Raw genomic sequence first — 72,089 nt, 5'->3', positions numbered from 1 at the left:
CCATTTGGGGATTCTTAAGTTGTCACCTGTGCCCCAAAGATATTCATTCACTCAACAAGTCATCTTAGAGATGACTTTGAAACAGATTTGATATTACCCAGAAGTTAATATCAGTTTTACAATTCATTATAAGCATGTCATACCTGAGCTAGTTTTGTGTGACTACTTTATCCAGGGCATTATCTAGTCATAGGTAGTTAGACCAGTGTCTCAGTCCTGGTGCATTTTGTCTGATCCTTATCTTTAGTTTTCCTTTCCTTTGTCTTCTTTCCTTCTTCCTGTGCTTCCTGCAGGAATCTGATGGCCCTTTAATCATAATCATGAATGCCTGCTATGTGGCAGGTTGCATTCTGAATGCATTAGATGCACTATGATTTAATCCTCTAAAAACCCAGTGAATGTGGGCCTGTTTTCATTTTTATTTCGCAGATGAGGAAACTGAGGCTTGGTGAACTTAAGTACTTTATGTTAGTCATCTTTTGACAGGGTTAAAAACAACTCCAGTATTGTGGGTCTTGAACCAGAGTTTGACAAAATTTTTCCATAAAGGGCCAGATAGTAAATAGTTAGGGCTTTTGTGGGCCATATGGTCTGTGTCACAGCTATTCAGCTCTGCCGTTGTAGCACAAAGGTAGCCACATACACTGTGCAAACAGACAAACATGGCTGTGTTCCAATAAAACTGTGCTGAAAGCCACAGAAATTGGAATTTCACAGAACTTTCATGTCATAAAATACTATTCTTTTGATATGTTTGTAAACCATTGAAAAATATAAAGAAATGTTCTTAGCGCACAGGCTACACAGAAAACAGGCAGCAGGCCCTATTTTGCCCATGGGCTGTAGTTTGTGGACCCTAGACTTAAACACCTATTTCCTTCTTGTTCATAGCATGTGGAGGCTGCAGGTCAGCTGTGATGCTGCTGTGCTCCATCCAGCGTGGCTGTGCGTGGCTCCACAGTGCTCATTCTGGAAGCCCGGTTGAAAGAGCGGCCATTTTGTGGGATGTGCTGTTCTCATAGGGCAGGAGCGAGAAGGGCAAAGCCAAGTTATAACAGCCCATTAAAAGCTTGCTTGGGCTTGTAAGTAGCACATGTTGTGTCCATTCATATTCCATTTGCCAAAGCAGGTGACAGGGCCAAGTCCAAAGTCAGCGGGGTAGTGCTCATAGTTACCTGTTCAGCTGCTGGCTGCTGCAGCTCTCCCCTACAAGTACGTTTTTCTTCCATTTCTCTTGGTCTCAGTCTTCACCACACTCCATGGATTTCCTGTCTTTACTGTTCTCCTCCGCATCACGACAACAGGCCTCACCGCCTCCCTTAGACCATGAAGGGACCACACCCCTACTCTGGCCCGGGCCATCTGGTCAAACAGGTCACTGTTTTCCCTCTTAGTTTCCACAGGAATGATGGCAAGGGCTGTGCATCTCCTTCAGGAAGCCTGCTTGTTTCATCGGGAAAGGACTGGCTTCCTGGCAGAGGACACCAGGAATAAACCCCAATTGCTTCCTCCAGACCTCCTGCCATTGCCACTCCCTTCCAGGAAACAATAGCTGACATTTGTATTGGGCTTTATAGTTTACCAAGCCCCTTCCCTGGACCACCCTCTTGAAGGCAGACATGCTTATTACAATTTTATAGAGAAAGAAACTGAGTCTGAAAGAAAATTAGTTTCCTTGAAGATCAAATAGGTAGTTAGTGAGCCAGTCAATTAGTTAGTTAGTGGTGGAACCAGGACTCAAACCCAGGGCTCTTTCCACTCACCCAGAAACACACCCTGTCTTTGATGTTTCCTAGTTTCCTCCCTTTAAAGCATTCCTACTACCAAGAGGCAGGATTAGAGTTCTTCCTCCCCTGGGATTTCAAGAACCTTAAAAGGACTGGCAGAAGTGAGGTTTAACTCTTTATTGCTCACCGTGTGAGGATTACATCAGTCTTTACTCGAATGTCATAGTCACTTGAAGGGAAAAAACTGTGACTGCTAGTGCACTGGAGTCCTGGACCCTGTCAGCCATTTCATCCTTCAGGACCTGGTTTAATGGTACCTTCTATGTGAAGCCCCTTCCCATCTTTCCTAGGCAGAGGAATGACTTCTTTTTCCTGTGGTCCCATAGTCTCTGAGCTCCCTTCCCCCAGAGACTATCACTGTGTCTTGTCATTGCTTATTTGCTATCAAGTCTCTTCCATGACGCTCTGAGCTCCCTGTGGGCACAGACCACATTACTTTACCTTTGTACTCCCTGCAGATGCGGGTTTAGTCCTTAGGTTGGGAAGATCCCCTGGAGGAGGCATGGCAACCCACTCCAGTATTCTTGCCTGGAGAATCCCATGGACAGAGGAGCCTGGCAGGCTATGGTCCATAGGGTCGCAAAGAGTCAGACACAACTGAAGTGACTTAGCACGCAGCATATATGTACTCCCTACCACGGCAGTCATCCTTCTGCCTTGCCCTCATCTGGTTGCTTGCTTATCTTCTCTACTAAATCCACAAGGACAGGTACCCCACCTAGTTTCTTTATTTTTATTTTTATTTTTTTAATTAGTTGGAGGCTAATTACTTCACAATATTGTAGTGGTTTTTGTCATACATTGACATGAATCAGCCATGGATATACATGTATTCCCCATCCCGATCCCCCCTCCCACCCCACCTAGTTTCTTTACTGCTGCACCCCATGCTCATAGCGAGCATGGTACCTGGTGTATGGTAGATGCTCAATAAATTGCCAGTGGATATTAGGAGTTGGTGGTTTTCCACTGAGATGCAGCAACCTTAGGTAGGGATTGGTGAAAGTTGTCTCATGTAGTTGTAATCTTACATAGTAAAAACCATCTCCTGTCCCAGTATTTTTAGAAGTTGAGTAACTAACCAAATTCAGTGGGCATTGGAAAGGTGGCACCTTACCTGGTTGGTTTCAAGCCCAAGTGTTTGGCTACAGATCCAAATTACAAAGGATCCTGACCTCAGTCCTGGGTGTCCCAACCAAGAGTGATTTCTGAGCACCGACCAACCCCCCACTACTCACACATTGTACAGTCCTCTGGGGACAGCAAGAGAAGTGGTAAGTAAAACTGAGAGGAGAATGGAGACGAAGAGCACCATTCCAATTCCTTTTGCTTCCTTACTCAGATTCCAATCATCTGAGCAATACTCTTTAAAAACCTCAAAAATCCAAAACAGCATCGAAAAGGTGAAAGATGAAAGCTGCTTTTATCAGCCTGTTTCTCCATGTTCTCACTCCACAAGCACTTGAGTTCTGAAGCAAAACTCAGCATGATATGAAAAAGTTCCAATCACTTGATTTGCAACTTTCTTGGACAATGGAAAACCATTTGGTTATCCATGCAAGTCCATTTATTTTTCCCATCTGTACATGAACTCCAGTTAAACTTATTAGGAAACTCTTTTAGCCTGCTGAGTGTAATCTATTCAGGCTCTTGTGTGTCAGAAGTTACCAGAAGCTTTGTGTCTTCTGGTAGACCCTCAATGTAATTCAATATGTGACTAGCAAAGTCTTGTTGCTCAGGCATGATTAAAAGTAGGAGAGAGCAGCTTTCATCCGATATGGTTAGAATGGCATCTACAGATGGAAGCTATGACGAAATGCCACTTTAAATAAGCGGCCCCTATATTGTGAAAAAACACCCCCATCCACTCTCTAAAAGCTCAGTGCACTCCACTCCCTCTGTATTTTGTCATCATGGGCAGACAGAGAAATTCTAGCCAAAATGCATGATTTAGCAGATGTTTTGCAAAAGTTCCATTCTTCTGGCCATCAGCACATGTGGAGCTGTCAGGAGCCCTGTAAAGATTTTACAAGCCTTATAAGTCATAGTTTATTGAGCCTGGGATGGAATTTAATATATCATCATGGTTCTGGAAGTTCCCTCCTTTTTGTCTGATATAGTCTATAGCTTTATTTAAACCAAAACTGTTGGATATAAAGCTGCACAGCCGAAGCTCCCCGTTGGTGCCCCTGTGTCATCGCCTTCTACGCTCGGCTCCTTGTTGGCTTTCTGATAGCAGCATGTTCACTTTTCTTTTCAGGACTGCTGCAGTCAGCTTGTCGTTCATTTTATTTTGCTTTGGAGGCAATGTTTCCCCAAGTTTCTTAAGGATGCTAGAGTCTTATAATATCATCTAGCAATCCTATTTTACCAAAACTGTCATCTGCTGTATGAAGTTTCAGTCACACTGAAAAGAGTCGGGATGTCCCAGCTCTTAAAGTGATTATTAAAACTGGGAGTGAAAAGTGACTTACAAAACTTGATACAAAATCTAATATTCCAGGCAACTGGGATGCCTGGCCGGCTGAGTATATCTGTACGTTGAGCTTGTTTTTTGTCAAATTTACAGAGTATGTGAGCAGATTCGTTGGCAGCCCAGGGAAGAAACTACAGCTGCCCATTTGTTGAGCACGTGACTCTCACCAACTCTGTGAGATAGCGATGTATTTTTTTTTTATGTTCCCATTTTATAGATGAGAAACCAGAGGCTTAGAGAGATGAAGTGCAAGGCCTAAGATTATACGAGTCTTTGGCTGACTGAGACTTGGGTTTCTTGGCTTTTTACTACACCATGACTTTCCTCTTATACTGTGGGAGGGACTATAAACTCAGCTCTGGTCTGAGATTGGCTTGGAAAGAGTGAGGCATTGAAGCCAGAGAGATGTGGATTTAAACTGCCTTAGGAAGGACTGTTTTTTCCATGTCATTTCTACTTATCAATATCTATCACTTCCTTAAAGCTCTTCCTGACCCTTCTTTTCCTCTCCTGCCCTCAATAGATGTGTTGTTGTTCTTCTTTGAATCCTTAAAGCACTTTGTTTGCAATTCTTTGGATCACAGGTTATTGTACTTGAACTATAATAATTTGGTCATTCCTTGAACAAAATACAGCTTATTTCTGAGTCTCTTGGGGACACAGAGATAACAGAAAAAAAAAAACATTGAGAAAATGCCTGCAATGATCTCACCCTCTAGCACAGGAGGTAAGGTGTGTTGATGAGAATAAGTTTTACTCCTTACTGAAGACTTCCTATGTACCATGTCTTGTGCTAGGCATTTTACAATACCTTTCCAAGTGACTCCTTCCGACAGTTCTGTGAGATAGATATTGTACATCTCATTTTTAAAGTGAGGAAACTGAGGGCAAGAAAGATTAAATGACTTAACTTTACCCAGCTGCTTAAATGGAGGAGCTGGGATTTAAGGCAGCATCTGATTGCCAAGCTCAGTACACTACACCACTCTGCCTCTTTACAGAACACCGGATAGAAAGGAAGTGGAAATGCCACAAGAGAGGCACAGCAAACATGCTAAGGGAGTTCGGAGGAGATACAATGTTTTTTGGTGTGTGTGTGGTTGTTGTTGTTCTAATTTTTTTTTTGATGTGGACCATTTTTAAGTCTTTATTGAATTTGTTACAATATTGCTTCTGTTTTATGTTTTGGTTTTTTGGCCATGAGGCATGTGGGATCTTAGCTCCCCAACCAGGGATTGAACCCACACCCCCTGCATTGGAAGGTGAAGTCTTAACCACTGGACCACCAGGGAAGTCCCCGGACATTTTTGTACTGGTCCTTTTTGCACTGCTTCTCTTCTTTCTTCTCCCCCACCAACCCCCAAACGCAGAGAATGGGGACTGGAGCATATGGACTGTCTTTTTCTCATCTCTGTATCCCCAGTGTTGTGAGCCCACGGCAAGTGCTCAGAGGGTGTGGGTGGAGTTGGACACACTGTTTTCAGGAACGGGGCACGGCTGTGATTTGTTCCACATCATGCAACACACACTCTCCAATGTGATCCTGCTGGACACCTCTACTTGGGCTCTCTCCCATGTGTGGCCCTGGGCAGGGACACCGTCACACAAGCAGAGAGGGGATTTAAAACACAGCATTTTGTTGTAGGCTTTGCTATGTTTTCTTAGCAGCATTGCTATGATTTGGGAGGGAGGTGCTGGTGTTTAACTTTCTTTGTTCATAGAAATTTTAATGCATCAGAAAAGGGATGCATCAGTAGGATTCTAGCGAAATCATTTCCTTTAGTATTCCTTTTCTAGGGTAAATATTGACTCTTCTGTCATGATCTTGATTGTTGAATGCAGTTATGAGTCAATGAAAGGTAGAAGAGGGTTAAACACACAGGCTTTGGAATCAGGTCCATGTGGGTTTGAACTCCAGCTTTTTGCCACTGAGAAACTCTGGGACCTGGGATAAATCACTTAATCTCCCCATGCCTCAGTCTTCTCATTTTAAAAATAGGAATAGGGGGAGGAGCCAAGATGGCGGAGGAATAGGACGGGGAGACCACTTTCAACCCTACAAATTCATTGAAAGAACATTTGAACGCTGAGCAAATTTCACAAAACAACTTCTGATCGCTAGCAGAGGACATCAGGCGCCCAGAAAAGCAGCCCATTGTCTTCGAAGGGAGGTAGGACAAAATATAAAAGATAAAAAGGGAGACAAAAGAGCTACGGATGGAGACCCATCCCGGGAAGGGAGTCTTAATAGAGGAAGTTTCCAATCACCAGGAAACCCTCGCACTGGCGGGACTGGGGGAAGTTTTTGGCAATCTAACTGGGAGGAAAAATTAAATAAGGCCCACAGATTACGTGCCTAAAAGCAACTCCCAGCAGAAAAGTACCCCAGACGCCCGCACCCGCCAGCAACAAGTGGGGGCGGAACGGAGAGGAGTGGGAGGCATTGCTTAGGGTTAAGGACCGGCCGAAGACCCTGAGAGCAATCGGAGGGAACTTTTTTAAACTGTGGGATAGCAAGGGACAAAATTAACCGGCTGGAACACACTGTCAGCAGTTTGCAAAACAAAGGGACTGAGAAACTCCTGAGAAGAGCAGGCCCACCCCCGCTGGAGGTAGGAGGCAGGGGGGAGGGGAAAAGGGCAAACTCAGCCCCTGAGAAGCCACCCCCTCCCACACTGCAAACAGTCCTATCTAAAGACTTCCTGAGACCCGACTGGCAGCGCGCCCTGGGGCCGCGGAGGGAAAAAGCGCGCCGTACCCGGGGAGAGTGCACCCAAGCCTCTGGCTGCCTGGGCCGCTCGACGCGGAGGGAAAAGGCGCGCTGCACCCGGGGAGAGTACGCCCAAGCCCCTGGCTGCCTGAACCGCTCAGGCCGGGGAAGGCACAAAACGCAGGCGCAACCGAATCCGCGCTTTTGTGGAGTACCCGAAAACTGGAACCGCACTCAACGCAGGGCCCGCTCCATATAGAGCAGCCGGGAGCCTGAGCAGTGTAGACGGGGAAAGCACTGACACCCGTGAGCGGGGCAAACCCAGTGTGGCCGGAACACGGTGAGTGCTATCCACACAGAGCGGTATCTGTCTGCAGCGCCCCGCCCTCTCCGTAGCAGGACTGAACTGAACTAGTGAACATAAACAAGAGATCAGCTCCGCCCACCTGTGTCAGGGCGGAAATTAGACGCTGAAGAGACTGCAACCAGAAGCCAAATAAACAAAGGGAACCGCTTCAGAAAGGACCAGTGCAACAGATTAAAATCCCTGAAGGTAACACCGACTACACCAGAAAGGGGCCTATAGATACCAAGAAGTGTAAACTGGAAAGAGGAGCTGTCTGAAATTGAACTGAACCTACACTGACCACAACAACTCCAGAGAAATTCCTAGATATATATGTATATATTTTTTTAATTAAAAAAAATTTTTTTTTCTTTCCTTTTTTTTATTTTTTATTTTTTCTCTCTTTTATTTTCTTTTAAAATTCCCTATTACTCCCCCATTACTCCTCAACTTTAATTTTCATATATTTTTACAATTTTTTTAATTAGGGAAAAAAATTTTTTCTTTTTTTTTCTTTTTCTTGTTTTTCTCTCCTATTTCCTTTTAAAGTCCTCTAATACTCCTCTATTATTCCTTAATTTTCATTTTCATTTCACTATAACCTTGCCAAAAAAAAAGAGAGAGAGAGAGAAACCCTATTTTTAAACTGAACTTCCTGGGCTACGGAGAACACTTTGGGAACAGATAACTGCGTAGATCTGTCTCTCTCCTCTTGAGTCCCCTTTTTCTCCTCCTGCTCACCTCTATCTCCTTCCTCCCTCTCCTATTCTTCATGTAACTCTGTGAACCTCTCTGGTTGTCTCTCACGGTGGAGAATCTTTTCACCATTAACCTAGAAGTTTTATTATCAGTGCTGTATAGTTGGAGAAGTCTTGAGACTATTGGAAGAATAAAACTGAAATCCAGAGGCAGGAGACTTAAGCCCAAAACCTGAGAAAACCAGAAAACTCCTGACTACACGGAACATTAAGGAATAAGAGACCATCCAAAAGCCTCCATACCTACACCAAAACCAACCACCACCCAAGAGCCAATAAGCTCCAGTACAAGACATACCATGCAAATTCTTTAGCAATGCAGGAACATAGACCTGAGTGTCAACATACAGGCTCTCCAAAGTCACACCTAACACAGAGACCCATCACAAAACTCATTACTGGACACTCCATTGCACTCCAGAGAGAAGAAATCCAATTCCACGCACCAGAACACTGACACAAGCTTCCCTAACCAGGAAACCTTGACAAACCAATCGTCCAACCCCACCCACTGGGTGAAACCTCCACAATAAAAAGGAACCACAGACCACAAGAATACAGAAAGCCCACTTCAGACACAGCAATCTAAACAAGATGAAAAGGCAGAGAAATACCCAACAGGTAAAGGAACATGAAAAAAGCCCACCAAGTCAAACAAAAGAGGAGGAGATAGGGAATCTACCTGAAAAAGAATTTAGAATAATGATAATAAAAATGATCCAAAATCTTGAAAACAAAATGGAGTTACAAATAAATAGCCTGGAGACAAAGATTGAGAAGATGCAAGAAATGTTTAACAAGGACCTAGAAGAAATAAAAAAAAGTCAATTAAAAATGAATAATGAAATAAATGAGATCAAAAACACTCTGGAGGGAACCATGAGTAGAATAACAGAGACAGAAGATAGGATAAGTGAATTAGAAGATAAAATGGTGGAAATAAATGAAGCAGAGAGGAAAAAAGAAACAAGAATCAAAAGAAATGAGGACAACCTCAGGGACCTCTGGGACAATGTGAAACGCCCCAACATTCGAATCATAGGAGTCCCAGAAGAAGAAGACAAAAAGAAAGGCCATGAGAAGTTACTCGAGGAGATAATAGCTGAAAACTTCCCTAAAATGGGGAAGGAAGTAGCCACCCAAGTCCAAGAAACCCAGAGAGTCCCAAACAGGATAAACCCAAGGCGAAACACCCCAAGACACGTATTAATCAAATTAACAAAGATCAAACACGAAGAAAATATTAAAAGCAGCAAGGGAAAAACAACAAATAACACACAAAGGGATTCCCATAAGGATAACAGCTGATCTATCAATAGAAACCCTTCAGGCCAGAAGGGAATGGCAGGACATCCTTAAAGTAATGAAAGAGAATAACCTACAACCTAGATTACTCTACCCAGCAAGGATCTCATTCAGATATGAAGGAGAACTCAAAAACTTTACAGACAAGCAAAAGCTGAGAGAATTCAGCACCACCAAACCAGCTCTTCAACAAATACTAAAGGATCTTCTCTAGACAGGAAACACAGAAAGGTGGTATAAACGTGAACCCCAAACAACAAAATAAATGGCAACGGGATCATACCTATCAATAATTACCTTAAATGTAAATGGGTTGAATGCCCCAATCAAAAGACAAAGGCTGGCTGAATGGATACAAAAGCAAGACCCCTATATATGCTGTCTACAAGAGACCCACCTCAAAACAAGGGACACATACAGACTAAAAGTGAAGGGCTGGAAAAAAATATTCCACGCAAACGGAGACCAAAAGAAAGCAGGAGTCACAATATTCATATCAGATAAAATAGACTTTCAAATAAAGGCTGTGAAAAGAGACGAAGATGGACACTACATAATGACCAAAGGATCAATCCAAGAAGAAGATATATCAATTATAAATATATATGCACCCAACATAGGAGCACCGCAATATGTAAGGCAAACACTAACGAGTATGAAAGAGGAAATTAATAGTAACACAATAATAGTAGGAGACTTTAATACCCCACTCACAACTATGGATAGATCAACTAAACAGAAAATGAACAAGGAAACACAAACTTTAAAGGACACAATGGACCAGCTAGACCTAATTGACATCTATAGGACGTTTCACCCCAAAACAATCAACTTCACCTTTTTCTCAAGTGCACACGGAACCTTCTCCAGAATAGATCACATCCTGGGCCATAAACCTAGTCTTGGTAAATTCAAAAAAATTGAAATCATTCCAGTCATCTTTTCTGACCACAGTGCAGTAAGATTAGATCTCAATTACAGGAAAAAAATTATTAAAAATTCAAACATATGGAGGCTAAACAACACGCTTCTGAATAGCCAACAAATCATAGAAGAAATCAAAAAAGAAATAAAAATATGCATAGAAATGAATGAAAATGAAAACACAACAACCCAAAACCTATGGGACACTGTAAAAGCAGTGCCAAGGGGAAGATTCATAGCATTACAGGCCTACCTCAAGAAACAAGAAAAAAGTCAAATAAATAACCTAACTCTACACCTAAAGCAACTAGAGAAGGAAGAAATGAAGAACCCCAGGGTTAGTAGAAGGAAAGAAATCTTAAAAATTAGGGCTGAAATAAATGCAAAAGAAACTAAAGAGACCATAGCAAAAATCAACAAAGCTAAAAGCTGGTTTTTTGAAAAAATAAACAAAATTGACAAACCATTAGCAAGACTCATTAAGAAACAAAGGGAGAAGAACCAAATTAACACAATTAGAAAAGAAAATGGAGAGATCACAACAGACAACACTGAAATACAAAGGATCATAAGAGACTACTACCAGCAGCTCTATGCCAATAAAATGGACAACTTGGAAGAAATGGACAAGTTCTTAGAGAAGTATAACTTTCCAAAACTGAACCAGGAGGAAGAAATAGAAGATCTTAACAAACCCATCACAAGCAAGGAAATCGAAACTGTCATCAGAAATCTTCCAGCAAACAAAAGCCCAGGACCAGATGGCTTCACAGCTGAATTCTACCAAAAATTTAGAGAAGAGCTAACACCTATCTTACTCAAACTCTTCCAGAAAATTGCAGAAGAAGGTAAACTTCCAAACTCATTCTATGAGGCCACCATCACCCTAATTCCAAAACCAGACAAAGATGCCACAAAAAAAGACAACTACAGGCCAATATCACTGATGAACATAGATGCAAAAATCCTTAACAAAATTCTAGCAAACAGAATCCAACAACATATTAAAAAAAAATCATACACCATGACCAAGTGGGCTTTATCCCAGGAATGCAAGGATTCTTTAATATCCGCAAATCAATCAATGTAATACACCACATTAACAAATTGAAAGATAAAAACCATATGATTATCTCAATAGATGCAGAAAAAGCCTTTGACAAAATTCAACATCCATTTATGATTAAAACTCTCCAGAAAGCAGTTTTGCATGGGAATAGAAGGAACATACCTCAACATAATATAAGCTATATATGACAAACTCACAGCAAGCATCACCCTCAATGGTGAAAAATTGAAAGCATTTCCTCTGAAATCAGGAACAAGACAAGGGTGCCCACTCTCACCACTACTATTCAACATAGTTTTGGAAGTGTTGGCCACAGCAATCAGGGCAGAAAAAGAAGTAAAAGGAATCCAGATAGGAAAAGAAGAAGTGAAACTCTCTCTGTTTGCAGATGACATGATCCTCTACATAGAAAACCCTAAAGACTCTACCAGAAAATTACTAGAGCTAATCAACGAATACAGTCAAGTTGCAGGATATAAAATTAACACACAGAAATCTCTTGCATTCCTATACACTAACAATGAGAAAACAGAAAGAGAAATTAAGGAAACGATACCATTCACCATTGCAACAAAAAGAATAAAATACTTAGGAGTATATCTACCTAAAGAAACAAAAGACCTATACATAGAAAACTATAAAACACTGCTGAAAGAAATCAAAGAGGACACAAACAGATGGAGAAATATACCGTGTTCATGGATTGGAAGAATCAATATTGTCAAAATGGCTATACTACCTAAAGCAATCTATAGATTCAATGCAATCCCTATCAAACGACCAACGGTATTTTTCACAGAACTGGAACAAATAATCTCACATTTTGTATGGAAATACAAAAAACCTCGAATAGCCAAAGTAACCTTGAGAAAGAAGAATGGAACTGGAGGAATCAACCTGCCTGACTTCAGACTCTACTACAAAGCCACAGTCATCAAGACAGTATGGTACTGGCACAAAGACAGAAATATAGATCAATGGAACAGAATAGAAAGCCCAGAGGTAAATCCACGAACCTATGGTCACCTTATCTTCGACAAAGGAGGCAAGGATATACAATGGAAAAAAGACAACCTCTTTAACAAGTGGTGCTGGGAAAACTGGTCAACCACCTGTAAAAGAATGAAACTAGAACACTTTCTAACACCATACACAAAAATAAACTCAAAATGGATTAAAGATCTAAACATAAGACCAGAAACTATAAAACTCCTAGAGGAGAACATAGGCAAAACACTCTCCGACATAAATCACAGCAGGATCCTCTATGACCCACATCCCAGACTTTTAGAAACAAAAGCAAAAATAAACAAATGGGACCTAATGAAACTTAAAAGCTTTTGCACAACAAAGGAAACTATAAGCAAGGTGAAAAGACAGCCCTCAGATTGGGAGAAAATAATAGCAAACGAAGCAACAGACAAAGGATTAATCTCAAAAATATACAAGCAACTCCTCCAGCTCAACTCCAGAAAAATAAATGACCCAATCAAAAAATGGGCCAAAGAACTAAACAGACATTTCTCCAAGGAAGACATACAGATGGCACAGAAACACATGAAAAGATGCTCAACATCACTCATTATCAGAGAAATGCAAATCAAAACCACAATGAGGTACCATTACACGCCAGTCAGGATGGCTGCTATCCAAAAGTCTACAAGCAATAAATGCTGGAGAGGGTGTGGAGAAAAGGGAACCCTCTTACACTGTTGGTGGGAATGCAAACTAGTACAGCCACTATGGAAAACAGTGTGGAGATTTCTTAAAAAGCTGGAAATAGAACTGCCATATGACCCAGCAATCCCACTTCTGGGCATACACACCAAGGAAACCAGATCTGAAAGAGACACATGCACCCCAATGTTCATCGCAGCACTGTTTATAATAGCCAGGACATGGAAGCAACCTAGATGCCCATCAGCAGACGAATGGATGAGGAAGCTGTGGTACATATACACCATGGAATATTACTCAGCCATTAAAAAGAATTCATTTGAATCAGTTCTAATGAGATGGATGAAACTGGAGCCCATTATACAGAGCGAAGCAAGCCAGAAAGATAAAAGACCATTACAGTATACTAACACATATATATGGAATTTAGAAAGATGGTAACGATAACCCTATATGCAAAACAGAAAAAGAGACTCAGATGTATAGAACAGACTTTTGGACTCTGTGGGAGAAGGCGAGGGTGGGATGTTTCAAGAGAACAGCATTGAAACATGTATATTATCTAGGGTGAAACAGATCACCAGCCCAGGTTGGGTGCATGAGACAAGTGCTTGGGCCTGGTGCACTGGGAAGACCCAGAGGGATCAGGTGGAGAGGGAGGTGGGAGGGGGAACTGGGATGGGGAATACATGTAAATCCATGGCTAATTCATTTCAATGTATGACAAAAACCACTGCAATGATGTAAAGTAATTAGCCTCCAACTAATAAAAATAAATGGAAAAAAATTAAAAAAAAAAAAAGGAATAATGATAGTTCTTGTGACGACTGAATGAAGTGATTCATGCAAAGTGTCCTACATGTACTAAACTCTCATTAAGTACAGTGAACTCTTGAACAACAGGGGTTGATGGGCACCAACCCCTGGCACATTCAGCCTTCTGTATCCTGGATTCCTCTGTATCTGTGGATTCAACCAACCATGCATCGTGTCCTATGGTAGGATTGATTATTGAAAAAATTCATGTGTAAGTTGACCTGTGCACTTCAAACTGGGGTGGTTGAGAGTCAAATGTATTGCAATTATAATGATAACTAAACCATTTACATGAGACAAAATTTGGATTTATTTTCACCATCTTCTAATCATATTTGATGTTTATGTCCATACACTATGTGTCAGACAGACACAATCATTCCCATATCCTCATTGTCAAATATGGTCTTCAAGGAATGCTAATATAACATAGGAAACACAAATAATTCTCATAATGGAAACATCATACCAAAAATATACTCACAATTACTTTTTCTTTTTTCATTTTTCTTAATTTCCTGAGAGTGAGAAATGGCCTGTGAGTTCTGAGAAGGCAAAAATACCCAATCCTGTTTAAAATTACAGCAACTTGCAAGTGAAAGAGTGTATTTTTAATAATTAAGCTGGGAAATCAGAAGTAAATCAGGAATCCCAGCCAAATCTGAACATATAGAACCCTACACAGAATTTATGAGCACAAACTTCAGTATCAGAAAGACTTAATTGTGAGTCATTCATTGTGGGGGGTGGGGAGAGGTCTTTGAGCCAGAGAGCTCTGTCTCCTTTTACACTGTTTAGTGGTCTGTTTAATCCTTTTTTTTTTTTGCACCTTTTTAAAAAGATCTCTTCCATGCAGTCTATTCCGTTGTCTTGTTCATATCATGTATTTTGGGTTTCCCAGGTGGTTCAGTGGTAAGGAACCTGCCTGCCAATGCAGGAGACAGAAGTTCGATTCCTGGGTTGGGAAGATCCCCTGGAGGAGGGAATGACAACCCACTTTAGTATTCTTGCCTGGAAAATTTCATGGGCAAAGGAGTCCTGGCAGGCTACAGTCCATGGGGTTGCAAGAGTTGGAGATGACTTAGCAACTAAGCAACACCAACAACAAAGCATGTATTTAAGAACACAGGCTTTGGAGTCCAAATAAATATGGAGTCTAATCTTGCTCTAGCACTTACTGCTTGTATGGCCTTGAACAAGTTATTCGATCCCTCTGAATTTTAGCTTCCCCATCTGTAAAATGGGTATAATGATTGTATCTATATATATAGTTTTAAAGATTGTAGAGAGTAAGCATGGAAGACTTTCTAAGTGGGAATGTGTGAGACAATTCTGATTAGAGTACAGTGTGTATCCTGGTGTGTGAGTGAGGAAGAGGATTTGCTAGGTTAGGTGGGTCCAGGTTGTGAAAGGCTTTCAAAGTCAGGCAGAAGTGTTTGACCTCAATATATTAGTAACAGTAGTGCTAATCTCTTTTTGAGGCTTTGCTCAGTTTTCACTTCCTCAGTGAGGACTTCCCTGACAATTTCAGTGGTGAACAAAGAAGGCAAAAGTCCTTGCCCTCATTGAGCTTTCAGTCTGGGGTGAGGGGATAAAGAAAATGATCAAAAACTAGATAATATTGAAGATTGCTATAAGTGTCATGAAGAAAATGAACAGGATGCTAATGGGGATTAATGGTAGCACGTGGAGAGGGGGCACTGTGAGCTACTTTATATAGAATGATCAGGAAAGTCCTTTCTGAGGAGGTGAGACTTCAGCTGAGATCTAAAGGCTGAAAAAGAGCCACATGAAGAGAAGGGAAGAGCATTCCTGGGAGAGTAAATAGCATATGCAAAGACCCAGAGGCAGGAAGGAAAACTTGAGAAGAGGTCATCTTGACAGGAGAGTAGGGAGCTATGAAGACAATAAAAGAGGGTGATGTGATAGAAAGTGACAGGAGTGTGGGGAGAAGGGGCAGGTCCTTTAAATAAGGGGTCAAGGAAGGCCTCTCTGAGAATGTGAATTAAGACCTAATTGGAGACAAGGAATCAGCCATGCAAAGATCAGGGGAAAGACATTTCCAGACTGAAAGAATGGCCACTGCAAGGACTCCTAGGTACAGCATGCCTGGTCTGTTGAAGAGAAAGCAAAGAGGCCACTGTGGCTGGAGTAGAGTCAATCGGGGGGTAGGGAGTGGGAAGAGATGAAGTTGGAGAATAGGAAGGAACCAGATCATACAGAACCTTGCAAGCCATGGTGAAGCCATTGGATTTAATTCTAAGTGAGATGGAAAGCATTATAGGGGTGTGTGAGGGGGAGGTGTTTGCACCAGAGAGTTTTCCATGCAGTCATGCCTTTTTACACTGTTCATTGGCTTCAAGGGTAAACTAACTTACTCTGAGCTATTGTTGGTTGAGCACATCCTGTCTTGCAAACTGAACAGGAATCCCCTAGAATTGAGTACCAGGTATTTGAATATGAAGTATGCAGCACGGTGACAGAACCTCAGTGTGTGTGTATAGGGGGAGAGGGTTGTGTCTTGATCCTGGTGAAGTGATGAAGCCCCAAGCTAGAAATGTAAGTACAGAAGACAAAATGCATTTTTAGCTTAATCCATATTTTAGAGTAATGCTAGGAGTAATGCTAGGACAAATTGGCGGAAGTACTTATTAAGTTATTGTGTGTTTGGCTTGTGAGGACTAGAGTACATTGTGTTGGGACAGAATCTTGGGAGCACCTTTATTTAACGGTTTAGAAAAGTAGTACCTTCTTCGTTGGACTTTCTGGGCCTAACCTTCATTTTTAGGCACAGCTACTTTCAGACTTTGATTGGGTAAGACTTTCCTGGCTTCCTATTGATAGTGATGTCTCAGAAACGAGTATCTCCTTTTGCTAAAGTGAACTTTTTTTTTTGGCTGCACCAGATCTTTGTTGCTTGGTACGGGCTTTCTCTAGTTGTAGCGAGCAGGGGCTACTCTTTGTGGTGGTGCACGGGCTTCTCACCACAGTGGCTTCTCTTGTTGTGGAGCACAGGCTCTAGGTGCATGGGCTTCAGTAGTTGGAGCACATAGGCTCAGTAGTTGTGGCTTGTGGGCTTAGTTGCTCCAAAGCATGTGGAATCTTCCTGGACCAGAGATTGAACCCATGTCCCCTGCATTGGCAGGCGGATTCTCATCCACTGTCCATCAGGGAAGTCCCTGAAGTGAGCTTTTAAGCAGTACATGCTCTTTTCCAGAAAGGCCTCAAAATGTAATAGTAACAATAACAGTAATAGTTAACACTTTAAAGTGCTTCTTATTGTGCTTTATCTTAGTTATTTCATTTAAGCCTCACAACAATCTTGTGGAACAGGAAATCATACTATTAATATTATTATTTTATGAAAAGAAAACAGATTCGATGAGGTTAAGTTATTTGCTTAAAACCACACAGCTAGCAAGTGATATAGCTGGGATTTGAACCCAGGTCTACTTGACCTCAGAGCACAGAGATAGCCTTAAAACACAGGATAACCTTGCAGAGTAGATGCTCAATAACGACAATTGACTTGAACTCAGTTTCTAAAGCCTGGGATAATATGTGACCAACTCCTATTCCAGCCAGACAGGGCTACTCCGAATTTCTACACCATTTGGGGGGGGGGGCAGAGACTGGTTTCATGGGGTCCATGAATATGTTTGGGGTAAGTGGAAGGGAACTGCCATAAATTTTCTAAGTCTTATGAATGATATAAGAAGGGAAATGTGAGATCTGTCTACCACCTACCCCCTTTACTTCATTCAGTAATACATTTAGTTTATGAAAATCTGTGGTATTTTCTTAAAAGTGAGGGAGTCAAGGGGGAGTGCCATAATTTATACTTTGCCAGTCTCTTCAATGCCTTAATATAGCTCCCTAGTCAGGCAGTGAGGGAGAACTGGATACTCTCTCTGGGAATTGGGACACATGCCAATGGTTTCAGAGAGCTCAGCAGCTTTGCCTGTATACTTAGGTCTGGACTGGCCACTCTAGCATGTGGATCAGATCAGAAACTAGTAAATGCCATTTTGTTTTGACACTGAATTGAAATGTGGGGAAATAAGGTGTCTGTTTTATGAGATTAAAAAGAAAAGAATTCATTGGCAGAGTCTGAGTTTGGTGTACCATTAACAGAGGAATATGTAATTGATCCAGGCTGGGTTTAAAGACATGTACAATGGTTTAAAACAAGAATTGTCACAAATCTGACACTAGTTTAGTTGTGTAGAGTTGGAAAGGGACAGAAAATGTATAAGAGCCTAATACTAAGCACTTCATGTTCATATATATAGAGAGGTGTTTTACATGTAGATACAAATCCATGCTGTAGAATAGTCAAAAAGTCTATTTTTGTCTACAATAATAATGCAGTCAATGATTATTGAGCCTGAATTATTTGCCAGGCTTTGTGCTGAGCACTTTACCTGCATTGGCTCTTTTAATTCTCACAATGGCCCTATGAAGTAAGTATTATTATGTATTTTATATTGTTGTGGAAACTGAAGCTCAGTGTGGTTATGTAACTTGCCCATGATCACACAGCTAGTAAGTGGCAGAGTCAGAATTCTGAAAAAAATTCCTGGCCTGCGGAAGGCTTTTTTTTTTTTTTTTTTCATTTATTTTTATTAGTTGGAGGCTAATTACTTTACATCATTACAGTAGTTTTTGTCATACATTGAAATGAATTAGCCATGGATTTACATGTATGGCTACAGCCACAACTCTGAGGATGAAGACCTGAACAGTTTATAAAATGAAGTACTGTAGAGGAATATATCCCAAGGGCTGTGTCATATGTGTATGTGTGTGTATTAAATTCTTTAACAGAGAAAGTGGGTAAATTTCATTGTGCTCCTTAAATGATGATTACCTAATTGCTTTTAACACTTACAGTCATTTAGTAGTTAAGTGATGTTTGTTAGGAAGTTCTCTTGGCAGTCCCTTTTTGAGAAAGATGATCAAAAGCACATCAAGAATGCCAGTTAATGCCATCATTATTTACTTAGTATAAATTTACAATAACAGGAAAATATGTTCATGGAAATAAAATATCATCTAAAGAATTTAAAGAATTGAAAATGATTCCCATCTTTGTTGTTTGGCCTTACCTTCCTTTAAAAAACAAACAAACCTGTTTATCACTTTGTCATAGGAAACAATGACTGTGTTGATAAAAAAAGAAAGGTAAGCTTAGGTAGGAATAATAAATAACTATCATCTTGGATGAAAAGCCTTTGTAAAAAGTTTTTTTTAATCCTTGAAATGTTCTTTTGAAGAGAGGCATGTGATTTAAGGGTTAATTGAGAAATCAAACACTCAGGAGCTCTATCTATGTCTACCCACTGCCAAAATAACATGAAAATTGATAGTTAAGCTACTCCAAAATTAGGTCAACTTAGTTGCTTTCACTTTCTCCTTTATGGACACTTTGTTCCCACTGAATTAGTTGCTCCTCAGTTGTACCCTATCATTTCCTTTGGCTTTTTTAATGCTTTGATTTTTTGCCCATGAGACACGTGGATCTTAGCTCCCTGACCAGGGATTGAACCTGCACCCCCTGCATTGGGAGGTGAAGTCTTAACCACTGGACCACCAGGGAAGTCCGTATACCTGCTTTCCTAACTTGCTTTCTTTGTTCATGCTGGTCCCTCTTCCTAGAATTCCTTTTACCTCTAACCTCACATATCCAAATCCCCAGTCATTCTTCCAGACTAGCCCAGGTCCTACATCCTCTATGAAGCTTTCTCTGATCTCTTCACAGAAACACTCTCTCCTGTCTCTCTTTCCCCACCTCTATTACCTTAACAGTCTCATAGCATTTTCTTTTTATATTTCTTGAGGCTCACTTCACTTTCCACCTTGAAATTTAGTTTTTAATATATTTGTCTTATATATATATTTTTAAACTAATATTTGATTTGCTTCAAGCTAAGCAGACTACATTTTCATTCAACCTTTCATGGTCCTCAAAAACCAAACACAGTGCTTGAATATAAAAGTCACTCAGAAACATGCATTCAGATTTGAGTGCCTACCATGTGCCAGACACTAGGTTTGCAGAGAGAATGAAGCATTTACTTCCCTCAAAGTATTCATGAGAGATGAGCATGTTAATGAAGAGTTTTAATATGATCCGGCAAATAATAAGATAGATTCATGAATAGGGAAGTATAAGAGCCCAGAGTTGGAACTTGACTAGGGAGCAGGCCTAGTTCAGAAGATATGTGGTTCAGAAGATAGTTCAGAAGATATGTGGTCTTGGTCAGAAAGTGAGATGTCCAAATTTAAGATTTTAAGGTGAAGGCATTCTGGAAGATGGCAATATTCATCTGACCATGAGAGCTGAGTAAGCCAATGAATGTGAGTCTAGAATGTGATATGGCTTTTCCAACCGGTCAATGGTGCCAGGAATTGGGGTAGAGAAGATATGAGGGAGCCAGATGCCTGAGTCTTCAGTGATGGAAAGGTGGGTCCAGGAGAAGGGCAAATAGACTAGGGAAAAGTAGAAGATGGTACCCCCAGCTGTAATAAACATTATAGGCAGATGAACTCTTCATGAAGCTGCAAGAATGGCCTTGTAAGGCAATGGGGAGGCAGGAGGGAATCAGCACCCTCTCCACTAGAGAATTTGCATGTTTAGAGATCAAGCAGCTTTAATGGTGACAGTTGCATATGAGGCTCATAGTCTTTGTAGAGAGCCAAGTCTTTGTTAGGGCAGGAAGTAGAACACCTTCTGTGAAAACACTGAGGATATACAGGTGCTTACCTATAAGTTGAATAAATATAGATAAAGCTGATAAAAAAGCTACTGGCAGAGGGGAACTTCAACGATATAACCTAGTTCACCTTTATGTTATAGTTGAAAACTCTGAGCCTCAAGGAAAGGAAGTAACTTTTCTTCTTGTATGCTTAGTTGCTCAGTCATGTCCGACTCTTTGCAGCCCCATGGACTGTAGCCCACCAGGCTCCTCTGTCCATGGGGATTCTCCAGGCAAGAATACTGGAGTGGGTTGCCATGCCCTCCTCCAGGAGATCTTCCCAACCCAGGGATCAAACCCAGGTCTCCTGCATTGCAGGAGGATTCTTTACCATCTGAGCCACCAGGGAAGCCCATTTTTCTCCTTGGGCTTCAATAACTAAACTTCTTTTCTTTTTCAAGCAGTTATTTTGATACATTGATCAGTGTCTTCCTAGATATTTATATCTGATTCCTTCCCCCAGCCCTAACCCAACAATGTGGTTTTGACCATTTGGACCTTGAAGTTTCCAATCACACCACCCTGCTAAAACAGCTCTCCCTAAGGTCACCAATAACCATCAGGTCACTAAATTGAACAAAAATTTTCAATCCTTATCATATTCAACCTCTAAGCAGCATTTGATAATGACAATCAATCCTTCATTGTTTTTTTAATTTCTATTTATTTATTTATTTTTGGCTGCTGGGTCTTTGTTGCTGTGTGGGCTTTTCTCTAGGTGCAGTGAGCAGGGGCTACTCTCTAGTTGCGGGGGCAGGCTTCTCATTGCAGTGGCTTCTCTTGTTGCGAGAGCACAGGCTCTAGGGGCACGGGCTTCAGTAGTTGCAGCTCCCAGGCTCTAGAGCACAGGCTCAATAGTTGTGGCACATGGGCTTAGTTGCTCGGTTGTGTCCGACTCTTTGTGACCCCATGGACTGTAGCCTGCCAGGCTCCTCTGTCCACGGAATTCTCCAGGCAAGAATGCTAGAGTGGATTGCCATTTCCTTCTCCAGGGGATCTTCCTGACCCAGGAATTGAACCCAGGTCTCCCACATGGCAGGTGGATTCTTTACTGACTGAGCCACAGTGATTTAATCCATTTCCATGGCTTAAAATACTATCTTCATGTTGTGAATAGCAAGATTTATATTTTCAACCCAGATTTCTTCTCTGAGTTCTAGACCCCCTGTGTGCAACTCAACATCTCTACTTGGTTATCACAAGAGTATCTCAAATTCAAGTTGCTTGTGACTGAACTCATGATTGTTCCACCCGTACTTGCTCTGCCTCCAGTGTTTTGTATAACAGTGAGTGCCAAAGCAATTGACTCCATTGGGCAAGCAAAAAATCTGAATCATCTTCAACATTTCCCTTTCTCTCAACCTTCACATCAAATCCATCAGTATGTCCTATTGATTTTTACCTCCAAAATATCTCTCAAATTAATCCACTTATCTTCATCTCCATTAATAACATATTTAGTTAAAGCATTCTTGACTAAAAGGTTGAGATGGCTTTATGGCATCACTGATGCAAAGGACATGAACTTGGGCAAACTTCAGGAGATGATGAGGGACAGAGAGGCCTGGCATGCTGCTGTCCATGGGATTGCAAAGAGTCAGACACGACTGGATAACAGACATGACTGGATTAACATACTGAATAACAACAGGCCACTGAGGTAGATATTTTTTGGTTAACAGTTTTTTTGAGATCTAATTCATATACCATAAAATCTACCCATTTAAAATACACAATTCAATAGTTTTTTGTATATTTCAACAATGTGCAACCATTACCACTATTTAATTTTAGAACATTTTCATCAACTTTATAAGAACCCATAACCTTTTGTACTCACTCCCCATTCCTTCGTACCCACCCCATGGTCAGCCCTAGGTAACCACTAATCTATTTTCTGTCTCTATAGATTTGCCTATTCTGGACATTTCATTTAAATGAGTTCATACAATGTGTAGTCTCTCATGACTGGTTTCTTTCACTTAGCATAATATTTCAAGTTTCATTCATGTTGTAAATGTATCAGTACTTCCTTCCTTCAATGGCTGAATAATATTCCCTTGTATGAATATATCACATTTTGTTTATCAGTTGATGGATACTTGACTTGTTTTCACTTCTTGGCTATTATGAATAGTGCTGCTATGAATGTTTGTGTACTAGTTTTTGTGTGAGCCCATGTTTTCATTTTATCTTCAGTATATACCTAGGAATGGGATTGCTGGGTCATATGGTAATTTAATGTTCAACTTTTTTGAGAAACTGCCAGACTCTTCTAAACCAACTGCATGACTTTACATTCCTAAGAGCAGTATATGTATGGTTTCAGTTTCTCCACATCCTTGCCAACACTTGTTGTTATCTGACATTTTTAAAAAATTAAAGTACAGTTGATGTACCAATTATATGCCACTTTCTTGTATTTTCCTGAGCCACTCCTATGCCATTTTCCATTCCATTTCCCACATGAAAGTTAGAGTGACCTTTCTGAAGGGTGTATCCAATCCTATCACCTCCTTCTCAACAATACACTTAAAGCCCTTCAGAGGGTTGGTTCTCATTATCTTTAGGATAAAGACCAAAATTCTTAAGATATGATTAAAGACCTTGAATGGCATTCTACTGAGATATACACATTAATTAAATAATCAGACACCTAAATGTAAAGCTTCAACTGTGACAAGTACTACAACAAAATGTGTCATGTGAGTTTGTAGTGGTGACATTTTGCTCAGTCACAGGACTCTTGCCTGAACTATTTCTTTCTTTCTTTCTTTTTTTTTTTTTTTTTTTTACTATTTCTTTACCTGCAGGGAAGATGTCTGTTTTCTTCACTGTTATATCCTCAGTCAAAACTTTAAAAACTAGCTCAAGACTCTAGATTCTAATTTGATTCTACTCGATGTGAGGAACAGGGGGAATAAACACCAGTTAGCTGGCTTAAAACTCAACATTCAAAAAAGTCAGATCATGGCATTTGGTCCCATCACTTTATGACAAATAGATGGGGAAGAAATGGAAATAGTGATAGACCATTTTCTTGGGCTCCAAAATCACTGTAGATGATGACTGCAGTCATGAAATTAAAAGACACTTGCTCCTTGGAAAAAAGCTATGACAAACCTAGACAGCATATTAAAAAGCAGAGGCATCACTTTGCCAACAAAGATCCATATAGTCAAAGTATGGTTTTTCCAGTAGTCATGTATGGATGTGAGAGTTGGATCATAAAGAAGGCTGAACACCGAAGAATCGATGCTTTTGAACTGTGGTGCTGGAGAAGACTCTTGAGAGTCCCTTGGACAGCAAGGAGATCAAACCAGTCAATCCTAAAGGAAATCAACCCTGAATATTCATTGGAAGGACTGATGCTGAAGCTGAGAGCTCCAATACTTTGGCCACCTGATGCAAAGAGCCAACTCATTGGAAAAGACCCTGATGCTGGGAAAGATTGAGGGCAGGAGAAGGGGGTGACAGAGGATGAGATGGTTGGATGGCATCACTGACTCAATGGACATGAGTTTGAGCAAACTCCAGGAGACAGTGAAGAACAGGGAAGCCTGGCATGCTGCAGTCCATGGGGTCACAAAGAGTTGGACATGACTGAGCAACTGAATAACAACAACAAGAAGCAATATTATGCAAGTATAAATGGCTAAGAGTAAGATTGCCCACATCTAACCAGTTAGTGGTAAGCATCTTGGAAAAGAATTACTATTATTAAACCCAAAATCAAAATAAAACTTTATCAAAGAAGAAATAATTTCATCAAAACTGCAGGCACTCCAAGTCAAATGTTAGAGACAAATGAACCAGACTTCCAATCAAACAAAATAATTGGATTGGTTTGTGTTGAAGACTTGTGTAAGAGGCATCCCTTTCTTCTAGGACTCAATGAACCTTGCACAGTTAAACATCTCTAGTACATACACTCCAGACTTTGCTGTTTTATAGTTTGACACATTTTATCATGTCAAAACTTAAAAGAGCACAATTGCCTAGATGGTAAGTTTCAGTTGGTTTTAGTAACTGCTGCTATCTATATGTTGAAGAATAAAAATCATAGAGACCAGATACATTTTGCCTGTTGTGTGATATAGACATATTTTTTCTAGTTAGATGAAGGAATGGTGTTTGGGAGGATATTTTTGTTTAGCTTTTGTAGGACTTCTTGGCTATAATCAATACCTGGTTAGGTCTTCTGCCTATAGTTACTAGACATTAGACAGAGAGCTAAAGGTGAACAGCTATGTGGAATATACAGAACACACAATACAGATTTAGCAGAATGGAGTTTTACTATTTTTAAAACTCATAATGCTCTGCTTCTTGTTTAGTTGAACTTTTTTTACATGTACATTTTCTAATGAAAAAGTGTTAGAAAATACTCTAATGAGGAAAAAAATTTGCATTATAATTTCTGAGCAGAAATCATTGATTTCAATGGTATTCACTTTAATTTTACCATTTTAGACAGAGCAAGGTAAAAAGAATAGAAAAAATTCTTGACAACTCAATTATTGATCTTGTGAAACTGAAGAAGGAATTATGATGTTTAAAATGTTTTTTTTTGTTTGTTTTTTACTGAAGTCAGCTTCATTATTCCCCGTCCCTTCAGTGTGATGCTTTTGAAATAAATGAAAAAAGAAAAAACCACAATTTAAAAATTCCTAAATAACATACAAACACACAATATAAAATATCTTTAAATTTCAGGTTAGTGTACATCTGGAAACTTAACATTAGGGCACAAATTCCCTCTTTTTTGTACAGCAATTATTTACTACCTTTTTTTTTAAGCTGGAAAAGTCCTTAGAGACTTTTTATTAGCAGATCAGGAAATTTGGGTTTGGAGAGCTTAATAAACAAGTTAAAGGTCAAAAAGCTAGTTATAGGCAGACTCTGGATTTGAACCCACGTCTCTTCACTCTCACTTTTACCTCTTTCAGTAAAGATTCTGTAACAAGAAAGAGTAATAGGTACATATATGTTCTCAAAATATGTAATAATATGTAATATGTATTTTTTCTGATTATAAAAGTGATCATAGTAAAAATATTCAAGCGGCAGCCAAGTTCAGAAAGTAGAGTGAATTCTGACCTTCTAATCCAAAGTCCAGGTATTTCATATAGATCTAAAGGAAGATAAATTACCTTACTATAGCTTAGAGTTTAAAGCAGGGAAAAGTCTAATTTTTTGAACTTTTGCTTCTTTCTCATACCATAGGAAGGCATTCATTCAAAGTCTGTCATTACTGCAGACCCAAATTTAGAAAGTTATGGCTGTGATATTGCTACTCTTGAAGGAAGACATCACACAGAGCAGTTTTGCAAAATGTTGTGAAATTGAGTGCTATGGAAACAGGACACCACCCGATTCCCCTCTGGAACACATGAGGTAATCATTTGAATTATACCTTTGCAAAGGCATGTTAGAATGCATTTTTAGATCGCTGTTTGAAACAGTGATTAACATGACCCTTTTTTGGGGAGGCTTGATCTGCTTGTCAGCTGCCTGGAAACACAACAGGCTCTAAGAAAGGGTTTATTATACAAGTAATACAACCCAAAAGGCAAGGTGTATGCAGAAAGGAAAAAGAGATTTTGTTCTGTCCTGGTGTGGTCTCAGATATTTATTAATCGAGATGGCATTTGCAGTGGCAAATCCCATTTCCCTTTTCACACCCCCTCTGGCTGGCCTATGATGATAGCATTAGAGCTGATGCCACTTGGCTGATCATGCATTGCTGATCACCAGTCAAGGCAACAGGAAGAGACGAAAGAGAAGCCCAAGCAGTCCCCAGAGCACAAATGTGGGGGCGAAATTGCTCATTTGAAACGTTTAAAAATTTCATCCCATTTCTAAACAATACCAAAATGTATTAGTTTCCTTTATTCTTATATGTTGTTAGATGGCATGCAGTCCATTATTTCTGAACCACTTGCAAGGCTGCTCCTCCCATCTCTCCATCCCCTCCCACCTCTCTCTTCCAGTCCCCATCTTACTAAGTACTGCGCTGTCTTATTTAGTAATCTTCCCTTTGTTCTACCCTATGCTTCTAGTTTACATATGTTAGGGTTCTATGAGATCGGTCATGTTAGTGTATCAGGTGCCAGAAAAAAGAGAAAAGAGCTAAAATCCTTATTTATAAATAATATTTGCATTCTGTGGGTTTCGCATAGTTTGACTAAACATTCATTGCTTCATGTTTAGAATTCATTTGACTTCATTTAGAATTCATTTAGGATTCACTGCTTGACATAATAAGGCGCTATATAAAAGAAACGATTAGACATTTTTCCTAATTACCAGTTTTACTCCTTAAAGAGACAGATAAAATATTTATGGGCAAAAGTGTGAGTTTATAGACAGTCAGGTTCTAGACCCACTTCCTAACTGATTGAAGTTTCTGTTAAAGGGTGGTAAAAGTACTAAGTCTCAAGAAAGTTCTGCAAAGATCACCATAACTGCTATGAGGAATCAAGAAGTTCATGAGAAGAGAAAATCTCTAGTATATAGTACCATCTTGGATATCCTGCTAGTTTTTATGCAACAATTACATTACGGCCTCCTTTCAATATTGAATTAAATCATAATAAGAAGGAAATCTAAATATAAAAACTGGGACTCAGAAAATACCACCTGCTTTTCTCTTCCTAAAAGCTAGGCATTGTTCTAGGCAATGCAGCAGCAAACAAAATGAACAAAAACCTCTGCTCTCAGGCAGCTTGCATTCCAGTGAAAGAATGTTAATTGAATGGACTAAACAGCATAAATATAGGTATGTGACTGATATTTCTGATATAATGATGAGAAAACTGGAGGCTGCCTCCATACTAGAACAGTTTATGTATAACCCTCTAAAGACATTTGACGCATCACTCTCATGTAGATTGGACAGCTGATATAAATGATTTGGGATAAGTTTCTGACAAAGCTTGCACATCAGGTTACATAATTCAGATGAGAAAGATGTAGGAGGAATAATTCAGTTGCAAATAGTATGCATTGATACCAGCTTATTTCCTTCCTGTGAATTTTCTCCAATGACTGACTGCTCTTGAGCAAATGGGATCTGGCTAAAGAACTGGGATTTTCTGGATATGTTAAAGATCAAGTTACACAGTCAAATAATTTGTTTCTAAATCACTTCCCTTATTTACAGGCTTGAAGAAAAAAAATTGTATCTTTTGCAGTAAAAGATAGATTACTAGAAAAAAGATAGTTTTAATAACCAGGAGATGGAGGTTCTGACTAGAGCCAGTGGTACTTTTCACAAACTGAGTAACTACATGCTGTCTGTCTTTTCTGTGCCACAGTTTTTCCATCTGTAAAATGAGGAGTTTGGCTGATCATCCCTAATAGCCCTTCCAACTGATACATTCCACGCTTCTATGACTTGATGAGTTAGAGTCATATAGATGATCCTTCCCAGACTACAGAGTTTAATTTCTTCCTTTAAATTATATTCTTTCTTGGAATCAATTTAAACACTTTCTTTAAAGTTAAAAGATGTATAAGCAATCCAGAAGAGCTATTTTATTGGATTCTCAAAGTTCCAAGTAAAATAGAAATAATCTTTAAAAATAACAATCAAGGGTTTTATGTATAAAGATGTAGTTCATTTCTGATCACTGTTCCAATCTTATAAATTCTTACATATTTTAACATAGAACATGTCTTTTGAATGTAGTAGAAATAAGTCAGTGATCCAGGGTGCTCAGAATAGTCCTATGCTTCCATATCAAATAATTTTGTGAATATTAATACTGAATAATAATCACATTCATAATACCTATCACCTACTAAGTGACATCAGCATCTCTGGCAATGTGCTAAGCTCCTCACATACCTCAAGTCTATATACCTCATACTTTAAGTTGGTATAACACTGATATTTATTTATTGTTGCTGTGCTGGGTCTTTGTTGCTGCATGCAGGCTTTCTCTAGTTGCAGCAAGTGGGGGCTACTCTCTAGTTCTGGTGCATGGGCTTCTCACTGAGGTGATTTCTCTTGTTGCAGAGCATGGGCTCTAGGTGCTCAGGCTTTAGTACTTGTAGCACGTGAGCTCTAGAGCACAGGCTCAGTAGTTGTGGAGCATGGCTTAGTTGCCCTGCAGCATGTGGAATCTTCCCAACCCAGGGATTGAACCATGTCCCCTGCATTGGCAAGTGGATTCTTTACCACTGAGCCATCAGGAAGTCCAACACTAAGATTTAGATATCATTGTATCATTATTTGCAAATGAGGAAACAGATATAAAAAAGCTAAGTAATTTGATAAAAGTAATATACTTACTAGGTCTTCCCAGGTGGCTCAGATGGTAAAGTGTCTGCCTGCAATGCAGGAGACCTGGGTTCGATCCCTGGGTCGGGAAGATACCCCTGGAGAAGGAAATGGAAACCCACTCCAGTACTCTTGCCTGGAAAATCCAATGGACAGAGGAGCCCTGTAGGCTACAGTCCATGGGGTCGCAGAGGGTCGGACACGACTGAGTGACTTCAAGTTTCAATATACCTACTAAGTGGAGGCGCCTAGATTCAAACCTAGGGCTCTGTGATTACAAAAGTCTAATGCTTTGATGCATATGCTATACTACCTCATTTGATCCCCACAAGAATAATGTGACATAGGTAAGGCATGATAAGCCTTACTTTGTAGATGAGAAAACCAAGTCTAAGAGTTTAAATGACTTGCCTCAAATTATGAAACTACTAAGGAGTGGAGCAAGGTCCACAACCTGATGTTAAGTATACAATCATATGTAAGCTTCCATTTTGTTCTTTTATATTAGGCCAACAAACATTTGTGAGAACAATTAAAATATTGTGCCTAGTCATAGTATCAACTATGAGAGTGTTTTAGGTTTTGGAGCAGTGTTGAAAATAAATTTAGGTCATAAAATTAATTTACAGAGGATATTGTGTGTTACAATTATTCTATCAATCAAGACATTTTGAGGGCACCTCTGTGTCCAGCATTCTTTTGGCATCCATGGGAGTACAGAGAAAGGTATAACATGGTGTCTACTTTGAGGAGTTCATAATTTAGGTAGTATCTTACTCTGCTTGGGCTGCTATAACAAAATACCATAGACTGGGTGGCTTTTGAACTGTGGTGTTGAAAAAGACTCTTGAGAGTCCCTTGGACTGCAAGGAGATCCAACCAGTCAATCCTAAAGGAAATCAGTCCTAAATATTCATTGGAAGGACTGATGCTGAAGCTGAAACTCCAATACTTTGGCCACCTGATATGAAGAACTGACTCATTGGAAAAGACCCTGATGCTGGGAAAGATTGAAGGCAGGAGGAGAAGGGGACAACAGAAGATGAGATGGTTGGATGGCATCACTGACTCAATGGACATGAGTTTGAACAAGCTCTCATGGAGTTGGTGATGGACAGGGAAGCCTGGCATGCTGCAGTCCATGGGGATGCAAAGAGTCAGACACAACTGAGCGATTGAACTGGGTGGCTTAAACAACAGAAATTTATTATTTCTCATGGTTCTCTAGGCTGGGAAGTCTAAGATCAAGGTGCTGGCAGATTTGGCATCTGATGAGGGCCTCTCACTGTGTGCTCAAATTGCCTTTATCTGGTGGGTGTTCCTGAAGCGAGAATTGTCTCTCTTCCTCTTCTTAAAAGGGTCTGACTCCCAGGACCTAATCTAAATCTAATTACCTACCAACTGACCCACTTCTAAATATCATCAAATTGGGAGCTAAGGCTTAAACATGAATTTCGGGGGGGGGGGGTGGGTAGGCACAAACATGTAGCCCAAACCATTCTGTCCCCCCCTCCCAAATTCAAGTCCTTCCTACATGTAAAATATATTTATTTCATCTCAACAATCCCCAGAATTTTAACTCATTCCAGCATAAACCCTAGCATCAAAAGTCCAAAATCTCACCTAAATATCCTTCTGGTAAGATTCACCCAGAGACAAAATTCTTCTCCAGTTATGAACTTGTGAAATAAGACAAGTTACATGCTTCTAAAACACAGTGATGGGACAAGCACCGATAGACATTCACATTCCAAAAGGAAGGAAAAAAGGGATGCTAGGCCCCAAGCAAGTCCCAAACCTTGTAAGGGAAATTCTATGAGACCTTAACATTTGTGAATTATTTCCTTTAGTCTAACGCTCTGCCCTCTAAGACCACTGGGGTGGCCATGTCACCCCCATGGCTCAACAGAACACTGCCCATACTGAAGGTCCCTGCAGGGACCTTGCTGCTGAGGTACTTGGGAAGGGTGACTATGGCCAGTCTGGAGAGATGGCCGCACCCTTTGAAACCTAGGAGGAACTGGCCCTGTTCCCCAGCCTCTGGTGGGAATGGCAGCCCTGGTGATATCTGGATCACCTTCAGGGTCATTCTTTCCTTTTCATAAAGGGAACAGGCTCCAGAAGGAGCTGGGGCTGTCTTGGATTATATCCTTCCTTCCCATCCCCACAGCTATGGCCTTAGCCCAGAACTGCATCACCTCCCTCCTAGACTCACCCCTGTGCTGACAGCTAGAATGGTTTTCCCTCCAGGCCATCCTGTAGGCCACAGAAAGACTCTGCTCCCCAGAGACCAACCTCAGATACCTGTTCAAGGACCTACAGTGGCTCCCTAGGCATTTCACAATTTATCGTTCCTTGAAGTCCAACTCCCCCTTTCCTCTGTTAAAATGGTGTATAATTCCCAGTGTCCAGCCACTTCTTTGAGTCTCATTTCTTTTCTGTGAATGCCCATACATGTAAAATATTAGTAAAAACTGTATGCCATTTCTCTTGTTAATTTGCCTTTTCTTAGTTTAATTCATAGACCCCCAAGGAGTTAGCTTAAGAGACTATAGTAAAACTCCTTCCACCTTGACATTGTCTTGTCTTCTTAGTCTCCAATCTGGGACAGACAAATTAACTTCTGAGTTAACTAAGGTAATGTAACTTGGGGCTTAGAGGTAATTATAGATAAAACCCTAGAGTGCAGGTAAGAGGAAAGAATTCACATTAATAACCTACAGAATTTGGCACAGTCTACGTGAGTAAAAACTAGTTAAATTTGTTACTAATATTGACTTTTTGGACATCTGTAGTACATTTCAAGATGATTTGTGTATGTAAATTGGGAATTGAATTCAACACTAATAAAATCAGATTTTTTTCTTGAAATAATCATTTGAAATACTTGAGAGAAATGACCAGATTTATGGTTACAAATAACATTTTCTCCTCCTTTTCTCTCTTTCCTGCTTTTGCATTTCCTTCATTTTTCTTGCCTGCTGAACCCTCATTCTTTCTTCTTTATGTTGACTATTTGGCCACTTGTTCAAATTTTACTGAGCATCTCCTATTTAGTTTCTACTTTGTCCTGTAGGGGCTTCCCAGGTGGCTCAGTGGTAAAGAATCCACCTGCCAATGCAGGAGATGCTGGTTCGATCCCTGGGTCGGGAAGATGCCCTGGAGGAGGGCATGGCAACCTACTCCAGTATTCTTGCCTGGGAAATCCCATGGACAGAGGAGCCTGATGGGCTATGGTCCATGGGGTTGCAAAGAGTCGAACAAGACTGAGCGACTGAGCACTGAACTTGTCCTTTAGAAATAAATATCTTAATTCTCCCATTATATTCTTAGGGAAATAATTACTAGGAAGTTAAATCAACATATATGGATATTTGGTTTGGGCAAGCTCACAAAAAGTGTTGCTGTCGTTTTGATTTTCTATTGTATCACAAACATTTATAGAAAATACTGTTCAGATTCTGGAATACCCGTATCTATCTTCCTGAATTATACATATCTGCGGGTGTATTAAAATACCTCAAGCACTAGAATGAATTTAAATGGCAGGTCCTAATTGACAGGGATGATTTAGTGAAATTTCTTTAAACTGCCGTTTTTATTCAGGGGAAAAAGCTTGACTTTACTCTGAACTTTACCCTTGTCTCTTTGAAAAAAAGTTTAGTGAGAAAGACTTGGTGTCAGTTAACAAAAAATGACTGAAGATTTGCATACTTTTACCAATGGAATAAATGAACAAAGTTTGCAATTGAAAAGGCAGTTTACACCTTTTGTTGTTTTGGCCTGTAGAAATCCTATTATACTTCAAGCACCGCTCTAAGGAATGTGCAAACAAGTATTAATTAGATCAATGACATGTCTTTGTAGTTTCTTTTATCAGGATATTTAAAACTGAATATTTGAGCTTTCATTCATATATCACACACTCATCTCACCAGTATATTTATACCCTAGTGTGTTTAATTGCTCAAGCTTGTTTTCCAGGTGAAAGTCCTAAACGCATTGAAACCTAGGCTACAGAGTCAGCAGTGTCCTCCAAGGTGTTTGCGATTTAAGGGGCCACTGACTTTAAGCCCTTTAGTATTTGAAATCATTGTATGTTATCTACCACAAATGGTGACTGCATTCAAAGGAATTCATGGAAAGATACTCCACAAAAGCAGTTGATTTTAGTTAGCAGAGTGAAGATGCACAAAAGAACTTCATAAAATGGGATCAGACATTGTCAAAATGTAACAGTTGTGTTTCCAAAAACATTCACAATCTAGATGGGGGTTTTTCATAGGCATTGGCAACGTATACCTACTTTCTGTCTAACTTGTGTTAGTCTTTTTGATCCAGAGGAAATGTCCTGCATATGTATTGACAGTTCAGCCCTGATCATTTTAAATTGTATTTTTACAGGCAAAGCTGAGACAATCAATCTGGTTACACGCTTGATCCCAATTCATACAGATAAGGCATTTTAGGCAAAACTACAGAATATTTTAGTAAGAACCATATGACAAATTATATACTTCGGGGAAATAAATCTCTACCTATCCATCTACCATTCTAATTTTTCCTACTTCATAGGCTTCTTGATAACAAATACAAGTTTTTTCTAGTATGAAACTGTATGCATTATGCATGAAATAGACCAAAGTTGGGTATTTCTCATGTTTTAGTAGTGCTTTTGGATTTCAAATTAACACTTTCCTTTCTGAAGTAGAAAGGAAAATTGTAAGAACTTTTCTAACGGTGATTTCTATTTTTCTCTTCTGTAAAAATCTAGAGTAATAAACCCTACCAATAACTGTAGCATATTTTCTTGTGCAAAATGAAATGGAAAACTGTGATGTAAAAAAGTAAAGCAACAGAGAACGTACTACAACTTTGAAAGAATTTAAAGGTAGATCTCACTGGTTAATATCGCATGCTTAAATGTTACATTGAAAAGCTTTCTCAGGAGTAAATACCAAAATAAAATATTGTGCTGTTTGGTGAATAAGCTGAACTGAAAAAAAAGGAAAGATAAAGCATACATATATGTTCAAGTATTGCCTATAGGGTTATTTTCATTAGAATGATTATACACATTCAATCTGAAATAATAAAATTATATTGCAACACAATTACATTGAACCGCTTTATAGTTGTTTTTTTTTAAAACTCTGGGAAAGAAACTGCATTCCCAGCTGTTTCTCAACTCCTGTTATTTAAAGAAGTAAACCTTTTGTTCTTAAAACTTACTTAGTTCCTTCTAATTCTGTTGATGGACATCCATTTCTACTGCCTTATTTTATGTTAATATCTAACAAAGGAATGCTGTTAGCCTCCTGCCAGTAAAGGCCCCGCCTCCTTTGTTGGGAGGGTGGAGAGGAGGGGGGTTTCTTTTTTAGCCTTTTACTTTACAGAAGACGTTAAACTTCCTCTCTCCACATCTAGTCAAGAAGAGAATTTCTGCATGAGCTAAAAATTCCTAGGAAAAGGCTATAGCCCCCAAGTGTGGAAGGTGGTTCTTAGCTGTCAATTCCCTTTTGTTATTCGCTCAAATGGAATTATGAAATGTTCGTGGCTTTGTGGGGCAGAACGCATTTCTCCCGAGCAAATGCAAATGCATTAGGTGTGCCCAGGTAATTTGAAATGCTCATGCTGGCAGCTTTTCTGCATGAGTAAAGCTGTTTAATTAATGCATTTTCCCCTTCCTTCTGATTAGTTGATTCTGATTTTCTTTGAATAAATTAAACTCTCTGTAATATGCTTCCTATAGCTTCTTGGGCTACCCAAGGCCTGATACCTCCCACCAGGAGGGCAGATGCAAAGAAATGAAATGATTCCTCTGCATATTTCTCACAGAGATTTCTCTCCTATACAAAAGACTCTGATTTTCCTTGTACCATGGCTCGGATGAGTGATGTGTTCAAAGAGGATCTCAGGGTTTCTGTTGATGTTGCTCATTGATACTAGTCCTTCCCACTTGAATCCCGGAAATGGGTGGTGGTTCCGTTTAGTTTTGTTTTATTGAGATTTGGGGAGTAAACATTCAGTGAGGTAGGAAAGAAGTGGCCTAAACACCTTCCCTAATAACAGTGCTTATGTTAACTGTCACTGCTTAGTACTCATGCCAGCTTCTATACTTGGCGTGGGGTTAAAATTTTTTCGCAAGTGTCACAGGTTTCTAAAGGAAACCTTTGATTTGTAAAAATAATTTATTTGCATCAGAAAGGCAGAGTAGCCATAGAAAGAAGGCTAGGCCTGGATTGGGAAGGACTGTGTTTAAAACCCTAACAGCCACTAACCAGTTTTGGTCAAATCAAGGTCTTGTAAAGACCCTAATCTCTTAAATGGGAACCTCCCAGCCCCTGTATCCTCAATATCCTTACAGGATACACATATCAGGTGTCTTACTAAGAGTTAATATAAGGTCCCAAACTGGTCTCCCATCTTAGGTTTTTGCTTCTATAACCACAAGAGAAGCCCCTTAAGAGAATGTTCTTGTTTTTCTTGCCCCACTTCATTTGGCCACACTGCAGAGGTAATGCAATCATGTTCTTGAGAAAATTATTAATAAGTGTAATGACAATATTTTGTAGCTCTTTTCTCCTAGATACTTGAGACTTGTCGGCAGTCTTTTTTAGATCAATTTTTGTGTATTTATGTCTTTAACAGATCCCTTGACTTCATTTTTAACCCTTTTGTCAAGGAACATTGAAAGTGAATGCCAAAGAGACCCAGGTTTGATCCCTGGGTCAGGAAGATCCCCTGGAGGAGGGTATGGCAATCCACTCCAGTATTCTTGCCTGGAGAATCCCACGGACAGAGTAACCACTGGGTCGAAAAGATTGTACACAACTGAATTGACTTAGCACGCATGTACTGTTACAATCAGATTCTCAATTTTTTATTAATGCTTTTTACCCACCTCCATTGTTCACTTAATAAATCCAAAAAAAAAAAAAAAATAAATCCAGTAACTCTAGCTCAGGGCTAATTGACATACTTTGCAGAAACAGTTATGGCTCACTTTACACTCCAGAAGTGTTGGAGAAGTTCTGTATGATTAAGAATAGGTCAAGAGGGCAATAATATTTTTATACTGACCCTTGTAATTATGTTAAGATCCTTTATGTTATGAATGGCTTTCCTTGAGGTCTCTTATGACTCAAACTAGTTAATGAATTAAATGTAGTAGTGTTTAAAGTAGACTAGTTTGATTAAGTAGACAACCCACTCCTTTATGTAATACTTTGAAATGTGTATTCAGCTGTTTTTTTCTTAAATTTTTATTGTGAAATAATTCCAAACTTACAGGCAAGTTGCAAGTATAGTACCAACAGCTCCATATACTTTTCATTTAGATTCCCTAATTATTTAAATCATTTTATCATTCTCTATTTATTATTATTACTATTTTTTTGGTTGCACCATGAGCTTACAGATCTTAGTTCCCCTGACCAGGGATTAAACCTGCAGGCATGGCAGTGAAAGCGCTGGGTCCTAACCATTGGATGGCCAGGGAACTCCCTCATTCTCTCTTTTAAAAAAATATGTTTTATTACTTTTTTCCTAACTAATCTTATGCAAGTTGCAAATACGATATGCCCATTGCTCCCAAACAGTTCAGTATGTATTTCATAAAAAAGACATAGATACTTTCTTTTTTTTTATTTATTTTTATTTATTTTATTTATTTTTTTTCCATTTATTTTTATTAGTTGGAGGCTAATTACTTTACATCATTACAGTAGGTTTTGTCATACATTGAAATGAATTAGCCATGGATTTACATGTATTCCCCATCCCAGTCCCCCCTCCCACCTCCCTCTCCACCCGACCCCTCTGGGTCTTCCCAGTGCACCAGGCCCGAGCACTTGATACTTTCTTAATAATACTTTCCTATAAAATCAGAAAATTGACATTTAAAAAATACTTCCATCTAACCCACAGACTCTATTTGTTTTTTGAGTGTTTTTTGGGTGATTTTGTTTTGTTTTTGTTGGAGTATAGTTGCTTTACAAAGCTGTGTTAGTTTCAGGTGTACCACAAACTCAATTTGAATTTCACCAGTGGTACAATAATGTCTTTTATAGCAATCAGTTAGTTAATAAAATATACTTTTTCTTCTGGTCCAGGATCCTGCTCAATCTAGAACATTTTCTCAGTTTTTCCTTGTCTTTCATGGCCTAGACATTTTTATTTATTTATTTATTTTTTATTTTTGGCCTAGACATTTTTAGAGTACAGTTCATTTGTTTTGTAGACTGTCCCTCAATTTGGGCTGTCTGATGTTTCCTTATGAGTAGATCCACTTATGAATTTTTGGGCAAAAATATAACAGAAGTAATGTCACATTTTTCTCAGTTTATCATATCAGGAGGTACATTAAATTGTCCTATTACTAGTGATGTTACATTTAATCACTGGTTAAGGTGATATCTATCAAATTTCTTTACTAAAAAGTTACTATTTTCCCTTTGTTATAAATGAATATTTTGTGGGGAGATACTTTGAGACTATGTAAATATTCTATTGCAATGATGAGTTTCTAATTCTACCATTTATTAGTTAGCATTCTACTATAAGGAACAGTTTTCTTTTCTTTCATATTTATTTATAAAAATATGGTATAAAAATATGAATTTCTATTTTACAAACAGTTATATGTTGCCATCATTATTTTGATGTTCAAATTATCTCAGATTTGGTTAATGAGAACCACTTCAGGGTGGTTCCTATATCCTTTTGACATGCCCTCGTCATTTTGGGGACACTTTCTTACTTTCTGGCATAATAAGATATCCCAGACCCATCTTGTCTTTTTCCCTTTCCTGGGTCTACAATCAGCCATTTCACTCCATTTATTGGAGAATAATATTTAAAGCACCAAGATCTTGGAACTAGGTATATTCATTGATGCTGAGATGTTAATGTTGCTAGGCTTCCACAGTGGACAGAGATAGGAAATTTTATATATACAATAAGTAGTAGCAGATTTACCATAAAGCAAATTAGAAATAAACACCAGGGCCCATCATTTACATGGTCCCCTCCCAAGGCAATGTGTTCATATGGTCATATACTTTTGCAAAATTTGAAAATAATTAAGACACTGTCTCTCCATTTTGACTTCTCCATCATACCTGCATTTTTGTAGAGTGACATTTGAGTGGCTGTAGGTATTCTGGGGGTTGGGCTAAGGGGGAGTTACAGTGGGAATGTATTTTTTAAAACCATTTTACTGAGGTCTGATTTTACTGACACACAAAAAGCTATCCATATTTAATGTGTACAACTTGATGAGTTTACAGGTAAGTATACACCCATGAAACCATGACCACAATCTATGTCTTAAACATATTCATCACCTCCAAAAGTTCCCTCCTCCTTTCTTTTTTGTTTATGATGATGATGATGACCATAAAAACACCTAATATAAGATCTACCTTAACAAGTTTTTTAGTATACAGTATGGTATTTTTAGCTATAGACACTATGCTGAAGCAGCAGGTATCTAGGATGTACTCATTTTATGTGGCTGCAACTTTGTGGAAGTGAGGCTACTTTTAGTTGGGGTTAATGTAATATGTTTATGCTGTTTGCAGTCACCTGGGTTTATAATTATAACTACCTAGAAGGCATAGGAATAGTTTGCATTACTACTCACTATGCCATCTCACCTGGCACCATGGCATGAAAGCGCAGGCTCAGAAATCATATCATGATTTGAATGTGTAACCCATAATATGAATGATCACTTGGAAGTATGTGATTCATACAGGAGAAATAAGGTTGAAATCTACCCAACTAGAAGCTAATCTGTAGAAAATTCCCCCAGATCTTACAGGTCATGTATGAGAGAAACTTGACAGAATTTTCTTCCTATTTTCATTAAAAAAACTGTAAATTTACAGTTACATGCTATTAATAATGAAGATTTGTGTTGATGAGCAAAACTTTTCAAAATTATCAATAATAATAAAAACAAAATTTGAACAACCATGCTAGATAGAGGAAAGATTTAATTATCTTTCTATTTTCTTCATGGACATTTATATTATCAATACAAAATCTTTGTCATGTGAAAAGATGGTCAAAGAGTATGCAGCTTTAAAAGTGGGAAATTGTAGCTATGTCATGCAGTTAATATAAACAGCATGTTATTTTTATGGATTTTGTAATGTTAGTGCTATTTCAGCTTTTACAAATTTATGATCTGTTGTGATTTCTAAATTCTGAGTAGATATTTAATTACTCAGTTTTGTATTGACATTTTTTGGTATTTTTTGTATTGACATTTTTTTTCTTAAAGATAACCCTGCAAGTGCAAGTAAGTGAAAGTGTTAGTTGTTCAGTCATGTCTGACTCTTTGCGAACCCGTGGACTGTAGCCCACCAGGCTCCTCTGTCCATGGGATTCTCCAGGCAAGAATACTGGAGTGGGTTGCCATGCTCTCCTCCAGGGGATCTTCCTGACCCAGGGATCAAACCCAGGTCTCCTGCATTGCAGGCGGATTCTTTACCCTCTGAGCCACCAGGGAACCCCCCCCCCCCAAATAGCCCTACAAATTGTGTAAACTGTAAGACTCAGGAAACCTAGATGGACATCTGATAACATGGCAGGAGGTAGATATTCAATAGATATTTCTTGAGGGAGTGAAGGAGTGAATAAAGCATATTTTTAGGCAATCTTCCTGGGTACAGAAGGCATTGAAGGAAATGCCAATCAGTTTGCAGCTGGGTCAGCGTGGTGGCAACTAAAGGCAAAGGGAGTCTTAGCTTGAGATCTCTGGTGGATGGGGAACTGTGCCCATGTAGAAGTTATTGCCTCCTTACCACCTTGTTAAGAGGCTGAGGAGATATCTGAATTAGGTGATTAGTGGGGAATGATTTTGCAGGGGTATGCAGTAGGGGGGAATCCATACTCTGGATCCATTCTCTCCTCCTGGCTGTTATCTCTACCTTTGGTAATGAGGTTTCTGCCAGGAAAATATGGGTCTGACTCACAGTTTCTTTGTTAATAAGGACATTACCATATGACTTTTTTCCAAATAGTGAAGTACAATAAAAGGACATCCATTTCTAGTTATTTGCAGTTTCAGTAGAGAAAAATAAAGGCCCCAAATTGTACACTATTCTGAGCTCACAGAGGCAGGAAAGAAACTAGCGATAATATGGAAAATGGACTCATAAATCATTATCTTTTTTTTATTTGCAATTAAACCACACCTCTGATAATATTGAGAACAAACAATTTGATTTGGGTTTTGATTTTTTCAAAGTCAGTCATGTTTGCCTCTATTGTTTTCAGGTGGATTGTTTGGAGTATTTAAAGTCCTCCAGGGGAAAACAACAAAAAACTAGGTAAAAGCCTCACATCTTCATTATCAAATCACTTAATTTATTTTTCAAGTATCCATAGATACGAACTAGTCCACAAACAATCAGCCTTTATCCAGACACAGTGAAGACAAAGAAAATGTTGTTTTCCATAGAAGGTAAAATGGAAGGTTGCAAAGGATAAGACATGTTTCACTAATTATAATTTTTGGATAAAACGAATCATGAAATCATCATATATGTATTACTTAGCACTAGGTTATCAATCTGGAGAAGGCAATGGTGATCCACTCCAGTACTCTTGCCTGGGAAATCCCATGGACTGTGCCTGGTGGGCTGCAGTCCGTGGGGTCGCAAAGAGTCAGACATGACTGAGTGACTTCACTTTCAATTTCACGTTCATGCACTGGATAAGGAAATGGCAACCCACTCCAGTGTTCTTGCCTGGAGAATCTCAGGGACGGGGGAGCGTCTATGGTGTTGCACAGAGTCGGACACAACTGAAGCGACTTAGCAGCAGCAGCAGCAGGTTATCAATCACTGTGCATTTTTAAATTATAAAAATGCTTCATTGGGACAATTGGAATAAACACAAGGAACACAGATATCTCCCTTTTACATTTGAAATATGTGTGAAAAGGTAATATAAAAATATCTAGGAGAGTGCTCACTTCGGCAGCACATATACTAAAATTGGAACAATACAGAGAAGATTAGCATGGCCCCTGTGCAAGGATGACACGCAAATTCATGAAGTGTTCCATATTTAAAAAAAAAAGTCTAGGAGAATTTTGATTAAAAAAAAACCCATCCATAATTCCTGTGACCTATAAGTAATATTTTAATTTTTGTCTATTATTTTTGAAAATTTTTTATTCATATGCATCAGTTTCTAGATCATTGCAATATTATTTTATAGTTTGAAATTTTCACTTGGTGTTCTGTGTTAAATATACATGCTACCATGTTTCCATAGTCTTCAAAATGATCCTATTAATGACTGTGTAACCTCCCAGTGAGTAAATGTATCCTTCTTTATTAAGTCATTCTCCCGTTGTGGTGAGTGGTAGGTAATGTGAGCTCTCAGAATGGTGTGTCCCCTTCTCCTGTGGAAGGAAGAGAGGAGGGTGGGGTAGGAAAAATTAAACATAGTGAGAAAATTATTATATTATGAATCAAATTGATTTCTCCCTATTATAAAAGTAATACATGCTAATTATGGAAAAAGTAAGAAATCCCAGTGTATATTAATAGGAAAATAAAAATCACCTATAATGTGGCTGCTTAGTGGTCGTCCTAATTCCAACAGAAAGAATGGCCAAGTCTTGATTATTCAGGAGTGGCTACATTTCAGACCATCACTTTTTCAATAAGCCACAGGAGGGAACAAAAACTAATCTTGTCATTTTTTAGACATATTTAATTTACACCCCAAACAGTGCCCCCCACCCTCACCTCCTGGTGTTTGGGATAGGGTTTGAATATTTTCAGAAATTACAACTACTCCCAAAGCATGAATATTTATTAACCATTAAGATGAATGAAAAAGGAAACTAGAAAAAAAAAGAAAAAGGAAACTAGAAAGCCTTAATAATTCTTGGGAGAGAGGGGCATTAATTCTGAAAAACACTGATTTTTTTTAAAAAAGGCTAAAACTATTGGATTTATATTTGGAATAAGAGTGCAACTTCCTAAAGGAACTTCATTGAAGGGAACAATTCTCTTTTATTTAAAAAAATTTTTTTTTATTGAAGTATAACTGATTTTAAATGTGATGGTTTCAGTTGTACAGCAAAGTAATTCAGTTAAATATATATATTTCATATATATAATGCATATATATTCTTTTTTCAGATTATTTTCCCATACAGGTTATTATATAATATTGAGTAGAGTTCCTTGTGGTGTACAGTAGAACCTTGTTGTTTATCTATTTTATATGCACTAGTATGTATATGTTATTCTCAAATTCCTAACTTATCCCTCCTGCCTCCAAATGCCCACTAGCCCCTTTATATAAATAAAGTAATCATAACTTTATTTTCTATGTCTGTGAGTCTGTTTTATAAAAATGTTCAATTATATCATCTTTTTTAGATTTCACATGAGTGATATCATATGATATTTGTCTCTCTCTCTGACTTCACTTTAATATAATAATCTCTAGGTCCATCCATGTTGCTGGAAATGGCATTATTTCATTCTTTTTTATGGCTGAATAATACTCCATTGTATATACATATGCCACGTCATTTTTTATATATTCCTCTGTCAATGGACACTTACGTTGTTTCCGTGTCTTGGCTATTGTAAATAGTGCTGCAATGAACATTGGGGTGCATGTATATTTTCAAATTATGATTTTCTCTGGATATATGCCCAGGAGTGGGATTGCTGGATCATATGGTAGCTCTATTTTTAGTTTTTTTGTTTGTTTGTTTGTTTATTTTTAGTTTTTTAAGGAGCCTCCATACTGTTCTCCATAGTGGTTATACCAATTTACATTCCTACCAACAGTGTAGGAGGGTTCCCTTTTCTCCACCCCCTCTCCTAATGGTGATCATTCTGACTGGTGTGAGGTGATACCTCATTGTAGTTTTGATTTGCATTTCTCTAATAATTAGCAATGTTGAGCATCTTTTCATGTGCCTGTTGACCACCTGTATTCTTCTTTGGAGAAAGATTTAGAGCTTCTGCCCATTTTTTGATTGGGGGACAACCTTCTTTAAATGGCTGAGTTGCATATACCTTATGAGCAAAACTTACCTTTCAACTTTTCAGTGCAAGTCTCTCCTTGAGGCTGGGCAGAGAATTCTTAAGAACGGTTAGCATTTGGGTGGAACACTGTAAGCTGCTTACTGCAAGGCATTTAGCACTGGTTTCTATTTATTAAAGCTAGAAGTGTCCCGTGTTCCGACAAAAATGCCCTCTCTCCATTTCTATAGGTCCCCTCAGGATTGGTGGGGTCAACTTTGGTTGCAGGCTACAGCTTTGGTTTTTAAAATACTAGACAAGGTTCACATATCTTGATGGGTAGCTCTAAATTGAGCAAGTTCTAATCTTTCCAACAAATAATCTTGTCTACAGTAGAGAGATCATAGCAAACCACAATCTGTTCATGAGCTAAAAATCTAGCATGGATTGGAAAATGTGCAGAGCAAAAACAGATAAATCTATCACTGTGTGAACAAGAAGTGGATATTTGAAGCTTATTTTATTTAGTGCTGGAAAGACCTGTACCTTACAGTAATACCTTACTATTAACAGTGCTTTGTGCAGAAAGTCCTTCCAACTCTGTTATTTATTTCAATTCGGGATGCATCCCTGTAAATTAAAGACATTTATTATATCAATTTTGTGGATAGGAAACTGAGCCTCAGAAACCCCAAGGTCATACAGGCAGGAAGGGACAAAGCTGGGACTAGAACCCAGGTCCTCAAGTTTCTAGACTGTGCCTGATTTATCACAGGACTCTTCATCATACTGGTTCTGGGAAATATGGAGAGAGGGCAGTGGATTGGGCACAATTGCTTCATAAAAGCTATAATATATGGCCAGGAAGATGAGGACTGTTAAGCCAAGACAAGAACAATTTAGGGAGTAAATCTTTAGGAGCTTTAGCAATGAGAGGTGAATGTTAAGTGAATCTTTCTCATTTTGACTAATGGGGTACTCAATAGCAATGAAACAGAACTGCAAAAACAAAACAAAGCAAAAATAAAACATACGGCCAAGTTTGATATACACAAAGTAGTTCCGGATAGGGAAGAATGTTCAACACTGGGTAAGGTATCAAAAGAAATTGGGGAAACTTCTTTAGGTTTCTTTCTTAGGTTTCTTACTGAAACCTAGTTGGATGCGTGTAGCTCAAGATCTCATGTCTCCCATCAGTGAGAGAGGTGTCTATCGAGGTTTTCAGCGTTTCTCACAGAACTGCAGCATATGGGAAGTAGGAGTCTCACCTACTGAATTTGACTTCTCTTTCCAGCCCTGTGATGAGTAAAGAGCCTGCAAGTGGCAGTGTGCTGCTGCAGCCCCAGCTCAACACTAGAGTCCAGGGTGAGAGTAGATCTGTGGGGCCGCCATGACACCCTTGGTGGCGGTAAAGAAGGACTTCTAGGCACCTCCACAGAAGTTGGCCTGGGAAGGGAGAAATTAACCCTTTCTCCTGTATTTTCCCCTCCCATCTCACCGTGAGGGAAACTCAACTGGAAAGTGCCGGAAGCTCAGTTTTTTCATTGTATACCTGCCAAGAGAGGCTTCGCCTCAAAATGATGGGAAGAAGCTCATAGCCTATGAATTGCTGTAACCGTGGAGCCAGGTGGAACATTATTTCCTCTTGCCTCATTATGTAAATCTTAACCTGCAAAGTGGTGTGTGCATTCTTCTACTGTGAGGCATCAGAAGCTTTGATCAGTTTCTCAAAGAGGTCTGAGACTCAAAAAATGTATTTTCAAAAGCACTTAAATGTTTGTATAGCTAACCACTAAAGAAAAGTAAATAAGAAGTGAGAAAAATAGCAAACACAGGGAAACTACAAAATGGCAGAAATCTCTGGAAGTCCCCACACCTGCTCTTGCCTTTCTTACAGGATAACCAGAAAGGCTTAAGCCTCTTCTGTTCACGTGCCTTCCCTAGCTCTCCACATTTCTCTAGCAAATTTAGCCTGTCATGTTTAAATTTCATGTTTTTATTTCAAGTTTTGCTGGGGGGCTTCAATATTTTTGCACGAACTTACTCATTAGGTTCTGAAAATGCTATTGTAATTATGAAGCATTTCAAACATTCAAACTATATACCAGACACTTATGTACTCCCCAGGACAAAATAGACATTAACATTTAAAGACTATGACATTTTGTAAATAAACAGAATGGCATAAATACATATTTCCCATTCTTGTAACCACCAATTGGGAAATGGGTGAGCATCATTCTCACGTATGTTTCCTGTTATATGCATGTGTCTCCACAAAACAGTAGAGCTCCAAACTGTTTTCTACAGTGGCCGCACCAATTTACATTCCTACCAACAGTGTATAAGGGAGAACAGAAAATGTTTTTTTTTAAAAAAAGAGGGATAAAAATATTTTAATTGTTGACATACACTGGTAAATTGAATGATTTACATTGCAGTACTAAATAGATACACAAATTAATTATCAAACACTAACCATCAATGACAAGTCCTTGAAAATAGTGTAGACTTAATGTGATGAGATGCTCTGATCACACACAGAACAGGAGACTTGATAGCTGTGAAGTATTTGTAGTTATTAATCCATAAGCCTTTGGCTTACATATTAATGTATACAAGAAAACAGGAAGTTAATCAAAATGTACACATGGCATGCAAACCTCAGCAGCTGAAGTACTGCCGTGTAATACGTTGTTCCCAATAAACTTCTCTGACATTTAAATAAAGCTGAGTGCTCGCTTCGGCAGCACATATACTAAAATTGGAACGATACAGAGAAGATTAGCATGGCTCCTGTGCAAGGATGACATGCAAATTTGTGAAGCGTTCCATATTTTTATCTGGGAGACTGCGAGTCTCTCTCTGTGCAGGGTATTAATGTGTCAGAGCTGCCTATTCCAGGATTTCTCTAGAGGCTGGCAAGAGTCCTGAAACAGTTGTCATTTCTGTCTTGGCCGGTCTTACATGGGGTTGGGAAGGTCCAAGCCTTAGGACCTGCTTTCCTTTCTTACTGAAGATTTCCCACCAGGACACCGTGGGCTGTTACTTGCCTTGAGTTGGAAACAGTTTGCATTCACACCTGTAAATTTATTCATTCTTTTAATTTATGTAAGGTTTTTGTACGCAATTCTCAATTCTTTTAAGAGATGACAACAGATTTTGATTTTCTACTGTCATGTGAGAACATTAGGCCCCAGCAACGCGTCATTGTGAGGAAATAAAAAGTGCTGCAGTAAAATAAATAAATAAGTAAAGCTGAAAGCCAAACAGTAAAAAAGGGAAAGAGACAGTAATATGGGCTTCCCTGATAACTCAGCTGGTAAAGGATCCACCTGCAATGCAGGAGACCCTGGTTCAGTTCCTAGATCGGGAAGGTCTGCTGGAGAAGGGATAGGCTACCCACTCTGTTATTGTTGGGCTTCCCCATGACTCAGCTGATGGGGTCGCAAAGTGTCGGACATGACTGAGTGACTTTCACTTTCAAGAGTCAGTTTAGCAATCTTACAGCTAAAAATTAACATGAAGTAGAAATAGTGAAAGATAACAGACAGATACATTACTTTGGGTAATTCATTAATAGTGCCTTATTATTTTAAATTATATTAAATTATAAATTATTTAAATTATATTAAGTTATAAATAAACAAAGAATTTTGCTATATAAAAACTGTCAAAAAAAGTATCAGTGAAAAGACATGATCTTCATGAGCTCTGGGGATGGTCAGGTGTGGCACAGCATCTGGCTGGGCAAGAACCCTTCATAAGCTTGTCTTCCACAGAAAGTTCCATATATGAGCGTGTTGTTTAGCCAATTCCTTTCTAGAACCACAACATTCAATATGTACCTATGGTTTTAACTATAAACTAAGAATTTGCGGGAAAGGGGGCAGTGACTGTTTAGAATTTTGTTGGAAATATCTGTTCTCATTACAAAATCCCACGAAGGAAAAATTCCATCCAGATTTTCATGAGCAGGCTCTTGATGAATATCAGTCAAGATGTTATTTTCTTTTAATTTTTTCACACAATCTTTGTTTGATTGGACATCATACTGACAGCTTCAGATGGCAGACCAACATACACGCACCATAGTTTCTCCTCTTGTCCTCTTCTGTTATTGATTCTTCTGTTACATCTTTAGCTGCTCCTGCAGGGCCTTGGCCCTTGCCCACACTGGTGGCAGTGGAGTTCCTGCAGCCACCAGAAACTCTTTATCATGAAGATTTTACTGCTGCTTCTGCTGTCTCTTTAACACCCATGAAGCTGATGACTCAGCAGAATGGAATTTCTCAGTCATTATTGTTTCAAGTATTTCTTCTGTTTCTTTCTTTTTTTCTATCATGTGTGTATTACATTTTTTCTTGTATATCTTGTATATCTTGTTGTCCCACAGTCCTTGTATATCTTATTCCTTTTTTAAATTTTCAGGGTTTGTTCTGTTTGCTTTTCAATTTTGGAGGTTGCTACCAAGATACCCTTAAGATCAGAGAGTCTTTCCTTGGCTGTGTCCAGTCTGTGAATAAACACATCAGAGGTACTCCATTTCCTCTAGTGTTTTTGATTCTTTGAATTTCTTCTTGGTTCTCTCTCTCTCTTTTCTTCTCTTTTTTAAAATATATATATTTTATTGAAGTATAGTTGACTTAACAATGTTTCAGGTACACAGCAAGGTGATTCAGTTCCTTGGTTCTCTCTTATGATTTCTATCTCTCTGCTTGCATTCTCTATCTATTCTTGCATGCTGTCTACATTATCCATTGGTGCTCTTAGCATGCTGATCACGTACTTAGTTGCTCAGTTGTGTCTGACTCTTTGTGACTCCATGGACTGTAGCCCGCCAGGCTCCTCTGTCCATGGGGATTCTCCAGGCAAGAATACTGGAGTGGGTTGCCATGCCCTCCTCCAGGGGATCTTCCCAACCCAGGGATCAAACCCAGGTCTCCTGCATTGCAGGTGGATTCTTTACTATCTGAGCCACCAGGGAAGCCCTTTTAAATTCTTGATCTGATAATTCCAGATCCCTGCTGTGTTAGGTTCTTGTGGTTCCTTTGTTTCTTCAAATTGTGTTTTTTGCCTTTTGGTGTGCCTTGTGATTTTTTCTTGATTGCCAGGCATTATTTACTGGGTAAAAAGAACTGATATAAACAGACATTTGGTAATGTGGTGCTGAGGTGTGGGGGAAAAGAGAACCATTCTTTTGTCCTATGATTAGGCCTCAGTCTTTCAGTGAGTCTATGCCTCTGCACTGTGAATTTCACAAGAGATTCTCATATTTTTCTGTCATTTTAGGTGGAACAGAATGGCTAGCATGGGCTAGAGTTGGGTATTTCCCTTCTCCCACCTGGAAGGCTAGAGCCGGCTAGAATGTCTCTTCCCCAGGTCAGTTAGGCTCTTGATAATAGCCCACCAGATTAGGTTCTCATTAACTAGCTTCTTTTGACAACAGGCCTTATTAAGAATAGATTACTGTGGAAACAATTCAAATGCCCATTGAATGATGAATGGATAAATGAAATATCTATTCTATGGAGTATTATACAGTAATAAAAAGTTATGAAGTACTGATTCATACTACAATATGGACAATTATACTAAGTGAAAGAAAGCAGTCATAGGAGGTCACAGATTGAATAAATCCAATAATAAAAATATTCTGTCCAGAATAAGCAAATTCACAGAAACAGAAAGGAGATTAATGTCAGCCTATTCCTAGGGAATTGCAGGGGGAAATGAGGAGTGACTGTTCATTAGTACTGTGTTTCATTTTAGGGTGATGAATATGTTCTAGACTTGATTGAATTTGATTGCACAACTTTATGAATATTCAACAAAACATTAGATTATAAACTTTAAATATGTGAATTATATGGTATGTGAACTATACCTCAGTAAAACTGTTTCCAAAGTGCAAAATATAAATTGTGATTTTTGGGGATTACTTTGTGACCAGCGTTTTGAGCTGTGGTGAAACCAGACCACTGATGCAATTTGGCCAATTGCATGGACTTTCCTGGTGGCTCAGATGGTAAAGAATCTGCCTGCAATGTGGGAGACCTGGATTTGATCCCTGGGTTGGGAAGATCCCCTGGAGAAGGGGATGGCTACCCACTCCAGTATTCTTGCCTGGAGAATCCCATGGACAGAGGAACCTGGCAGACTGAGCAACTAACGCTTTCACTTTTTTTCTCTGTCTCTTTTAAATTAAAAAAATTATTTATTTATTTATTTTACTTTACAATATTGTATTGGTTTTGCCATACATTGACTTGAATCCTCCATGGGTGTACATGTGTTCCCCATCCTGAACCCCCCTCCTACCTCCCTCCCCATCCCATCCCTCTGGGTCATCCCAGTGCACCAGCCCCAAGCATCCTGTCTCATGCATCGAACCTGGACTGGCGATTCATTTCACATATGATAATATACATGTTTCAGTGCCATTCTCCCATATCATCCCACCCTCTCCCTCTCCCACAGAGTCCAAAAGACTGTTCAATACATCTGTGTTTCTTTTGCTATCTCACATACAGGGTTATCATTTCTAAATTCTTCTTTCTAAATTCCACATATATGCATTAGTATACTGTATTGGTGTTTTTCTTTCTGACTTACTTCACTCTGTATAATAGGCTCCAGTTTCATCCACCTCATTAGAACTGATTCAAATGCATTCTTTTTAATGGCTGAGTAATATTCCATTGTGTATATGTACCACAGCTTTCTTATCCATTCGTCTGCTGATGGACATCTAGGTTGCTTCCATGTCCTGGCTATTATAAACAGTGCTGCGATGAACATTGGGGTACACGTGTCTCTTTCAATTCTGGTTTCCTCAGTAACACTTTCACTTTTAACTTCACTTCTTGGCCTTTAAATTAGTTTGGGCATATAAAAAAGTTGGAGAAATACTGGATTTGGTGACCACTTCAGAATTTTGATGTAGAAGAGGCTCTGGGAAGGGATCTTATTGGAAGGGGCTAGGACATTGATTTTGAGGTAGTGTTTACATAGCATACAAATTTTTTCATAAATTTTCTTTTTCTTGTGGTGGCACTGAAGGGATGCTGGCTTTTAGAGATTATATGAAGGAGATCAGACTTCTCTTTGCTCCCGGCTGCTGTTTGATTTCACCATCACCTGACCTCTAAGCTGGGAGTTGGAATGTAAACTTTGTCTGACTAGTTCACCACTATATCTCTTGTACTTGCCATGTTAACAGGTTCACAATAAATGCTTATTGAATGAATAAATGATGCTATAATTTCTTAGAAGTGATATGAAATGAATGATGGAGCTGTGGGGGCTCCAATAAATTGTTCATCCTATTTTTGAAAAAAAATTGAGCAAAAAATGAAGCGCCAGTTAAAGACTCTAATGTCACCTTTATTACTGTTAACTAATGGCTGTTAGAGGACATGGCTTGTATCTGAAGGCATGTAGAACTATGAATGCTGAACCGCAGAACTAGATATACTTACTGTGCTAGATTGTTGTAGTTATGGCCCCAATTTGTTCATACCTTCCTAGGCTGTCCCTTCTTGCACTTACTCCAGGCTCAACTATGTGATTTTCTTTGGTTAATAAAACATTAGAAAATATGACACAGGCAGATACTTAGAAAAAATTCTCACATATTGAAGCTTTCCCCTTGTACTTCTGGGAAACCTATCAACATGAGACAATCTCATGTTAGACTCCTGAAGGGTGAGAGTGGACAGAGGCCCCAGCTGTACCAGTTATCTCAGCTGTAGCCGATGAGGCCCACACATTATGAATGAAGCTATAGTATACCAATTAGCCCCAACTGAGCCAACCTAGGTGTCTTTATAAGAAGAGGAGAAGAAACACAAAGATAGACACAAACGGAGAATGCGTGTGACTATGGAGACAGAAATTGGAGTGATGTTTCTATAAGACAAAGAATGCTAAGTATTGCTGATTGTCACCAGAAGCTAGGCATGTGACAGATTCTCCCCTAGAGCCTTCAAGACAATGTGGCCTTGCTGACACTTGGCCTGTGAGAGGATAAATTTCTGTTGTTTTAAGCTACCCAGTTTGTGATACTGTATTACAACAGCCCTAGAAAACTAGTATAGCCACTAAATTTGGGGTTAGTTTGTTACATGGTAAAAGTTAACAGATATACTTACCTGATCATTTATGGCTGCAAAGGACCAGATCCAATGTTCCTGCCCAGAGAAAATTTACAGTATGAAAGAGCATTCTGTTAGAAAGTTTGATCTAAAAAAGAAAGAAGAGGCTTCTGGGCCTAGCATATCTTATTTATTCTCCCCAGATTCATTAAAGAGATGTCACTCTCAAAAAAAAAAAAAAAAGAGATGTCACTCCATCTATCCTGTAGTTTGGTTTGTGAAGAGGTGGAAGAGTCTAGGAATGCCACACTAATTGAACCTTTGAAAGGAGACATCAGAAACTGGGAAGAAACATCCCCCTTAGCAGTTATCTTACATTGAACAGATGAAAAACTAGATTTGGTACTTTTAAAACTTATAAAGAAAACCAAGATTTATCAAGGAAAATTGTGATAATGGGTGAATATCATACTTACAGCTTGATATATAATGTTCTACTCAAAATGGCTACAACATTTTACTTTTCCGTCAGCTAGTATGGATACACCAAATATGAGGTCATGAATATTTACCCTTATGTTTTTTCTGAAAGACTTGCTTTTAGGTTTCTAATTCGAGTTAATTTTTGTACATGGTGTGAGGTGAGAGTCTGACTTGATTCTTTTGTATTCGTCATCCATGGGGGGAAAACCCACATAGAGTTCATCACTTGGGTTCTGGTAGAACACTGAAGTGTATAAATTGGGTTATTTCCTATTATTCCTGAATATGTATTAAAATGGCTGAGGACACATAATATTCTCTATAAAATTCACCTGTTAGGCCAAATCCCCAAATAAACTGTTGCTATTGAAAGTGACTTGAGAGTGTGGGAAACTTAACCAGCCATTTACACAAATTTGTAAGTAATAAAAAACAGTAGAATGCTATAACTTTTGTGCAAGTTGGAAATGAATTTGCATTATATATTATTATATATTATAGATATTATAGATCTCAATGTAACCTGTTGGAAGATGATTTTTTAAACCCCATGATTAGGGTTTTATTTACCTTAGATCATAGGTCACATTCCCTTTATTTACTACTAGGGGTTCTATGTGGGAGCTCCCAGAAAGACAGACTCTGTGAGTAGAAGACTAAGGATTTCTGTGGAGATAAATAAATGTCATAATTATTTGGACCTTTCATGGGTATTTACTATATTTGAATCACTGTGCTGGATTCAGGGACATGCAAAGACAGTGGGAAATTATTTTTATATTCAAGGAGCTGGTAGCCTGATTCAAAATGTGAAACGTGTTTATAATACTATGCATATGTGAATGTTCAGTCGCTTCAGTCAAGTTCAACTCTTTGTGACCCCATGGACAGAGCCCGCCAGGCTTCTCTGTCCATGGGATTATCCTGGCAAGATTATGGGAGTTGGTTGCCATTTCCTCCTTCAGAAGATCTTCCCAACCCAGGAATCAAACTCATGTTTCCTGAAGTTTCTGCATTGCAGGCAAATTCTTTACCACTGAGTCACCAGAAAAGCCCATAAACTACTACAGTACTAAGATAAAAGTAGTTAAGTGATATAGGAGAGTTACAAAAAAATTGAAGTCATCTACATATGTTTAATATGTACAATATGAGTATGTTACATCCATATTTTCTCTGAAAAATTCAAATTAACACCTATTTCACCTGTATAATAGTGCTCTTTTCTCTTTAGAAAATGTCATTGTTGGTATAATAAGTATATAGTCACTCATAAAAATTGATGAAAAGACAAATGAATTAGAGTGCTGAACAACCACAATATGATTCCCTGGTGAAATAAATAAAGTAGCAACAAAATGCAATTGTACAATTTTTTTTTTGCATTTCTATACACTAATAATGACCAATTCAGAAAGGAAATTAAGAAAATAATTTCATTTATAATAGTATAAAAAAGCATAAAATTCTGAGGAATAAATTTAACAGAAGAGAAGACTTGTAGACTGTAAACTACAAAACACTGCTGCAAATAACTCAAGAAGACCAAAATAAAGGGAAAGATACTTTGTATTCTCAGACTGGAAGACATTATTAGGATGGCAGTACTACCCAATGTGATCTACAGATTGTATATAATCCCTACCAAAATTCCAATAGTTTTTTGCAGAAAAAAAAAAATCCTAAAATTCTTATGGATTTTCAAGGGACCCTGAATAGCCAGGGTCAAAGAGGAAAAAAACTGGAAAACTAGTACTTTTTGATTTAAAACTTCCTACAAAGCAATAGCAAGCAAAACAGTGTGGAACTGGCATAAGGACAGATATATAGACCAGTGGACTAGAATATAGAGACCAGAAATTAGCCCTTACCTCATATGGTCAATAGAATTTTGACAAGGGTACCAAGGCCTTCAATGGGGAAAGGACAGTCTTTTCAATAAATGGTGCTGGGAAAACTGGATAGTCACATGCAAAAGAATTTGGACCCTTACCTTACACCATATACAAAAATTAACTCAAAGTGGATCAAAGACCTAAATATGAGAGCTAAAACTATAAAACACTTAGAAGAACTCCATGGCTGATTCATGTCAATGTATGACAAAACCCACCGAAATGTTGTATAGTAATTAGCCTCCAACTAATAAAAATAAATGAAAAAAAACTAAATCATTATGTTAGTTAAAAAAAAAACACTTAGAAGAAAACTTAGGGTGTAATTCTTCATGTATTTGGATTTGATGATGGATTCTTAATTATGACACCAAAAGCATGAGAAACAGAAAAAAACTTAAATTGGACTTCAGCAAAATTGAGATCTTTTGTTTATCAAAGAACATTATCAACACAGTGAATACATAACCCTCAAAACAGGAGAAACCATTTGCAAATCATATATCTGATAAAGGAGATGAAAACAACAACAACAATAAACAACCCAGTTCAAAAATGAGTAAAAAACCTGAATAGATATGCCACCTAATGAAGATACACAAATGGTCAATAAGTACATGAAAAGATGCTCAATACCACTAGTCATTAAGGTAGTGCAAATCAAAACCAAAATGAGATACCACTATCACAAACATTAGGATAACAATTATTAGAAGACTGGAAAATAACACTTGTCAGAGAGATTGTAGAGAAATTAGAACCCTTATGCACTGCTGGCTGGAGTGTGAAATATTGGCAGCTACTGTAGAAAACTGTTTGGCAGTTCATCAAAATTGTAAGCAGAGAATTTCCATATAATCCAGTAATTCTATTTCTAGGTCTATATCCAAAAGAATTGAAAGCAGGTACTCAAACTTGTATACCAATGTTCATAGCAGTGTAACTCACAACAGCCCAAAGGTGGAAGCAACCTATTTCCATCAACAGATGAATGGGTATAATCTGGCTGATAATATTTGTTGAATGTGGTGGATCTGCTGCTAAATTTGCTCATTGTTTGTTGTCTCTCAAGTCAGATAGTGAAATCCTGGATTGAACTCATAGCAGAAGTTCAAGAGGTATATATTGGTTGATTCTAATATTAAACTAAAACAATTTAGGATGTTCTGTTGCTTTGTGTTTTCCTCTTCTCTTTGTAATCAGTGTGTAGATAATTAAGAAATTACTGTGAAAGTTAAACTTTTTGTCTGCTCTTCACTTAATGAGAAATATCTTTCCTAAATTTGATCTCAATCATTTGTGTTATTTCTTAAGAGCTCATTTCTGTTGATTCTTGTTTGGGTCAAGCCTGATGAATTTATAGCTTCAAAATGAGGGGTGATTTTAATTAAGATATATACTTTCTGGAAGACCTGATGCAATTTACAGACTTAAACATAAGCAAAATGAGAGAATGAAGCATTAAACAGAATAGATGTATTTTATAGAACTTAGGCAGAGTAAATGCTGAAAGGAAGTGAATTGTGCTGTTTCCAAACAGCAAAGGCAAAAAGAGAAAGAGATTGGATTGTACAGTTTTCCTTATCTGAGAATAGTCATTTTATAAATTTATAGGCACATACAGTTTTTCCCCCCTGAGATTAAGACCGAAAAGGAATATATTTTGTCCAATCTTTTAGAAACCCCTTTGAAGAGCAGTCAACAATATCTTCAGTGAGAGTTTTGTAGGCGGTACAGCAACTCTACTTAAATAAATGGATGGCCTATTGATCACAAGATTGAATGTATAATGTTAAATTGTACAGCAGGGTAGACATTTTTCAAAAGGATTCAAATTATATGACCTAGATAATTTGCTTTCTAATGATCAAACTTCATGAGGGCTAGAGATTAGTAATGATTATTGCAAGCCAGCTTACTAAAGGTGCTGGGGAGTGGTCAATTCAGAATTGAGCACCTGCAGTAAGCATGACTTTTGTGTTTGATTCGTTCCAGAGTGACACTCATGACATTCCAAATGTGATGGGGACAAAGCCATTATTCTATTGGGAAAGTTTCACAGCACGCTTGTGTTCCACTTGGTGAGAAGACCAACTCATTTCCACAGTGGGGTGGGCTGCAGCAGCATTCACAAGTAGAGGCTGAAGCCTTTACAGGAAGGAGCTTCAGCGCTTCTCACACATTTCATACCCTGTGCACTGCTTGAGATCCTAATATTCTGTATCCAGTGGGTAGAAAATCTAGGAAGTATATTGAATACTTTTCAATGATACTTTAACAAGTGGTTAGAATTTGTGTGACACAACCTATAAATTCAGGCTTTTGAAAAACATTTGTGCATAAATGCATATTCCATCCAATTTAAATTGTGACCCTGAGAGAGATTATAGGGATTTTATGTGTAGTGTGTGTATAATGAAATATGTTATATAATTTTATAATATATGTTATATATTACTATATATTTGATAAGTATACAAAGAAAAGCATACTCAACCATAGGACACACAGGGAAGTCTAGCTTTTACTCTTTCTACCCCTAAAGATATAAGCCCTTAAAATCTAATATTTAGGAAAGTTCTCTTTGTGTCTCTCCCTCTCACCTCTTTCTTTTACAGGGCAAGACTCAACTCCTGAGTACTGATTATCTGGTCAAACTAATAGCTGAATGTTCAATGGCTAGTAAGATGATTTTTTCCTGCCTTGGACTCTTTCCATTTGTTTTTCTCACTTCAGAACAGTCTCCCCACTCCACCCTCTACTGAATTAGCTCCTACTCATCCTCCAGGACCCCACTTCAAATTCTCTTTATCCAGGAAGTCTTCTCTGAGAATTTCCCTGAAACTGAGGTTAACTCTCTCTCTTATACATTCAGACAGCATCCCTTCTTTAAAATGTTTGCTACTGAATTCAGAATTCCACTTCTGGGTATATACTCAAAGGAAATGAAAACAGGGTTGTGAAGTGATATCTGTACTTCCATGATTTTTTGCAGCATTTATTCACAATAGCCAAGATATAGAAACAATCTAACTATCCACTGATGGATAAGTAGGTAAGGAGGATGTGATAATATATTATTATTATATTTAATGGAATGCTATTTAGCCATGAGAAAGAAGGAAATCCTGCCATTTGTAACAACATGGATGGACCTTGAGGGCATTATGCTAAGTGAGATAATTCAGAGAAAGACAAACACTGAATGACATCACTTCTATGTAAAATCTCAAAAAGCCAAACTCATGAAAAGAATGAGTAGAATGGTGGTTACCAGGGTCTGGGGGGAATTGGGGAGATGTTTCAGGGCACAAACTTGCAACCAGGAGATGAGTATGTTCAGGAGATCCACAGCACAGCATACTGATCATAGTCAACAATACTGTATTACCAACTTTAAAGTTGCTAAGAGACTAGATCTTAATTGTTCTTATCACGAAAAAGAAATGATAATTATGGCTTGACAGAGGTGCTAGCTACCACTGCAGCAGTAATCAAATTGGAATATATAAGTGTGTCAAATTAACATGCTATACACCTTAAATTACACAGTGTTATATGTTAACTATATCGCAATTTAAAAATACTTTCACTATTGTGAAAAACTTCAAAATTCCAAACCAAGGAAAATAGTATAATGATGCCTCACTTGTAAACGTCTTGTAAACTCTCTTGTCTATTTCTTATTCAAATTTGTCTTTCCAGTAAGACTTTAAATTCCAAAGAGATGAGGTACTGTGGCTGACTTATTTATTGCTTTATCCTTAGTGACTGGAACAGTGCTGTATAGACAGTAGACACAAAATAAAAATGAATCAGTCAAAAGAAAATGAATCAGTCAATTAATGAGAGTGATAAGTAACAAGGCTTGTTTTATTTTTGTTGTTAAGATCAGAGTGATATAAACATCTTTAATCCTTATAAGAAAAAGCAAATAAGGAGGAAGAGGTGAAGACATAACATAGGGGGAAATTGGGGTTCCTGAAGAGATAGATGTGAGTCCAAAGACATTAATTCTAGATTTGCATAGCTAATTTCCTGGGCTGTCTCTGCTTGAATTGTAGAGGCATCCAAATTCAGATAATTCAAAACCTACTTTTCATCTTCCCCTTAAAATTTTTCTCCCCTTTCTTATTAATAATTCTACTATCCCTTCAGATAGGGATCAGGAAAACTTAGTTCTAGTCCTGACTCCTCTAATTGCTTCCTGGACAAATCACTTACCTCTTTCAACTTCAGATTTCCTATCTGTAGAGTCAGTGAGCAAGTCTAGATGACATCAAAGGTATCTTCCAACTCTAAGATTAGGAGTCTAAACTTGAGCTATATTTGATTCTTTTCCTCATTAAAAACATATCCAACTCACTGGCAGATCCATTCAAATTTTCTTCAGAATCTTGTTATCTCTCTGTTAGGCTAGTGTAATAGAGTTCTGTGCAAAGGACACATAGATGCAACATTCATCATCATAAACATAATTCTGATCCCGCCCTTCAATATCTCCTATATATTTAATCAACAAAGTCCAAACTGCTTAGTCTAGCATTTCTGATGCTCTAAAATGGCCCTAACCAACTCCTTACAGACTTGCTTCTTACTTCTCTATCAGCCAGACAATCCTGCTGGACTGAATTGTCCATTCTTCCTGTGAAAAACCAGTGTGTACCATCTCTCTGCCTTTGTTTCTGCCAGTTCCTCCTCCTAAAGTGAATTTTATTGTATTACTGCATGTGTTAGGCTTATCCATTCTTTTAGATACAGCTCAAGTGCCATTTTCTCCATGAAGGCTCCCTTCATTTTTTTCTAGGCAAAAGTTGTCTGAATACTTTCTAGCCTATTGTCTGAATAGTTTGAATGTATTTTATAATATATATGCTTTGAATATACTTATCTATATAAAATATATATTATATATATATATATTAGTTTCTTGAGGGACAAAACCAATGTTTTGATCATTCTTATTCATCTCATAGTAATTTTCTCAGTGTCTAGCACATAGCAGACACATGGTATATAATGTTAATTGTGTCAATCTATGTCAAAATTTTAGAAATCTTTTCTAGTTCATAAATTTTTCAGGCACACCAAAACTATATTAGTCAGGGTTCTCCAGGAAAATGGAACCAGTTGAGACTGTGAGTGTGTGTGTGAGAGAGAGAGAGAGGGAGGGAGAAGGAGAGAGAGAGATTGGTTTATTATAAGGAATTGTCTCACGTACTTACGGAAGCTCACAAGTCCCAAGGTCTGCAGCCAACAAGCTGGAGACTGAGGAGAGCCGGTGTGTAGTTCCGGTCTGAAAGTTTGCAGGCTTGAAACCCAGGAAATCTGATGTTTCAGGTCAAGTTCAAATGCAGGAAAACACACACACACACACACACACACACACACTCACATACAATGTCCTTGCTCAATGGCAGTCAGGCAGAAGGAATACTCTCTTAGCTTTTTTGTTCTAATCAGGCCTTTAACTGATTGGATAAGGATCATCCACATTAGGGAGGGTTAATCTCATCCAGAAAAATGATTGACTGAATATTTGAGCACCCCCTGGCCCAGTTAACACATACAATTAACCATCACAAAAGCCCAGCTTAAATTAATCAATTTTACCTCACTTAAGCCATTGACTACTCTAAAGTGATAGAATGTGCCAGGGTCTTAATAAGCTAATTGATACAAATCATGAATGAAATGCTTGGGCATCTCCATGCCAAAGTTCTATGGTTCCATTTTACTTGATGTATGGACCTTCTCAGATTCAATGACAGCAACCAGGGTATTTCCTCTAGTATCAGGGGTAGAATCTAGGCTCTTGTGCTCAACTTCCAAAAGAAGTGGTATTTGAATTACATATCTGGAGTTTCTGGTGATCTATAGAGGTACACTCTGATGTGGCCACCTTAGAGTGGCATATGTGTATATTGACACTGACCATTGCTTATTGTGCCACGGAAAACGCACCATATTATATGGCCCAGGGTTGCAAGGACTGAGAATGACTTCCTGGTTACCTACATCTTGGTTTTTTATCTATTTAAAGGATCTGCATAAACTGATCATTTTAATGTCAGGATGGCCCTGCCAACACTTTCACATGCCTTCGTAATGATTTCTCCCCACTGAAACAAAACCATCCTGGAAAAAAATCAAGGATCAGAGTCATTAATAGGGTAGCACAATAGGGTCAACTTTGAGGTTGATCCCAACCTCATTATGTTCACCAGACCTGTGAAAGAAATGGAAAAGTGACATGGATTACATTTGCTAGCCAAAGGAACTGGCTGACTTATACAGGCACAGCAATATCGCTAGTTATGACTTCTTTCCCAAGTAAGATAACAGTGGATTATCCTAAATGTGTGGAAGGTAGGCTTGCAAACAACCACTTTCCCTTCCTATAGCCACTCCATGATGGGTGGAGAGAGCATTGACAAAGTCTCTGCTGCATTGCAAGCAAGATCGTGGCAGGATGACCAGTCTTGGGTTGCAGAACATTGTATAGTTATCTAGTTTGTTTATTCAGCTATGGCCAGTTCTGAGTCTATAATGTCTGCTTGTAGTGAGGACTTACTAACCTGTTGATTTCACATCTTTTTTTTTGTTGGGTCCATTCCTAGCTTATTGTTGAATGCTCAGGTCTCACCAACAGTCAAACTTGTGGTAAATCATTGTCTCGTCAAAAAGTATTCTAATGACCAAGCAACAGCAAAGCCTGCTTTCAAGAGCATACAATTTACAGAGTTAACGAGGACAAATTGAGATTCCCTAAGTATCCAAACTGCTGCAATCATTGTAGTCACTGCGGGAGCCTAGTCTGTAATGTGGCACTTAGGATGTGCTCACAGCCTAAGGGTCTAAATTCATGTGATTTGGGGCTTGTTATTTGCTTATATGCTACAAAGAGAAGAAAAGGAAGGCAGATTGAGCATATAGCCATCTCATATTTTTAGCATGAAAGTTTCCAAAATCAAATTCTACACATTTGACAGGAAACTTGGTTTTAAGCCAGGATCTCAAAGGCCTGTGGGGACCAGGCCAAGAACATAAATGAGAAAAGTGAGCTGAGGGGAGACTAGGGTGAAATGGAAATAATGTGTTCTGTCCTCAGAGGCTAGAAATTCCTCAGCTGCAGCCACATGACTGACCTTTGGGAATGCAGACACAGTGTGGCTACTATCTTACCATTTTTCAAATGATCCAGATTTTTTTTTATGACTTTTAGATGTCAGTCACACATGTTTGGATGCTGGATTGGCCCAAAGATTTTCAGTCTTTGGTTTCGTAGAAAGGGCAATAAACTAGAAATCAGAAGCAACAACAACAAAGTCACTTCAGTCATGTCTGACTCTTTGTGACCCTATGGACTGTAGCCCACCAGGCTCCTCTGTCCATGGGATTCTCCAGGCAAGAATACTGGAGTGGGTTGCCATGCCCTCCTCCAGGGGATCTTCCCAACCCAGGGATCGAACCTGCGTCTCTTATGTCTCCTGCATTGACAGGTGGATTCTTAACACTATGACCACCTGGGAAGCCCCAGAAATTAGAAGACCTGGGTTCAAACTTGATTATCCTCTATAGCTGTGAGATCTTTGACAAGTCACTTAATCTTTCTGGGCTTCTGCTTTGTCCCCTGTAGTGAAAGTCGCTCAGTCATGTCTGACTCTTTGTGACCCCATGGGCTGTAGCCCGCCAGGCTCCTCTGTCCATGGGATTTCCCAGGCAAGAATACTGGAGCAGGTAGCCATTTCCTTCTCCAGGGGATCTTCCTGACTCAGGGACTGAACATGTGTCTCTTGTCTCCTGCATTGCAGGCTGATTCTTTACCATCTGAGCCACCAGGGAAGCCCTTTTTCCTCACCTGTAAGATGGAGGCAAAAATACTTACCACAACTGTGCCACAGAATCGTGTGGGTGAAATGAATAGTGTGCATGAAAGGACTTTAACATAGGTCACTTGTTCGACAATTGTTTCGGTTGTTGAATGTTGACTTGATACACACCAGGGATGATGGTAAGGTTAACTGTTTTTCAATCAGCTTCAGGAGCCTAAGGAAAAGACTCAAAAGGATTTTTAAAACTTTAAAGCCAAAGTGTTACCAACCCTTTGAGTCAAGCCCCAACAAAGATCCTTCTTCCAGCCTGTTGTCATTCTAACCAATAGAACGAGATGAAGCTCTGTTTAGAAGAAAAGGAAAGCTTTATTATTATTCTGGTGATCAAAGAATGGAGAGATGGTAGCTCTGTCTAGAGCACATGCTCTCCCTGAAAGGCTGTGGCCGGGGCTGCTTTGTAGGGTTATCCGCAGTGGGGAGGTGAAGGGGCTGAATTCTCCTGAGCCCAGTGCAGACATGTTCCTCCCAGCTCCAGGTTGCAGTGTTGTGCGCAGTGATTCAAAACACAGCTCACTGCCGCCATCTTGAACTGAGGTACTGGGGTAGCCATTCTGCCTCAAGAACTCTGTTCTGAAGTACCTGGTGCCAGGCCTCTGCACGCAGTACTCCTGAGCAAGTGAAACTAGACTGAGCACAAAGGAAAGAAAAAGGTAAGACTTTATTTTATCACCCAGATTCTATTTTTATTTCTTGGAAATTGTTAGTGGACTTTGCCAGTGAGAAAAGGACTTTCACATGGGACAAGATATTAGCAGTCAGGAGCCAAGGCAACACCTAGACTAAAAGCTGCTTGTGCTTTGAAGAGGTTCTGGCAGCAACTGGAATAATTGTTTAACAAGTGACCTATGTTAAAGTCCTTTCACATACAGTATTCATTTCACCCACACAGTTCTATGGCACAATTGTGGTAAGCATTTTCACCTTCATCTTACAGATGAGGAAGCAGAAGCCCAGAAAGATTAAACTCTTAACCTCAAGAACCATAGGCCAAAAATGGATTCTTGAGCAGAAGTAAGAGTGTGTGGTGGGACAGGGAGAACTGGGCATCTAGCCAGGCCACTCCTCAGCTCTGAGGGAGGGACTTTAGAGTCTCCAGCCATCCGGGAAGGTGGACAATGCGGATTACATGGGATAAGCCTGGGTGTAAATTTTAAAGCATGCTTCCTGCTATATTCACCTGTCATGAAGAAGCTCAGGGAAGCTATAGGTTGCAGATTTCAGTTCAGTGGCTACATGAATAATTCATCAGTCATTTTGTCAGGTTGCAGCAACTATTTTTTCTCTCTCAAATGCTTAGAGCTAGCTGTGAAGAATTAACTGGCAAGAAAGGGAGTATTTGCACGCTTTGCTGTAAGGCTCAGAAGTGGCAGATGGAGAGATGTGTTTTCTTGAACTCATTTTTCTAACTTACCTGCTGTTCCTTGGTTCTGCCCTATTTGACTGCATTTTCTTAGTCATTGATTAAGTAGACTAGATTTGGATGATTTACAGTTAGAATAAGAGGGTCGTGTTGAGTCTCAGAAAATCACATTCCTATCCTTGTAAAACTTGCCTTCTCTTCCTTTATGAAAACACATCTTCTTTAGGGAACTGGTATGATCCTGAAAAGTTGCTTACAAGCTCTATAGTTTCAGCTTGAATGTGTAAAACATGTACAGATAAAATTATATAAAGTTGAGGATTTAGTTTTAACAAATTTGGTTGTGTGTCTACTTAAGTGTATGAGGGGGTATGAATGAAACAAGATGGGCCAGGAACTGATAATTATTGAAACTGGATGATGAGTCCATTGGGTTTCATATTTTCTCTTTAATATTATGTAAAAAGGGAAAGAGGTATATATTATTTTGTGTTATATATAAAATAATCAACAAAGACCTACTGTATAGCACAGGGAACTATGCTCAGTACTCTGTAATAACCTAAATGGGAAAAGAATTTGAAAAAGAATAGATACATGTATATATAATATTAATATACTGATATATATGTATACAGAAAAGTGATTAATATAAATTAATTATATAATTAACATATTTATTTATAAATAAATATTTATATATTTATTATATAATTAATATATATATAACTAATAATATGCATTAATCACTTTGCTGCACACCTGAAACTAACACAGCATTGTTAATAAATTATATTCTAATATAAAATAAAAATTTTTAAAAATAAATTATTTTGCCTGGTGTTATAAGTGATATTTTATTAGTTTACCACCACCCACAGTCCATAGAACTTCATTTGTCTTTTTTTCTTTCATTTGTCTTTATTTTTAAGTTATTAACTGTATACTCATTGTAAAAACACTAAAAGAATACAGAAAATATAAACAGTAAAAATCCCCATTCACATTTCACTCTACCTGTTTCCCAACCCACATGCCTCCCTAGAACTAACCACAGCAAAAGTTGGTTGTACATTCTTTCAGAACTTTCTATATGCACACACAGATATATGTTGAAATGAGTGGTTTTTTTTTTTTTTACAAAAAAGAATTGCTGTAGTATAAAGGGCAGTTTGATTTTATAGAAGGATCAGTTTCTTCACAAGCAAAACATATCTCCAATCCTATAATGTAAATCAGGTGGAAAAATAGGTATCACTTAATAGAATTTTGTGTTCTGGCAAATTTTGCCATAACTATAAAGAAATTTGTCCTTTTATTAATAGGTAAGCTTTAATGAAATCAGAGAATGCAATGAATGTGTCTGAAATGCTTCCAATGCTGATTACTTTAAAGTATGGCCACCAAAAGCAACTTAAAGCAACTTTAAAAAATGATCAATGACATCTTTTAGTTGAATACATTTTCACATGCACATTTCAGAGGAAAAAGCAAACCCATTTAAGATGAAGAAGTCAGCTTGCACTTTTGGTTAATTTTTAAAGAGTGAAGAGAAAAGGAATCATCTTGTGGCAATGTTTAGTACTATTCATACTGGTGGCAACGTAGGAATTTAGATTCATTAACTCTCACTGAATGACGAGCAGTTGAAACTCTCAATGTATTTTGAAAGGATGCTCTGTCTCCTGTTTTATTGTATGTCATCTGTGACTACCTTCCGAGCCTCTCTGTCCTGTTCAGCTTTATGTAAACTTTTTGAATATAGGCTCTCCTTCTCCCAGATGCCTCATATTTACTTCCAGCAATGGCGAGAAACACAGATCTTAAGAGTGACCCTTCTTTGTTTTCTTTCTGATTCACTTTTAAAGCTCATGAAAGGCACTGGGCTGACAGCTCTGGAGGCTCCAGACCTGTTTATCTGTGTGCCATGTGCAGCCTGGCATCTCTGTTGCATTAACAGTAGTCCTCCTTTTGCACCTGCAGGAGCCAGCATGAGGCAAACGCCAGGCTTCTCTATCCTCGGTGCTTCTCCTGAAAGGAAGCAATTAGCCAGGATTCAGGGACAGGCCCTTTCTGTTTTTTATAACACTTATCTACTACAGCCTTCCCCCCATACACATACACACACACTCATTTATTCACAAAGTCCCTAATTGGCTCATATGAACTGGTGCTTGGATATTGTGCTAAAGAGACACATTTACTGAGGAAGCACTTAGTAAATATTTGCCATGTATACACCCTTGAATACACTAGAATCTGTGTAAGTGGTCCACAAATCCATATGCAGATTAAATAATAAATATATGTCATATTTATGTGTAAGGCACTAATGAATTCATAGTAATTTTTAATTCACTTAAAAATTATAGTAAACGATATATAACATAAAATTTATCATTTTACCCATTTTAAATGTACAATTGAGTCTCATTAATTACATTCACTATGTTGTACAACTGTTACCACCATCTGTTTTCAGAATGTTTCTGTCATCCCAAACAGAAACTCTGTACCCATTAAAAATAGCTCTCCACTCTCTTCTCTCCCAGCCACTGTTAACCTCATATATTTGCCTTTATGGATTTGCCTATTCTGAGTATTTCATGTAAGTCAAATCATACAATATTTTTCCTTCTGTGCCTGACATTTCAATCAGCATAATGTTTTCAAGATTCATCCGTGTTGTAGCATGTAGAACTTCATTCCTTGTTATAGCTGAATAATATTCCATTGTATATATGTGCCACATTTTGTTTATCCATTCATCTGTTGATAGACATTTGGGCTGTTTCCATCTTTTAGGTATTGTCAATAATTCTGCTATGAACATCAGCATATGAATATCTAATTCTCTGTTTTCATTTCTCTTGGGTATATACCTCAGAGTGGAACTGCCAGGTCATATGATATTTCCATGTTTTTCAGGTACAACCAAACAGTTTTTCCATGGTGACTTTACCATCTTCCATTCCCACCAACAATGTATAATGGTTCCAACTCCTCTACACCCTCACCAACACTTATTCCCGCCCCCCCCCCCCCTTTTTGGAAAGCCATCCTAGTAGATGTAAACTATGTAGTAGCTTTTTGTCCCATATTTTCTGTTTCTTTTTTCCTTTTTATTTATTTATTTATTTATTTATTTTAATGGTCGTTTCAGTTTTTTTTTTCCATTTATTTTTTATTAGTTGGAGGCTAATTACCTTACAACATTGCAGTGGTTTTTGTCATACATTGAAATGAATTAGCCATGGATTTACATCCATATTTTCTTAATCTACTAGTAATGTGTGTGTGTGTGTGTGTGTGTCTGTGTCTGTGTGTAGGAGGGTCTACGAAATATTTGACATTTTAAAGGTACTCTCAAATTTAAAAATGTGAGGACTGCTAATTTAGATAAAGCATTTTTAGAGATTCTCCACATTGCATATTTTAGAATTATTTCATATAATCCTCACAGTAAAATTGGGAAGTAGGTACTATTGTCCCCATATAGAGAAATTGAAGCTCTGAGAAGTTAAACAATTTGAGAAATAATTGTCAAACCCAGTTTGACCAGTTCCAATTCCCAATGAAATTTTTCTAGTTTATCCAAATTACCTTTCTGGATATGGACTGCTAGAGCTTGGAGGAAAGTGAGATGAAGGCTTCTTTTTTCAGTTTTCATGTGTCTATTCTCCATGCCATGACCTACTTGTTTACAGTGGCTTTTCACCTCCCTGTATCTCTATACCAAATTCTCTTTTATTTTGATTGAGGATTTCCCATGATAAATAAGAAATAGTCAGAAATATAGAATACTGAAAAATAGAGACAAGAAAAAAAATCTGAATCCTAATTCCATGATATAGTTGTATAACATGATGTAGTTGTATGATATATATACATATCTATACACGCATACACATTTACATGTATACATGTGAGAGTGTAAGAGAAATAGAGAGAGAGAATTGTAGAAGTCTTTATATTCTTATTTGAGACTCTGACTGGTAAGGGTAAGCTTAAGTGGCAAATAATACAGATAATTTCCTTGGAAAACTTTGCGGAGTTTGTTTCTTCTCTCCCTAGTATTCTATAAGTGTGTGCGCACTCAGGCGCTTCAGTCGTGTCTGACTCTGTGACCCTTTGGACTGTAGCCTGCCAGGCTTCTCTGTCCATGGGATTCTCCAGGCAAGAATACTGGAGTGGGTTGCCATGGTCTCCTCCAGGGGATCTTTCTGACCCAGGAATGGAACTCATGTCTGTTTAAGTCTCCTGCATTGGCAGGCGGGTTCTTTACCACTAGCATCACCTGGGAAGCCCCCTACTACTCCATAGTAGCATGATAATAATGGCTTCATTGGGAGAAGGGCTCAGAAAGAGGCTGCTCATTCTAAGACCCCAGTCTCTGGTTTGCCCAGTGTGGTTTGAGTAGGAGAGGAAGTTTGAAATCTGGGCTCACTGCCCCAGGGGAGCTTGCAATGAAGTAATGAAAAGACAGGAAAACAGACAATACAATGGGGGAGGCCTAAGTGCTGCTGCCCTGGGGCTACAGATGGACAATGGGGAGGGTGGGGTAGGTAGTTTAGTGGGAATTCTCCTTAGGTGATCAGATCTATAGCCCAGCACAGAGGTCTAAAGCAAAAGAAAGCAACCATTGTCGCAACTATTTACCAGTAATTCTGAATACCTACCAGGGCCCTGAGTGTAACATAGTAGTCATAGTAATAAAATAATAACTAGCCGATCCCTCTGGGTCTTCCGGGATGGGGAATACATGTAAATCAATGTATGACAAAAACTACTGTAATGATGTAAAGTAATTAGCCTCCAACTAATAAAAATAAATGGAAAAAAAAATAATAACTAGCATTTAATGAATGCTTCCTATGAGAAGGTCAGTGCATTGAATATTTTTTAATAGACTTTAGTTTTTAGAGAAACAATGTTCACAGTAAATTGAGGGGAATGGACAGAGTTTCCATCTACTCCCTGTCCCCACATAGGCACGTCATCCCCCATTATCAACATCTTCCCCTAGACTAGGACATTTGTTACATTGATGAACATGTACCGACACATTACAATCATCCAAAGTCCATAGTTTACATTACTGTTCAAGCTTGGTGCTGTACATTCTATGAGTTTTGACAAGAGAATAATGACATGTATCCATCATTATAGTATCATGTAGAATACTTTTATTGCCCTAAAAGTTCTTTGTGCTCTGCCTAACCATTTTATATATATTAACTCATTTAATTGTCACAAAAACCTTATAAGGCAGGGACAATTATTATGACCATTTTACAGCTGGGAAAACAGAGGTACAGAGGCACAGAGGTTTCAAGAAACTTGCTCAACCAAGTATTCTGACTCCAAAACCCAGCCTAGCTACTTTCATTTCTGCTTATCAATCCACAAATCTTTGTCTATCCTCTTATAGCTTATGTTATCGCAATCATGCTAGGTTTATAACCTGCTTATTTCACTTAACAATATTAATAACATTTATACCTTTTCTCCTTGGAGTGCTTAATAATAAGCTTTTTTCTTATTAGAAAAAAAATGTTAGAAAGTATGTAAAACAAATAAAATTTAAATTATGTAATCTTGACTTTTAAGCACAACTTCAAATACTGTTTTACTGTATTTCATTTTAAGGTATTCTCCTTTGATCGCTTATCAAAAATTTTTGCTTGGTGGACATTATGTTGTTGCTGTTTAGTTAAAATCCATGTAAGTCATGTTTTCATGTAACCTCTGAACCAAACCACATGTTGTAAAATTTTTTGAGAACTTGTCTACGATAACAGTCACAGTAAGATTTTCAAGAGAGTGTGGAATTTGTGATTTGGTTCACTTGTTATGCTGGGTTCTGAATAAATTATAGAGCCTGTTTGAGCCTTGAAAGTCCCATTCACTTTGCACCTTCACTTCTCTGTTCAACTGCAAGCTCCATAAGACATTGGCCATGCTGGCTTTGCTTGCCACTTTATCCCCTCCAAACAGTGTGTGTGTGTGTGTGTGTGTGTGTGTGTGTGTGTTAGTTGCTCAGTCATGTCCGACTCTTTGCGACTCCATGGACTGTAGCCTGCCAGGCTCCTCTGTCCATGGAATTCTCCAGGCAAGAATACTGGAGTGGGTAGCCATTCCCTTCTCCAGGGGATCTTCCTGACCCAGGGATCAAACTGGGTTTCCTGCATTGCAGACAGATTCTGTACCATCTAAGCCACCAGGGAAACCCTGACTAAACAGTACCTGGTACTTAATAAATATCTGGTCTCCCAGCTTTCCGTCTTATGCCTCCCCAAATCCAGATTTATGCACACCAGTAAGGGTGTCGTCTGCGAAATTTAAATAAGATCATGTGTTATCCTTGTGAGCCACAGCAGAGTTTTAATTTTATTCTAAGACCTTGGGAAAAGTAGGTGAGAAAGGAACCCAGAAGCATGAGTGGCAGAGTTGGCTTTGGTCTGGAAAGGCATTTCCTCAGTCATACCTAGAGGAAGAAATGTTTGCTTTGTGGGTTAGTAAAGAGGAGGAGGGGTCGTTTTTGTTTGATGGCTTCTATTTTCTCAATGAGCTAAGTGGCAAGGTTGTAGCTAACGAGGGTAGAAGGTAGAAATAGACTTGAAATAGTTGTCTTAGAAAATAGGAGAGATTTCTAAAGAAATATAGTAGGATTTCTGTGCAAGGATTCATTCACGAATTCTTTGAGGATTCATTTGAGGTATGAAGTCAGGAATTTAGAAGGAATCTAGTGTGCCCACATGTAGGATTCTCTGTCCTCAGCTGCATATAGTTGTTTTTCCTTTCTGACCTCCCTCAAAAGGATTTTCTCTTTGTGTGAAGCCCAAGGCAAGGATCACCTGGTGTCCAGGAACCCACTTCAGGGGGCCCAAGAATTCAATGAACTTATATGCAAAATTTGTGCATATGTGCATTTTCTAGAGAATAGGTCCTTAGCTCTCATTAGATTTTCAAAGGAGTCTTTGAACCCCAAAAGATTAAGAACCACTGTTGAAATACCCTAATAGTACAGCCCTTCAGGACTGCCTCACAGGCGCCCTCATTGTCTCACTAATTGCCTTATAAGGAGGCCCATTAGGTAACTCACAGCTAAACCCCTAGTATGAACTTCAACTCCCCACCTCTCAACTGCAGCCACTCACAACAGTGACTCATAGGGAGAGGGGACACTGCGTTTGCTTAAAAATGTGACATCCATCATCACCAGAAATACTCCTACCTTCATTTAAGCAGTCTCCCCTATCAACAGACATTGATGTCGCTTTCCAGTGTTGGATATACTAGGTCAAAGAGTGTGTGCATTTAAAAAACTCTGAAGAGTTGTCACCAATCTATGCTTCCATCAGTAGTATGTGAACTTTCTTCTTTAACCGTACTAGGAATTGTTGAGCCTTTTACTTATTGCCAATCTAATAACTGAAAATGGTGCATTGGTACCTTAACTTGTTTTAAATATGTCACCATAACTTCGGGATCTTGGATAGGCAGCAGACTCTTAAGAAATTTTATGCAAATTGTTTGTTTCTGTGCATTTTTCACTGACCAGGGGAGGGATGGGATGTTTCATAACCTTCTTCAGATTCTCCAAGGGAGTCTGGGTCTCAAAAATGTACAAACAAAGCTGGGAGGTTTTTATAGCAAATCATTAAAGAAAAGTAGACAAAAGAAACAAAAAGGTCAAAAATGACCAACAGGAAGATTACAAAATAACAGCAATTGAACTAGATGTCCACAGTCCCCATCTGTAGCTCTTAACAACCTTTCTTACCTGGCATCCCAAATTCTTGAGCCTGTCCCATTTTCCTTCTCTTGGGATGCTCCTGCTCTGGCACACAGAGACTATTTCTGTGTCTTAAATAATGCCTTAAAATTATTTTTTAAAAATGCATTTCTTACTAAAATCTTGGTTTAGAGATGGACTTTCTGGGAAGTTACCCCATGTTTGCCAGTGGCTCAAAAGATTAGAAGGTTGCATTCAAATCCACTTGATTTTCTCTGTGTTCACTTTAAAACTAAGTACATATGAAGTTTAAATAAAGCATGTTTACAGGGTAGACTTTTCAATTTCTTCCATTTTGTAGGATTTTCTTTCTCCATAAATTCTATTTCAGTTCAAAAGAAGCAATTGAATTATGTTTCCCAGAATTTTTCTAGTTTGTGGAAAAGTCTTTTAACCTTAAGAAACGTCATTCAAGAATGCTGCCATACTGATTCATGTCAATGTATGGCGAAAACCACCACAATATTGTAAAGTAATTAGCCTCCAATTAAAATTAATTAATTAATTAAAAAATAAAACCAGTGCTCAAAAAAAAAAGAGAATGCTGCCATAATTGAAGTTATTTTTTTCAGTGTCCCAGTTCTACCACCAAATGCTGTTCTGTGTTCAGAAAGGGTAGTTCCATGTCCTTGTCACCTGCAAGGACAATGTCTCCTCTCATTGTGGAGGAAGTGCTTGGTTTGCCTTTTGTTTACTATTGCCTTTTTGATTTTGTCTCTGTACATAATGAGGTAGGTGATAGGATTCTGGACTTACAACGCCTATATGGGCTAAGGAAATTGAGGTAGAGGATTTGTCTCAGGAAATCAGTGATAAACTGGGGCTAGAAACTTAATCTTCTGATACCCATTATCTTTCTGTGAGGGAGTGTTGTGTAATAATGAGAATGCCTATCTAATGATAGGTCTTGGTTCTACAACTTCCTAGCTATAGGGCTTGTTGTAAGGTATGTAGCCTCCATGGGCCTCTGTTTTCTCATCTATAAAATGGAGATAATAATGCTTACTTTGCAGGGTGGTTGTAAGGATTAAAGGAGATAATATCTGCAAAATGCCTGGCACATAGTAGATAAAAAGATTGTTCCATTCACCCATCTCTCCACACTACAGGGAAAATTTCAATATGCAAAGAAAGAAAGAGGCATGAACATGTTTTCATTTTGGTAGGGAAATGATAGAATCTGAGATTCTTTGGAGCTGGAAGAGCGCTTAAAGATCAAATAGTTTACTAACTTGTTTACAGAAGAGGAAATAGGCCCAGAGATGGCTATGACATGCCCTGGCTCTCAAGCTAACACAGAAGACCTGGTAAAGACACTTGCACTTAAGAAAGGAATATGATTTTTAAGGAACGTTTGTTTCAAAGGTTGTCTTAAACATTAACTCTTTCAAAGTAAAAATAGTAAAAATGCATTTTGTGCTAAAATAAGAATCCCCATGCTTAAAACTCATGGGATAATGAATGTAAAAACCAGCTACATTTAAGATAGTACCAAAGTAAAATACAACAAGGTGGGCTTCTTTTTTAATTAAAGGGTAATATATATTTTGAAAATACAATGGAGCACAGATAATGAATAAATACATTAGTACATGTAGCGATTACAATGGATACCACATTGCTAACTTCCCTCACAA

The 72,089-nt window shown here is 38.5% G+C and overlaps 2 non-coding genes across 2 annotated transcripts; both read left to right on the top strand.

The window, feature by feature from the left end:
• Positions 1-40,894: 40,894 nt before the first annotated feature.
• Positions 40,895-41,001, top strand: LOC139033750 (U6 spliceosomal RNA). Its single transcript, XR_011486229.1, has one exon. It is a non-coding gene; the product is annotated as a U6 spliceosomal RNA (small nuclear RNA).
• A 4,658-nt stretch (positions 41,002-45,659) lies between these two features.
• LOC139033749 (U6 spliceosomal RNA) lies at positions 45,660-45,766 on the top strand. Its single transcript, XR_011486228.1, has one exon. It is a non-coding gene; the product is annotated as a U6 spliceosomal RNA (small nuclear RNA).
• Positions 45,767-72,089: the final 26,323 nt, after the last annotated feature.

This window comes from Odocoileus virginianus, unplaced genomic scaffold (genome assembly GCF_023699985.2).
Source record: "Odocoileus virginianus isolate 20LAN1187 ecotype Illinois unplaced genomic scaffold, Ovbor_1.2 Unplaced_Contig_1, whole genome shotgun sequence".
In the NCBI taxonomy this organism is placed as follows: domain Eukaryota; kingdom Metazoa; phylum Chordata; class Mammalia; order Artiodactyla; family Cervidae; genus Odocoileus; species Odocoileus virginianus.
This window is presented reverse-complemented; position numbering and strand designations above follow the sequence as displayed.